Source organism: Panicum hallii, chromosome 9 (assembly GCF_002211085.1).
Source record: "Panicum hallii strain FIL2 chromosome 9, PHallii_v3.1, whole genome shotgun sequence".
Classification (NCBI taxonomy): domain Eukaryota; kingdom Viridiplantae; phylum Streptophyta; class Magnoliopsida; order Poales; family Poaceae; genus Panicum; species Panicum hallii.
Window position 1 is genome coordinate 43,544,294 of NC_038050.1, and position 71,712 is coordinate 43,616,005.

The window sequence follows — 71,712 nt, forward strand, 5'->3', positions numbered from 1 at the left end:
GCGAACGGACGCCACCATGTACACCCGCAGATGGGCCGGCTCGCCGTGCGGCCTCCTCTCCACGCGCGCGGTGCGGCTTGACGACGGGCGGGCGTACGCGGGGCCCACATCTTGGCGCTGCTTCTGGCATAGATCAGGTCCCGGCGGAATAGATCAAGCCGAGAGGCCAGCAGATCGGGTCGTAGGGAGCCAAAATCGGCCACCACTAACGGGGAAAGAGGACCTCGCCTCGCCTGCGCTTGCGCGAGGAGGAAGGTGGCCCACCTTCCTTGCAGCCAGGCGGACTTCTGCTGGCCTGGTCGGGCTGCGGCGAGGGAGGGAGGCGGAGGGAGAGGGCGGTAGCATTGGGGATTCGCGGTCCGTCCGAGTCGCCCCGAGGAGGAGCAGCGCGGGCGTCGGGTCTAGCTTGTAGTATTGATTTACACTACCACATTCCCATCACAGACCGATCTACAGCGAATGGTGTTGTGGGGGAGTGTAGAGACACAGTGTGTTGAGGCTAAGATGAAAGTTCTAGAGGAAAGTGAATCAATAGTTTATAAGTATGAGATCCCAAAGGCATGGATACAATTTTGAGGATTGCAAAGGTGTTAATGGAATTTCCTATCATGGCACCTGGTTTCATTTTGGGGGTAACTAAGATGGTGGATATTGAAATTCACAAATAAACATGATGCGGCAAGAATCAGAGTAGCAGTACAGTACTAGATCCTGATCTTATTCCAGATTTAGTGGATGTGGTTATTGGGGACTCTGTTTATGAGCTACAATTTAGAGTTGAAAAGGAGGAAAATGCAGAAATCCTACACCCATTGGCATGGATATTGACCCTGTAAATGATAAGGAAAAGGAAGGCAAGTCTGATGAGCAAGAAAAGCAAAGTGGCAAAGAAAAGATGGGAAATAAAGAGGCTGGTGCGGGTGCTGGTTCGAATGTGGTTTTGGAGACTTCAGGCAGTGGCACCAAGGGGCAAGCAGCTGGTCGAGCACAACTTGGCTCGGTACAGCAAAAACCAATGGTTGTGCTGCGCCCTACAGGTCCAGAAGGCAGGCACTCAATGGACAGCCAAGGCAATTCCAGCGACCAAGAAAAATAATATCGCTACTCCTGTGAAAGTCCTCCCTCCCAAGCAATTGATTTCCGATGTGCCAATCACTCCTACTCGCACTAGCAAGCTCGAGGCACGCAGGAACCTAGAAGAGCCGCACCTGGGAGGTAATGATTTTGCAAAGTGCTCTTTCAATTCTTTTTCAGACTGCACTATAATTTATAATATTAGCAAAGTTGGTGTTTCATTAGGTTCCTCGAGCTGTTTAATTAGTAGGTCTGTTAATGGTTTAAAGGAATTAGAATAAGATAGGCTACAGAAACCTATGTGATGTGGCTACTTAATTGGATACAAACAGCAGGATAGATCGGCTAACTCGCCCTCCCTCAGGAGGCTCTAAGCTGCTCCTTTGATCTATTTTCTGCCTGACTAACCTAGGACTCACGACAGCCTTTTATAGAAAAGGCGCCTAACAAACCCAGTAACAAATCGCCTAACAAATCTTATGAGCTAACAAACTTGAACAAACTAATCATATCTGCTGCTGCCGTTCCAGCCAAGATCAGCCCACGTTACCATAGCACTTCTCCACCCCTCGAAGACAGCTCCTCCTCGAGCTGGAAAGTTGAAAGGAATCGGTGCTCGTATCCTAAGAAGGGGAGGGGGTGAATTAGGAAAAGCTAAAATCTTAATCTATGGCTTCAACTAAATTGTACAAAATATAAACTAGAACAAGCTATCTAGATATGCGACCACGGTTCATCTAGTCTTCCAACCCACCAAAAAACAAGATTTTTGCAATCTATATCCAATTCTACCTTGATGCTACTATAAGAAAGAAAAGGCACACAAGTTGTATGAAAGAAGTACGGATATGTAAAGGACTAGGTTAGGAAAATGCAAACTCGGCAGGTCGATTTTATCCCGTGGTATCGGTGGGCTAAAGCCATCCCTAGTCCACGTTGTAGTTTCACCAAGGTACGCACCCGATTACCAAGTCTCTTCCGATCAAGAACTTGTCTTGCCACTAAGGCTCATGCCAAGTAGGTGAGGTTCTTACCACAAAGGCAATACTCACCACCTCTTGCACCGGTCACCTTGACACCATCTTCACTATGGAGCTTCCTGTGAAGGAAGAGTCTCCTCGTCCCCTGAACACGGTCATCGACACCACTCCACACCAAGCCGGAAGGTCGAAGACTTGCCGGCAAGTCACCAAGACTCCAAGACGCCGGCACACTAAGATTACAGCGGTGGTTCACTCTAGAACCATACACAAGGTAGCAACACCTTGCTCTCTCGCTCTAGGCCTAACCTACCACTAACACTCTCAAAGCATGTGCTAAAGCCTATGAATGTGATCAACTTGCACTATGATGGCTTGGAGATATTCTTCAGTGTGTGTATGCTTCCTCTGAAGTCCAGCAGCCTCAAATGACCCAGGGAAACCCCTTCTGTACGATAGAGAGCCACTCATAGCCGTTACCTGTCGTTCTGCCAAAAAGCTTAAAGCGTCAGATGATCCGGTCACTACTGTCGGTTCATCCGGTCATACTAAACCTACATGCTAGCCATTGAACCCTAATGTCCCCTTCTGCTGGCATCATTGCTTCGACGCGTTGCACCGATGGGCGTCGGTTTATCCGGTGCCAAACACTTTGTCCCTTGATGTCTTCTGCATGTTGAAATGTTATCTGGGTAATCACACTACGATTGCACCGACGCTATTAGTATTGTCGGTTAATCCAATGCTGATGCACATTTTGTCCTAAACCTTGTGGAGGAAAAATGGTCTCTAGCACACTAAAGTACCGATGCACCGACGCTTGTCTCCATGGCATCGGTTTATCTGGTGCTATTGTCCTTTCTTCACTTGATTACCGTATCAAATCAGGTATCAAATCAGGAATGCACCGACCTGTTATATTTTTAGGGCGTTGGTTTATCCGGTCAAGTGCTTTCTGCTAGTCACTCTGGTTTTTCACCGTGACTCAGGTGTCTTGACTATGATTTGGACTATCTTGTCTATGAATTGGATTTCATCCATGGGATCTAGAAATTTTACAAGTATGATCTCATAAACTTGTTAGTCCCATTAATTATATTATCATTTAATCATCAAAACCACGGTAATAGTCTAAGGAGGCAATGTTACTTACAGAAGCCATGAGATTCTGAAGGCAACAGATGTGGATGTGGCATGTCTTACTCTGACGGCATGGCACCGACTGCCTACATGCCGATGCTCATGGACAGTCCTGGATGTGTTGCTGTTGGTGGGTGAGCGCAGTCCGAGCCCAAAATAAGCCAGGCCGAAGGATTGATGCCTGAAGCGAGGTGCAGCCCAGCTTAAAGAAGCCCACAATGTTATGGTAGTCGAGAAGGAAGACGTCCAGCAAGTCAACATCACGTGGCGGCATCGGATAGCCGCTTGTCCTGAGCTCACATCGGAATCATGCCCTCTAATAAGGTGGGAAGAATGGCGGCACATGAAAGTGGGAACATCCACCACGATGAGGGTGCAGCAGGTTGAACCAGCCCCTTCAGCACGCAGCGCTGCGGTGGCATACGGAAGGCCCGATGCTGAACCAACAGGGCGCCTAGTCAATAACAATATTAAAGTTATACAAGAAATTTGGCGTATGAAGATTCCTCTCAAAATAAAGATTTTTATATGGTATGTTAAAAAGGGAGTGATCTTAACGAAAGACAATTTAGTTAGGAGAAATTGGAAAGGAAGTAAGACTTGTTGCTTTTATAGTAAACCAGGAACCATCCAACATTTCTTTCTCGAATGTCATTAAGCCAAATTTTTATGGCGTCTAGTACATATTGCGTTTGGGATTTCACCACCTCAAAGTACCATTGATTTGTTTAATGGTTGGTCTAAACTCGGAAATCATAATCACAACTTAATGGTATTGATAGGGCTGCTTCTTTGTGCTGGGCAATATGGCTCATAGGGAATGAAATTGTATTTAACAAATGCAAATCAAAAACTTTTTTTGCAGGTTGTTTTCAGATGGACGCATTGTCTCCGGTTTTAGGCTCTGTTGCAGCGCACTGATGACAGAAAGGATGAGATTGTCAAAGCATGCCAGTGTCTAGAGTTAAAATCTATTGAGTTCTTCATATCCTATGGATGGTCTTTTATTTTACGCATTGGTCAATAATGAGGGACCATTATGTTTTAAATTTTATATGCGATGTAATAGTTTTGGACTGATGCCCCTTCTACGAAGAGGTCTGAAGCCGGATGATTTCCATTATCTTAAGAAAAAGCAGGGCGCCCGAGTGAGCCGCGGGGAGGCAGATGGCTTTTCTGAAGATGTTGTCGCAGCTGGATCATGCACATATATGGATGCAAAATGTAGCCGCGCTGACGGGGGACTCCTGTTGGGCGGTGACGCATGGGATACGAACCAGCATGGTGCTCGCTTGCAAAGACGAGCGCAACAGCGTGGCAACGAGTGCCTCCTCTGTTTCAGCTATCGGTGCGGTGGCTGGAGCACGCGCCGCCATGGGGGCAGAGCCTGGCTATACTGGAGGCGGAATCCAAGCGGCCGTTGACGCGCAGAAGTCCAGAGAAGGAGCCGGTGCCACGTACAGAGACAATAGTGGCCCCTTGTGTGCGTCGATGCTGATGGGAGCGCTGATGTCACATGTGGTACAGTGGAGGCCAACAGCACCGAGATTGCCGGCGTTGTGCCTGGTGCTGCAATCGCAGGTGGAGCCATCATAGTCATGGGTGGCAGATATGTTGGTGCGCGTCTGTTGGCACGATCTGCATCAAAGGATGGGTCGATGTCACTAGCGTAGGATCCAGCGCTGCTGTCAGACCCAAAGATGAGAGCTATGGTACCGTGGCTGTTGTTGGAGCTGCTGGTGAGTGGGTCGATGCGGAAAATGTAACGACCATTGAGGGAGGCAGGTCCACCAGTGGTTGCGGAGGGGATCCCACACCGTAGCTGCCTCCAACGGTGGCTGAGATGGCGCTGATGTAGGCAGAGGTGCTGTTACAATAGTCGGGAAGAGGATACTGGTGCTGTCGCATTGGCCGATTGCTGGTTCAGGTGCGGTTGCCAGCAGAGCAGCAACCACAGATGCCATCGGCAAATGCGGTACTAGCAGTGTTGCTGAGACCCGTGAAGGTGTTGCAGTGGCCGTCAAGGCTGCTGGTGCATCCGTCTCGACTTTCCCTGGTGCTTGTGCTGCAGCGACTGCCGTTGGTAGAGCTGATGATGTTGTGGCTGCTGCAGGCAAAGTAGTTACAGAAGGTGCCGGTGTTATCGACAGCACTGATGTCCATGAAGGGGGCGCAGTTGCGAACGTTGTGGCAGGGGATGGCGAGGTCGGAGGTGCTTGAAGTACAAACAACGGTGGTGCGGATGCCAAAACGGTCAGTGATGCCATTGTCGTCGCGGCTGATGAGGTTGCCGGTAGAGATATCATGATGGAGTCGAGCTTGGCGAGGATCTCGGCGATGGCGGAAGATGAAGTCGTAGCCCGCGCTGCTGACATCGACTCGGTGGGTGGGGGTGCCGCAGCAATTGCCGGTGGAGCTGCTAACGAGGTTGTTGGAGGTATTGTTGTTGCTGCAGGTGAGGGGGACTCGATTGCCGCCAGGCCTGGTGCTGCAGCAGCCGACGTCATAGCCGGCATGAATCGACGTCTGACCCGTCAACGAAGCCCAGCCACGTAGGTACACCCACGTTCAGCTCGATCTTGCAGTACCACTTGTAGGCGAGGCCTGTCATCTTGAAGGAAGCAATCCATACCTTATCATCCTCGATGGTCTCCCATGCATCAAAGCACTGGTTGCACTGGCACAACCACTGCACCGGATCTGTACTGCCATCAAAAGATGGGATGCGGAGTTCGGGTACTCCAGTGCTAGTTGCAATTGATGGTGGGCTGTGGATAGGCAATCTGGACGTTGTGCTGAACTGAATTAGGGTGGGGTTGGGTGGGATTTGTAGCGCGGCAGAAGCAGATTTGGTCACAGGAGAGATGGCTCTGAATACAAAATGATGTGGCTACTTAATTGGATACGAACAGCAGGATAGATCGGCTAACTCGCCCTTCCTCTAGAGACTCTGAGCTGCTCCTTTGATCTACTTTCTGCCTGACTAACCTAGGACTCAAGACAGCCTTTTATAGACAAGGCGCCTAACAAACCCACTAACAAATCTTATCGAATCAACTAACAAATCCTAGTATGAGCTAACAAACTTGAACAAACTTAATCACATCTGCTGCTGCCGAACTAGTTCCAGCCAAGACCAGCCGACGCTACCATAACACTATGGCTGAGTTTCCGGTTCATAATAATGATGTGGAAGTGGAATTTATTTCTTAATGAGCATTTAGAAAGTGACGAAGAACTTGATCTCCCCACCTTGAATAACCTGTGTGGTGATTTAGTCGAGGGATTGAGTGATGAGGATTGTGATCTAATCTGATCTACAATCTGCACCTCACAAAAAGTATTCAAGTTCAAGAACAAAAAGGGCAAAAAAGAAAAAGAAAGAGTGCTATTCAGTTTGAGTAAATACTCTACTTTTTAGTACCGTTGAAGGATGAAAGGATTTTTTTTGGAATTGTAATGGCTTAGGTGATCCAAAAAGATATATGTTCCTGTCTGATCTCATCAAAGAGAAAGGGTTAGATTTTATTGCTTTATCAAAAAACTGGGAGGAATACATTTATTGTCTTTGCTCAAAAATCTTTGCACCGGGAAAGAATTTTTGTGGCATTTTAAACGTCCGAGAGGACATTCTGGTGGCATGCTGTTAGGGGTAAATTTATTGACTTTTGATATTGGTGAGATTGAGGAGGTGAATATTTTGTTAGATTTAAATTAAGAAATAAGGAAAATGGTCAATTCTTGTTTAACACTATCATTGATGCTTTTAATTACAGAGAACCGGCAATGTCAGGTAGACAATTTACATGGACAAATAATCTACAAAAACAAAACTATGAAAAATTTAATAGGATTTTGGTGTGTACGGATTTGGAGTCCAAGTTTCCGCGTAGCATGGTACAACCTTTAACACGTGAAATTTCTGATCACACTCCGCTTTTCCTAAACTTTGGGGATGCATCTACATTTAGTAATCCATCTATGTTCAAGTTTGAATTGGGATGGTTACTTCGTCATGGATTCTTTGATATGGTAAGAGATATCTGGCAAAGCCTGCAGGAAGGTCATACACCCTTGGACAAGTGGCAACCAAAAATCTGACGTTTGTGACAATGTCTAAGGGGGTTGGCCAAAAATATTAGTGGTGCATATAAAAAAGAAAAAAACAGCTATTGGAGTGTAGAAAGGCCTACTAAGTAATGCTCACCTTCTGTTTGTCACTCATAATGGTGTATGGTCCAGTATTAATGATGTTAAGGTCGTTCTTGAATGCGGTCAGAAACCATTTCCAGCTATTAGTTGACTCCACTTCTGTAACCCCCCAAGCAATTGGATATATAATGTCATTGCCATCTATACCCACATCCGTAAACTACTGTCCACCATGCTTTGGCTTCTACTATCATATCCTGCCTTTAAAAACCAAGGACAACCCTCTTTGCACACAGCTTCAAGTCTGTTCTTCTCATTCCTTACTTTCCAAATAGGCCTTCTATTCTTGAGGCTGTAAGCATCCACAGCGTTTCTAAGCTCTATAACATCTGCAAAAATCATTCCAACTCTAAAAATTGGATTTGTCATATCAATATCAGCCCTGAATGTATGGAAATTAAAATTAATGGTTTCCTTCTCTTCTTGAACAGGCAGCTGCAGCTCTTCAACATCAGGTGTATCACTGTCCTCCTCGTTCTCCACTCGCTCTAGTGCAGGCCATTTGCTTTTCTTCACACACATTTGATCATGAACCGTGTCATCGACATTGTGCATATAGAGGTCATCATCATTGTCTATTTCATAATCTAAGTCAACATAAATTGGTTCTGTTTCAGAATCCTCATCTGAACCTCCACCTTGTTCACTCTCGTGAAGCTTCTTTCTATTGTCAAGAGTCACATAAGGAAACTACTCCTGTCCATCAAACAAGGGGTCATCCACCAACTTACTTTTCTGTGACTCCAACAGGTTATGATGGTCAACATATAAGAGTATGTTCTTTGCAATTTGGCTGGCTATATTCATTTCCACTATGTGAGCATCACACTTAAGAGGCCTCAATGCTTCTCCTATTGATTGGTTAGGCACACAGCAGTACCCCTTCACATAGCCTGTGAATGCAATCTGTAGTTGCTTCAAAAAATCCTCCACCCATAGCAGTGACCAAGTATCATTGTTGCAATAATCAAACTAGTCGATCATGTCATTTTAGATAGGTTATGTTTCTTCCAATCCCACAGAAAAATCCTGAATGTACCTCTACACTGAACCATTCGTCAGATGAACCTGCATTTTAGAAGTGACGAAGCATTCGTCAAACAAACTCAAACTCTTAATTCATTTACAAGGCCAGTACATGGTGTTTCAGTAGTTGATAGCCTTTGATAGGCTGTTGCATTCCTAATTACTAATTAAGACTCCTATCCAACTCTAATTGCACCATAATTCGCGGATCAAAATTGTTGATTTCATCATGAAAACGATAGATGCAGTTGGACTAACCGTAATCCGGAGGAAGGCCGCTGGGTTCACGCCACCGCGGTTCCATCTCCAGTGAGGGGAGGCGAATAATGTGCCTCCAGTCTGACTTTCGATCGCCTTCGGATCACTCCGACGACCCCGATGCTTCCACCTTAACTGAGTCGATAACGGAGCCACAAACAGAAAGCAGAGAGTTTTCCACATATATCGCTGCAGAGACGTGATGCCATCTCACATCCCCCTTAACCCCTCCGTTGGCGTTTGGTTCATGGGATACAAGGTTATGGGAAGGACATACGATAAACCTCGTATCCCAGCCCGGTCAGGAGGGTAGATTAGGAGTTGGATAAGGTTCGAGTAAGGTAGCTTACAGGCGACGGGGAGAACTGGGAATCTTGGCCAACGACTTGATTCCGGCAGAGTGGAGATCGATCCAGGCGACATGGAGCTCAATCCGCTCAAGATGGATATCATCTTCAACACCCGCGACCTGGTGACGTTCCTCGCAGCCATTGATGTAGCCCTCCGCAGCACTGCAGCATGGATTGTCGAGCTGCTGCTCACCTCCACGCTCGAGCTGCGCATGCCCCACGGGACCACCGGAGCGGGCAGAGTCTTCGAGCTACGCGACTTGAGGCCCTGCTAGAAGATGCAGGCTAATGTTCAGACTCGCCGGCCATCGTGAACCACGAATCACTTTTTGTCTAGTTGCTGGCCGATGCAAGCAGCTTTTTGCTTGGTTTCTAATTGGATCCGATCGTCGTTGGCTGCTAGCTGCTTATTAGTCATTAGGTCTGCTTCTTTCTTTTCTTTATTTTTTTTCTTTTGAGATTTCCTAATCCTATAACCATCTTGGACCGTACATTAGCGTATTTTGCAACTTAATGTATGGTCTTGTTACAATTGTAACTTGTTGGACCAAAGTGAAACAATAATACAACTTCATGTATGGTGCATGCACTTTACTCTAAAATTTTCATGTGGTATTTGAAAAAGGGGTTATCCTTACAAAGGATAATCTAGCTAAGTGAAATTTGAATGGGAACTAATGTTGCAGCTATTTTAGTAAGGAGAAAACCATTAACCATATCTTCTTTGAATGTAGTTACGCCAAATTTCTTTGGAGTGCTTTTTATATAGTGGTTGGTATTGCTCCACCAACATCAATGAATAACTTGTTTAATTGGTTTATGGGTAAGGCAAGGGGGACAAAAGACGAACAATAGCTTGCTGACAGGAGCGGGCGCTTTATGTTGGGCTGTATGGCTAATGAGAAACGATGTTGTTTTTGGTAAAAACCAACCAGAAGCCTTTTTTTTGCAGGTTCTATTTAGGGGAACCTATTGGCTCCGATTCTGGACTCAATTGCAGTGACATGAAGCCTAAAAGTACTTGGTTAAGGCTTGTCGTACATTGGAGATGACGGCTCTACACTGTTTTAGTCCCCATGGATGGCAGTTTCATTTGCTAATTTGTGTTTGTGTTGGAGCTTTTGTTAAATTCAACTTTTGATAGTAACGTTTGATAAACATTTGTAATAAGTGTGGACTGATTCCTTCTCTTTGAGAAGGTTGAAGCCAGATTTTCTTCCATTATCTAAAGAAATATCGAATTGATGTGCAGGCCGAGATTCTTAGACTTCTCTGAAAATAGGGGAGAAGGTACATATATATACACACTGCATCCCGTTAGCCTTCAGACAAAGTGTGTGCACGCACTTGGGATTCTTCCCAAACACCTAATAAAAATTAGAAAGCTGTCGGTTCTTCGCATCCGGTAAAATACGATTGTTAAACTATACTATTCATCTCGTCGACAAAAAATTTTGGATTGTGTTCTTCATAACTTATGGACGAAATAGCGAAATGGAGGGAGTACTTTGTCTTTGACGATTGTCAGGTCCCAATTCTCAAATTTGAAACCGAGTTGCTCGCTTAAAGGTCTGATCGGAACTGCTGCACTATCTCTACGTGACGAATCCTAGCCTGCGGACAGTTCTCGGGCAAGTATTGGGCCACATCATCTTGTTTTTTCCTGCGGTTGGATTTTGATCCGGCCGTCCAAAAGCAAGCACAACATCATGTTTCCAGAGCCTTCACGAATCCATGGGATATTTAACTTTTTACCATCATTCTGTATAGCACATATTCAAATACCAACTTTAGAATGGCTCCTACAAAATTGCTACTTGAGAGAGAAGATAAGGTTTATTTTTGCAAAATTTGCTTACATGACAGTCCACGTCCATCGTCCAGCATGGAGGAGGCACATGAAAAGATCTCGGTGTCCCTCCCTTATCCTTTTGAGCACCGCTAGCCAGCCTAGCTCCCCCCGACTGCCCATTCTTCACCTCCTACTCCCCTTTCTTCTTCCTCCCATTCGTGGACGGCGGCAACGAGATTGACGACGGATGAAGTGTGGGAGCAGTGGGTGCTGGCCTATGGATCCAAGGTAATTGTTCCATCCGCTTGGCATGTTCATCCCGATTGGTGTGGTTTGCAGTGGCTACGAGCTAGGGTTAGAGTTTGATGGTATATGGTTTTCGATTTTTGTGGTCTTAGCAATTTGATGGGCTTATTTTTCTTCTCAACCGTAGGGCCGTGTTGATGTAGATAGTGGGGAATCGGATCTGCAAGCCATGAAGTTGACTGGTTGCCCCCCTGGTAAGCCGATTACGCTTGATTAACTGATATGCGGTGTGTGTGTGTGTGTGTGTGTGAGTTTTGGGGTTAGTTCAGTCCTAACTCCAGTGTTTGTGATTTTTCTACTCTCTGTATTATGCCAGGATTGAACCTGGCCACGCGTTAAATGTGATAAATATTGTGCTAGTCTTGACTATGGTTGGAATGAACTGAATTCTGGAGTCAAGAATCCGGCTCCCTGTATCATCGTGATAGTCCTTGGATCAAGCGTTGAACTCATTTCAGAGATAATATCACAATCATACATCGCAGTAAGGTCAAACATGGGTTTAATTATTACATAAATCCGTAGAATCTGCAGTAGGAGATCCATTATAAGCCTCTTGGGCTAAAGCATTAAAATAGAAAGCAAGAAACCGTAGCTAGACTTCTGGCCTATCCTTCATCTTATGGAATCTCCACCACAGGCAAACTCGAGCATAGCACGGGCTTCAGTCGTACCATTCGTCATCGTTGGGGTCGAACTCCGGGTCGGATCCTGCATCGTACCAGGCTATCCCCAAGGAATGAGATAGGTCCACATCACCATCCGTATGCAAGCTTTAAGGTGGACTATACTAAGAGTATAACAAATGTTCAAGGAATAAAGCTGGGATTTCATATACACAAGCAGAATCAAGAGTAAATCGCATCCAAACTTCCTTAGACTCGGGCCAATCCGGCATCCCGGGTTCCTGGTCTACTCACACCTCCCAAAACCACCAAGTCGGTGTGAGAACTCCCACTCCTTGTACCTCTGCTACCCTAGGCAGGCAGTATCCACTAGAGGGAGGTAGAAACATGAGTAACACTAACTAATAAGAGCAACAGAAGAGTAGGGTTGTCCATGATCGATGACGCAGCTATACATATAGTTTTAATCCTGCGGGGGCTGTACACCCAGACCCACTCGAATCGAAGCTAGCCAGGAATCAGCCAACTGGACGACGAGACATCGGTCTACTAAAATAGAAACTAGTAGCCTCGGTGCCATCCGGCTTTCCTGGGTCTTGGGCGCATCCTCCCGCAAGAAGTTGCCCCAGGATTGTGAAGCCTCCCTTGCATCTCGGGGAACGTGAGGCCAGCACCTCCTCCCCCTACACTGATACTCGATCCTTCTACCGGCTTGGTACCGTACTTGCTAGCCCCAGACCGGACCCACCGCATAATGGGTAAGTGGTGTGCACGCTTAACATAGTCCCACAAATCATAGTTTCTCTCATCCGGTCCTCAGTTGCCGAAGCGAGCATCTTCGTCGCATGCGTCTCCACCGCAGTGGTCTGCAGCTGCATCCATTACGGGTGCCCCCAACTCCTCAACCAAGTAACCACAAAGTTGTAACCCACAGGTACTCCGTAGGGTGTGCCAAGATACACACCCCAAGCTCTCGATCCAAGATCGAGTTAAGTTCGCTCGCTTCCGGCTAAAAAGCCCTATGCACCAACTCCTTAGAAGTGTATCTCCACTCACGCTAAGACTATCCATCCATTCCCACACATACACATCCAAAGCATAGCAAGGCATCTCATATTTATCAAGTGTATAGGATAGCAAAGAATTCAGGTAAATAAATAGGCTATGCAAGCTACATCAGGGAGCAATAGCATATCTAGCAAGCAATGCCTAATAGGTATTCAAATTGAAGATGGGCATGAACCTAGCAGCTCTTCATAGTCTTCCTAGGCCTTCGGGTAGTCCTAGCCGTCGGTCAGCTCCTTGTAGACGGGTCCTATTCATAAATACGTATAAGGGCGAGGCCAAAGTGCAAAAGTGCATGAAAGTACCAAAGAAGATTCAAATCACCATAAAGACTATCTATCGTGTAGATCATGATTTTAGATGAATTATGAAACTGATTTCACAATTTTTGGAGATCCGGTTGATTTATTATGAATTGTCTAAGGAAAAAACTGTTTCTAAAATTAATAAATGATTACTAGAAAAGAAAATCACTCGGTAGTGATACGGGACAACACCAGAGCATGCCACGTGGCATGCTGACACGGGGTTAGTACCTGCAACCGTCAGCAGTGGGCCCTGTTATCGTTAGTGTTGACTGGTCAGCAATTGATCAGTCAACGATCAAAGGGGTCAAAGGTCAGGCGGGGCTCGGGCCCACGGATCAGCCACCGAGCGTCGCTAACATGCTAGGCCCGCATGTCAGCATGGTTCAGACAAAAGAAAAAGATAGGGGCGGCTATGGTTCAACGAGCCGATAGCGTTAGGCGAGCTCGGCTGGCCCAACAGGCTCATGGCTCGGCTTGGCCTATGGCTAGCAAACTAACTCAAGCTTAGGCAGGCCGGCTTGGTTCGTGGCTTAGTGGGCTGGCTCGGGAGCTTTTGACAGGTCGGCTTGGTTCTCGGCTCACAGGCCAGCTTGCTAGGGCGGCACCTTGTCTTCTAGCCCCACAACACTGCGGCCGTGTTAGGCTAGTGTGGACATCTTTCCCCTTCTCTCTTTCCTTTTTCTTACGTGGCTGGCCCACGTGTCAGGCGCCTCCTCCTCACTCTGCCAGGTGGGGCCCGAGTGTCAGCCTCTGGGCGGATCTGGTGCGGCTCGCGCTGGATCCAGTGCGATGGTGCTTCTGTGTGTGCATGCATGTGCCTAGGAGAGTGTGTGCGTGGGGACGCACGCGAGGCGCTCGGCAAAATGCCGTAGTGGCACTCCCGTGCGCCACGCCATGGCGTCACGGCACAAGGGCGTGGTCACCATGCACGGCACGGGCATGGAGAAGGGATGGCAAGGCTCGGTCCGGCAAAGGCGAGGCCAGGCAGGGTGGTTCAAGTGTGCATCTGTGCGCGCGGGATCCTGGTGCTCCAGGCTCACGGCGGTGCTGGGGCTGCAATGATGTAGATGGTGGTGACGGCGGCTCATGCACAAAAGGTGTGGCACGAATGCTGGGCACAAGGGGACAGGGTACCTAGGGCTAGCTAGAGGATGGCTCATCAGCGGCGTGAAGCTCACACCGGTAGCACAAGTGTATGGGAAGGGGCGGTGGCACCTACCGGCGGGCCGAACGAAGGGGCCGCGCCATGACGAGTCGAAGCAGGCGGTCGGGGCTGTGTGGTGCCAACCAGCTACGTCGGTGGAGACGTACGAGCGCAGGCGTGGTGAAGCTCCAATGGCCGGCGTCCTTTTCCTTGTGCTCCTCCTCTTCTCCCTCTCTCTCTTTTAGGTAACAGCAGCGGATGAGGGGAAACCCTAATTGGGGTGCTACGGTTGTGGCGGCGGCTGAAGCAGGTGTTTTATACGTGGTGGCAGGGCTCGATTGGGGGCACGGACGTCGAGGATTGGCCGGCAAGGCTCGGTGCGCACGTGGAGTTTACGTGGCGACATCGCACGGGCGCTAGGGTTTGGTGATGGGGCGGTCAAGGGCGATGGCGCGGGGTCACGTGGCTAGGCCGTTGCGCTCCCTTGTTGCTGAGTAGGGCAGGCACAGCGCGGGTATGACAGCATCGTGGGAGAGAGCGGAGGGGAGTGGGTGAGATGTTGGGGAGAAAGCTGACACGTGGGGACCACCTGTCAGTGGCTCGGGCAGGGGAAAGGGTAGAGGGTTGCGTGTTGTGTGCGATCAGTGCATCCGAGCTGGGCTGGGCCAGTGTGTGGGCTGGCTTGGTGGCGTGTGCTAATGGGCCGTTAGCAGGCCATGGGTGGTGGACGAGCTTGGCAAGCTGGGGTGGCGAGCTGGGCTGGTCCGGGCTGGACTGAGGTTTAGGTTTAGGTTTAGGTTTTGAGCTGGGCTGAGCTGAGTTAGGGTTAAGGTGGGTAATGGGCCGAGTTAGGGTTGGTTAGCATTTGAATTCAAATTCGAAGGGCACACTTCAAATTGAATTCCACCTAATTTCACTCAAACAAATAAATCTAATAGAACAAATTCAAAAAAACTCCAAATAACTCCAAATATATCACATTAACAATATAGTCCTTCATAACAAGTTTTATTTTGCTCGGAATTTGTGATAGGAAGAGTCCAAACTTATATGAGATCCTAGCTATAAGAACAAGCACGAAAAAGTTTTTGAAATTCTTGACTTTTGGACTAATAACATTCTAGAAAAATTTCGGGATGTCACAGACTCCCCCCCTCACAAGAATCTCGTCCTCGAGATTAAAGGCGTACCTAGGTCTTGAAAGGTCAAGCAGCTCCAGGATCAAACAAAACAAAGCTTGAAGCCTCCGATTAGGCACTCACCAGTCACAATGTTGTGTGCAACCCTAGCCTCCTTCTCTGTCAGATGAGTGAGTCAGCCACGATCGGCGGTGCGCGGTGTCTGAGCTGGCTTCTTTGCAGAACTAGGAGCTCGGGCTGGAGTGGGGTTCTTCTTGTCGGGGCACTCATAGGACTTATGGCACGGCTTGTTGCAGGTGAAGCAGACGAATGGGGTGGTTACGGTGTTAGCTCTCTGCACCGTCTGCTGGCAGTTGTAGCCCCCCCCCCCTCCCTAGGTCTGTCCTCCAAAGGTGCTGTTGCCTGAGTAGTGGCTGTTTCCACCACCGAAGTCCCTGTTCAGGTAGCTGGGGCCTAATCGGAAATTGTTCCTGGGTGGACATGGTGGTGCATTTCCGGGCTTCTAGGAGGTCGTGTCATGAGTCCGGTACTCGATCCTCCTCTTCTTGTCATGCTGGCGATCCTCCCAACCTATACTCTCCCTTTCCACAGCTATGGCACGGTTGACCAAGCTGTGGAGTGATGGGTAGTCACATCCCATCACGATCTGTCGGATGCCGTGCTATAGTTCGCGGAGGAACCAGAATTGTTTCTTCTCGTTGGTGTTGGTGTCGTCTGGGGCGTCCCTCATCATCTTGGTGAAGTGTCATTCATACTCCTCCACCCTCATTGTACCCTGAGTCATGGTACGGAATTCTTGGGCCCTCTGGATGAGCACCTGCCGGGGCACATGCTGCTCATGAAAGGCTCCTGCAAACTCATCCCAAGCGATGGTTGCTATGTTTGCGTGGGAGTCACAGTAGCTGTCCTACCATGACTTAGCGAGTCCCTCAAGCTGGTGAACGGTGAGTGCGATGAACTCCTCGTCGGTACAGTCAGTGAGGTCTAGCTTGGTCTCGATCACCCTCAGCCAATCGTCGGCATCCATTGGATCCTCTGAGTAGCTGAAGGTCAGTGCCTTCAGGCGGATGAACCTCTCGGTCTTGCGCTAGAGGTCTTCTTCTGGTGGGCCATGTTGATTGCCACCATTGTTGCGATGGTCGACAGCCTCAGCCAAACGCTGCAACAGCTGGGTTTGCGCGGCCATGATCTTAGTGAGGTTTTGTGGCAGCGGTGGTGGCACTTGCTGTTGGCCATTGTTCTGGCCTCCACGCCTCTAATGCTGTGTGGGTTTAGCTTTGATCTCCTCGTCGACTTCCTCCTCAGCGTCATCCTCCACGAGGGCTTGTCCAACGGGGTGTGGTGCGGCTTAAGCAGCGGGGGCTCTACCCCTTCCACGATCCACGGCTGGGACCGGTGCTTGAGGTGCATGTCCGCATCCACGGCCAGTAGAACGACCGCGTCTACATGCTACGGTAGCAACTTCCTCCTGAGCAGCTTGCTCAAAGCGTGTGATCAAACGGTTGGATCTCCAGATCGACATTCTTCTGTTCAGTTGCAAGTGGTGGTCAACTAGTTAGCAACATCACTCACCACAAGGAAGGGTATAACTCAAATACACACAATGCAAATTCACTCAATAGAAAAGGAACATAAAACCATAAAAAAACATAAGATCCAACATTCACTCAGTCAGCAGCACAAGTCATACACCCTTGTTATCTCGAGGTTACGACCTTGTTATCTTGAGGTTACGACCAAACCTTGCAGATAACACACTACTCATGCATCTAAGGATACATCGTGGAAGCTTCAAAAGAGGGGGCTGATATACCCAGACATTGAGTACTCAACTCCTAGTACTACTGTCGGCATGTAACATCAGCAAACAGACTTGACTCACGACAACTCAGTCGGGATGGGTCATCGGTTGACTAGTTCACAACCTACAACCTACTTTTATTCGTGGGTCTCCATCACATGCTCTAGTCCCTAGAGCGGTGAGAGTTCTTGTGTGCCCGCACCATCTAGCACTTCTTGGGGTGGCCCTCGTTGAGGGTGGTGGCGGTCTTCAGTTCTTCTTTAGTCTCATCTGAAGGTGGTAAGTGCTTGAGTGGGTACTCCTCCATGCAGAGCTCTGAGGGTATTAGTGTGAAATCCTCCTTCCTGATGGCTCGCTAGCATTCCTCTGGTAGCTTGTTTAGTAGTTCCTGGATTTCATCCACTCGGATTGCATCAGCTTCCCTCTAGGACATCAGGGTGCGGTCAGCTTTGTCCTGCATTAGCTCCATGGTGGCTAGGTATGCCCTCTCCTTGCGCTTCATCTTGGCCTTGAGCTTCGTAATCTCTGCCTCTGCCTAGACAAGCTTACTTTCCATGGCTATTCTCTAGGAGGTCTCCTTGTTGAGCTGTCGGGCTAGCATGCGCTAGGCCAATCTGGCACGATGTGCAGTCTCAGTCACCCTTTGAACGTCACTTTCAAAAGCCTGGTTATACGGTGGGCCTCCATAGCGGTGTCCATTCTGTGCATACACGTAAGAGTGGTGCTAGTGTAGGTGAGAGAATGAGCAAAGGTGGGGGAAGTGAGTCAAAGTACAGGGAGAATATAGTTCAAGGTAGTATAATAAGCAGACAGAATTGTTTAGATAGTCCAATGTCTATCAACCACATCTATGGCTCGTGCTACGGTCAAGTATGGCTCTGAGACCAACTAAAACGAATTGGATTCTCGAGTTGAGAATCCGACTCCCTGTATCATTGTGATAGTCCTTGGATCAAGCGTTATCACATACAGAACACATTTCAAAGGTAATACCATAGTCATACATTGCATTAAGGTCAAATATGGGTTTAATTATTACATAAATCCATAGCATTTGCAATATGAAGTCCATTGCAAGCCTCTTGGACTAAATCGTTCAAACAGAAAGCGGGAAACGGTAGCTAAGCTTCTGGCCCATCCTTCATCTTCTAGAATCTCCACCACAAGCAAACTCGAGCGTAGCACGGGCTTCAGTCGTACCATCCATTGTCGTTGGGGTCAAACTCCGAGTCGGATCCTGCATCATACCAAGCTATCCCCAAGAAATGGGATAGGTCCACGTCACTATCCGTAAGCAAGCTTGAAGGTGGACTATACTAAGGGTATAATAAATGTTCAAGGAATAAAGCTGGGGTTTCCCATACACATGCAGAATCACGAGTAAATCTCATCCAAACTTCCTCAGACTCGGGCCAATCCGGCATCCCGAGTTCTAGTCTACTCACACCTTCCAAAACTTTCAAGTCAGTGCGAGAACTCCCACTCCTCGCACCTCAGCTGCCCCAAGCAGGAAGTATCCACTAGAGGGAGGTAGAAATATGAGTAACACTAACTGATAAGAGCAAAATAAGAGTAGGGTTGTTCATGATCGAGGACGCGGCTATACGTATAGTTTTCACTGTGAAGGGGTTGTACATCTGACCCACTCGAATTGAAGCCATCTTGGGATCAGCCAACTGGACAATGAGACACCTGTCTATTGAAACAGAAACTAGTAGCCTCCGTAACATCTGGCTTTCTGTTTGCACTTCTTAGCATATACGAACAAATCCGCAAGTGCACGAATACCGATGTAGCTTTCTCCAGGGAGTTTACCTGGGATATCGAATCCAAGGAACGATAAGCGCAACCAGACCTAGATCTATTAAACTGGACTCACCAAGGGAGAAGAGGTAAGAGGGTAGAGTGCTTAACTTCAGTGAGCCAACTCGTTACCCAGATAACTTGCTATCTACTAGCTTGATCTGCTTTGGAGGCTGGAAGAGGAAGGTCTTCAGAAAGCGGTGAGAGGGGATTCCAACGGCAACCTGCTACTACTGCTACGAAAACACCCGAACATGGTGGAGTACAAGGGACAGACAGGGCTGTCACCACCTGCCGCCTACCATACTATTCCATGGGGTCAAACACAACCCAAGGTAACTATCAAGTCTAAGCACCACGCCTAAACTATCAAGTCACTGACTTCCGCCTCATTTTAAGGCTAGAAGAAACCTCAAATGGATAGAACTTGCTAACCATGCAGATAAAAGATCCCGTAGATCAATGAAAGTAAATAAAAAAATTTGCTGAAAGTCAGAGAAGAACTAGCGAGGCACTGAAGATAAACGAGGAACTTACTTGAATAAGCTTTATTCCTCCAAGGTGGGTACAGAGTTGGAGTAGGACCGAGGGAACTCAGCTCCTCTCCTAGCTTGGCTCTCACCCAAGCTCTCACCTCACTCTCTCTCTATTCTACACTAAGGTAGAGTGACTAAACCAAGAACTCAACTTCTCTCCAAGGATGTTGTGTTGAGAGTTGAGGTATGGGCAGCTATTTATAGCTATTCAAGGTCGGTACTTGGACATGTGCTTAGCTTCCACGCAAGTATGGTGGTGTGTAACTTCCATATGAAGGGGGGGCACATGGCACTCTAGGTTCAGGCCAGCCAGCCTCTCCTAGGCCAGCCGGCCTTGGAATGTTGCCGCGTGTCACCGCCCTTCTCGTGGATGCTCCTGATCTTTTCCTGAGGTCAATAGTGGTTGCGCGGTTTGAGGCTTGACCATTAGAGGCCAGCCGGCCTGGTCAATCGACCGCCAACACACCCCCACACCTAGACTTTTCTCGTCCCGAGCAAAAGGGTTCAATTAGATCCAGAGGATCGAGCGAGTCTAGGGTCATGAAAACCAAGGTGTACTTGAGAATGTATTTCGAAGCTTTTTCCTCATACCTTGGATTCCTAGTTGCTAACACCTTTTCCTCTAACTATTGGTCCTCAGAACAAATCCTCGTGAACATGATTCCTCTTGTTCTCAGTACTTGGAGATTTTTGCAGGATTTTCAAAACTTGGAGGCATAATCTCATTCTCTCAAAACCACTTAGTCGCTCAAAGTGTTTGGACCTCACTGGGGCTTTTCATGAAGCCTCTCCTTCTTCTAAAAGTTTCTATGTAGGGCTTAAGGTAGGGACTGAGATATGCTTATCTTTTACCACCTATGTTGCAAGATCAAAAGGCTTGTCTCTGAAGAGGTTATGCCACCCGAGGACTTTGGTCAAGTGCAAGTGAGTATGGAGAATGAATGTCCTTGATTGGTATTTGATTCTAACCTCTTCCATCTTCTCCTTCTATTTTTTTACTAAGCTAGATAGTTACTTGCTTTCTTTTTCTTTCCGGGGGATGGAGAGCTGCTTGAGAACCAAAATTCATGGACTTTGTTTGATGGATGTGTTCATGTATTACCAAAGTACCAGGATGCATTACCAAACTTCAAAGGCAATGGTGTTTGATCAAGCTCAAGGTGTAAATGATAGCTTTGTGGGTTCAACTATATCAGGGGTGTATGTGTATGGCTCTGGATAGGATTTTGTAAGTATGAACTAGACTTGCCTCACTCTTTTTTTTTCATAAAAATTCTCCAAGTCTTTGAATTAGGAAAGATCATGCCTCACAAGTCATTATATCATGAAGGTCCATAAAGCAAAAGATCAAGTAACTCTATCATGAATTTCCAAAGGCAAAGAGTACTTTGCATACGAAATAAAACTTAAATACTCTTTTGATAAATATGCAAAGATTTCATCTCTTCCTAGGTGGTTTATTCAAATTTTAGTTTCATTAAATCTGGTGTGCAATTGAATCAAACCTAGGAGGGGAGAAGTCAAGGGGGTTCCAAACCTCCGTGTGAAGCTGGGACTCACCAGGCGGCTGACAGGTGGGTCCAACCTGCCTGGTGTAGGCCGGCCGGCCTATTCTTGTGGCTTGACCCTCAGGTTCAAGTGCGAAGCGAACAGGCTCGGTCCTAGAGTACTAATGCAACCTGCACTTGATCGTTCTGGCACGGGTACAGGCCGGCTGGCCTGGGGCAGGCCACCCGGCTCAGGTTTGCTTCATTTTGTGCTTGTCTTCATCCAGAGACTCGTTGGCATGCTGTTTTCTCTGTTCTCTATCCACTTAACCGAAGATCAGAACAGGGGTGTGGTTGGCACAGAAGTGTGCACCAACCACTAGAGACATGGTGTTAAACAAGCAAACCTTTTTATTTTATTGAAACTAAACTGGGGTGCTGCTGGAATTATAAAGTTGGAAACAAAATTTGGAAAGGGAAAAATTAAAATTCAGCACATATTCCTAAACTATCCTACACCCTCTAATCTCTCAGGTTCGGGGACCAATAGAGGTCCTCATTCCCGGTCGCCTTCGCAAGGCGCTTGATCTTGGAGGAAATGGCTTTGTGAAGGGTATCCACCTTGTCATCGAGATCCATGCGCTCGATCTCGGACTCGGCCACATGCTCATCCATGTTGTTCAATCTTAATTTGAGCGTGGCAAGCTGCTCCCTTAGCTCCTTGATCTCATCACTCTCCTCCTCCTCATCACTATTGTTCGTGTATGCCCAAATCTCAGGAGGGCCCAAGATCAGTGCTGGCGAACAAGTGCACTGCACCGACTTCGGTTTGGAGTCAATAGACTCCTGTTCTCCATGATCCAGCGGGGGTGAGAGCACCTTCCCGATGCCCACTTATCCACGCATGCGGTAGCGTGGCGAACTTGGGCTGGTGTAGTCCAGCGACTTGGGCTCCACCATCTGTAGAGCAGCAACTCGCGCCACACGCCCTCCCGAAGAAGAAGGCACAAGGTGCTTGCTGATTGCTTTCCTAGGGGACAAAACCCCCGTGGTTGGGCATGTCGGCGTGCGCGCTCTGGTGCGTGCATTGGCCCCCTCCTCTGGGCTCTTGGAGGGGAACCCCGCGCTAGATGGTGATGGGCGGTGCGAAGGCAACGCCTGTAAGGCTGATGCCTCTGGTTTGCAGGCGGTGAGGTGAAGGCCTCGGGCATTGCCAAGGGTTCAATGATGCGGACGCTGTCAGACCTAGGTACACGGGACTGTACACATGGCATACTTCTCCTTGGATATGGGATGGGATCTGGCCCATACCTTACATCTGTTGTAACTATTCCTAATGTAGTAGGATTACTCGTACATTAGTGAAACTAGTCGGACACAGTAGGAAACTACCCGAGAAGTACTCGGGTGGGACTACCGGGCTTGTACGCGACTAGGACTTCCATGTAAACTTATCCTCCCGGACTATATAAGGGTGGACAGGTATCCCCTCGGGGACAATCATTATCAAAGGCAATACAAACCACACAGGACGTAGGGTATTACGCTCTCGGTGGCCCGAACCTGTCTAAAACCTTGTGTTCCTTTGCACCTTCGAGTTCCTAATCTCAGCAACACCCTACCTACAAACTCACCACCTCGGGGTATCCCTCGGTGGGCGTGGCGATAAAACACTGACAGCTGATGCGCCAGGTAGGGGTGCTCATCGAAGATCCATCGGAGAACTCGATGGTGTCGTTCAACTTCACCAACGTTGTGCTCGATAAGGGCACAACTTTCATCTTCAGCTCCTAGATCTGCATCGCTGACGATTTGGGTGGCTTGAACAGCCACTGGCCAACTCCAAGGGGCTGGAGGCTTCTTCATCAACTTCAAGCAGCGATCTAGATGACTCATCGACAACCTCGATGACATGCTGCTTCCTAATCTGGCCCAGCAGATTGAAAAGATGTCCATTTTCAACGTAACTTCCACTCGTGATACACCAGATCTACTCGGGTCGGATTCAAACCAATCTAAAAATGCCTCACAATCTAAGTCCCTCTCCGACTTGGAGGAGGATTTGGATCCGCTGCTCAAGATCAAGGACGTGGGTGCCATCGCTTGCCGGGTGGCCCCCGTTTTCGACCTCTACTCGTATTCCAACGAAGAGTACTCCCCGTGCAGCGCTACAACTTCAAGCCGGACTCAAAAAGGACTCAGAGACAAGGGAGCTACCATTTGTCGGGCGGCCCCGACCCTTGAAAACCACTCGCAACCTGACGGCCACATCGAATCTTTTTCTGGTAGCTTTCTGGGTTTAACCATTACTTCAACACCACAAGGATGTTTCATGTACTGGAAGGGCTTTGAGCCCTCCGAACTACTCGACTACGAGTCCCACCTTGTGGCCTTCATGCAAGAACTACCCTTCTAAGAGGGTAGACCTCTTTCTCCTATCGCGGAAGAAGGAGAAAGTAGCATAGAGCTACTCGAGTACAGCCTTAGGGCTAACCACTCGCTGGATCGTCAAGTCTGCATGGCCTCCCTTCACAACGCAGAGGAAGATGAGCTGGGCACCCAGTACAACAACGAACAACTCGCTGACATCTCAGCTAACGAGGCCACAGCTGACGCTCCCTAAGATGAAGACGAGGAGCACTGTCGGATCCGACGCGCAAAGAACGCCAAGCGTGCTCAACGCAGGCGCAATGCGCAGAATCGCGTCCGTGAACTAAGGGATCTTAACTATGCTTTTGCAACAGTCACGGATCGTGAGTACCATACGCTGATTGGTGCCATAGCAAAAGCAGCACTACTAGCTCAACAACTCCCAGCTAATCCTCAGATACAAAGGCTGCAGTACTTGACCCAGCGTGCGCTCGTGCAACTCGATGGGCAACATCCAGTATCCTCCACTCGAAATCAGCTCTCGAGATCTGAGCACCATGGTGATACCGCGCTGGTTAGTCGCACCCCTAGAGGAGGCCACGGGAGTCGGAGGAACGACAACTACCAGTGAAATAAGGGCCACCCATCCGCGCGTGGCAATAATGAACAAGAAGTACAACAACCCGCTCGCAACTAGGTAGGGCAAAGCACCACAGCTAAGATCCAGTTGAGGCCAACCTCCATGATGCTCCCACGGTCGACCTCAGGTAGAAGATCAATGAGGGCCGTGACGCGCGGCTTGTTATTGAAGCGAGGAGAAGGGACCGCCCCGGCAGGTACCACGAGACAATGACAGTGACCGTTTCCCTGCCTTGACCACCAGCATCACTGACAAGTCCTACCCCAAGGACTTCAAACCAGTTAGAATCCCCAAGTATGATGGTAAGCAGGACCCACACTAGAGTCTTCGTTGCTACTCCATCACCATTGAAGTTTCAGGGGGATCCAACTCTACAAAAGCTCTCTACTTCCCGGTGGCTCTGGAGCCCGCGCCCCGCACGTGGCTTGAAAGCTTCAAGCCAAACTCCATCGACTCGTGGGAGGACCTCAAGCGGGCTTTCATCGACAACTTCCAGGGTTCCTTGATCAAGGCAGGCACTCGCCACGACTTGTCCCAGGTGAAGCAGGAGATGAACGAGACCCTGAGGTCTTACACACGGTATTTCTTTGAGATGCGCGCCACCGTCGCCAACATCACCGATGAGGACGTCATTCGTTGCTTCCAACACAGCCTCCTCTCGAAGAACACGTACCACGACTTCGGACGCAACCACCCGGCTACTGCCGTGGAGCTGCATGACATGATGGCAAGGTGGGCTGACCAAGAGGATGAGGAAAACAATCGCTTCCCCAAGCTCAACCACAACAAGCAAGGCAATGGCAATGGCCACTACGACAAAAGCCAGCGGAACCACTCAGGGAACACCCGAAAGCGCAAGCCAGACCATCAAGTCGCGGTTGTCGAGCGCAATCCACGTGGCAAGAAGTCGGGAAGCAACCACTTGGACTACGAGCAAGTCATGCATAAACAATGCACGATACACCTGAAGTCATGGCACATGCTCTTCGAGTGCGTCACCATCCGAAAATCACTCAATGCACCACCCCTCCCCCAAGCAGGAAAGCGAAAGGATAAGGAGGATGATGAAGAAGGGGGTGACAAGTCGGGGGCTCAAGACTTCTAGGATCTGAAAAACATCGTCAACGTGATCTTCGGTGGAGACGGCGGATTCCCCTCCAAGCGTGCGCAGAAGCTAACTCTATGCGAAATACTCTCTATGGAGCCGGCCACGACAAGGCCTCTAATATACAGCGAGGTCCCGATCTCCTTTTCCAGGGATGATCAATGGACCAGCTTCTCCGAGCCAGGAAAATTCCCGCTCGTCCTAGACACTATCATGGCGGGCTCACAGCTCACCCGAGTACTCATCGACGGCGGGAGCGGCCTCAACCTGCTTTTCACGAGTACTCTCAAGAATATGGTACTCCACATCTCCAAGATGCTCACTCCCACCAAAGCTCCTTTCTACGGTATCGTCCTGGGTAACGTGGCTACACCACTCGGGTCAGTAGTCCTGCCAGTCACTCTTGGGACAAAAGACAACTACCGCACCAAGTACATCAAGTTCGAGGTGGCGATTTTGACTCTTCGTACCATGCCATCCTTGGCAGACCGGCACTAGCCAAATTCATGGCCGTGCCCCACTACGTCTACCTACCTGCTACTCAAGATGCTAGGCAAGTCAAGTGTACTCACACTCCATGGCGACCTGAAGAAGTCGTACGACTCCGACCAGGAGGCGATTGAGTATGCCACAACTTCACGTGTGCCAGAGCCATCTGCAGAAGTACTCACGGCCGCGCTGAAGCTGACCAACACAGAGATAGAGATCTCCAACCAGCTGCCAAGCCAGTTGAGGGTTAAACCTAACCCCAGCGACGTCAGCATCAAGACTATCCAGCTGCAAGAAGGCGACCCGTCCAAGACCGCTTTGATCGGGGTTGGCTTAGGCGACAAATAGAAACGCACGCTCATCAACTTCCTTAGGGCTAACCGAGATATATTCGTGTGAAAACCAGCGGATATGCCAGGGGTGCCCAAGGAGTTGATTGACCATTGCCTAAAAGTTGATCCTAAAGCCACTCCAAAAAAGCAACGACTACGACGCTTCGCCCCCGCCAAGAGGGAGGCCATCAAGAAAGAGCTAGCAAAACTACTCGCGGCTGGTTTTATTAAATAAGTACACCACCCCGAGTGGTTAGCTAACCCTATACTTGTACTAAAAAAGAATAATAATAAATGGAGGATGTGTGTGGATTATACTGATCTTAATAAACACTGCCCGAAGGACCCCTTCGCGCTCCCACGCATTGATTAAGTCATCGACTCCATGGCTGGCTACGTCTTGCTCTCCTTTCTCGACTGCTAATCGGGCTATCATCAGATAGCTCTTAAGGAGGAAGACCAGATCAAAACGCGCGTTCATCACCCCGCTTTGGAGCATATGCTTATACCACAATATATTTCGGGTTGAAGAATGCAGTAGCCACCTATCAACGGGCCATCCAACTGTGCCTTGCAGACCAACTACACCGCAACGTTGAAGCTTACGTGGATGATATGGTCATCAAGACCAGGTCTCATGATGAGTTCATCATCGATCTTGAAGAGACTTTTAACAGCTTGCGACGGTTTCAATGGAAGCTCAACCTGACAAAATGCTCTCAAGGCAAACTACTTGGGTTCATTGTCAGTCACCACGGGATCGAAGCAAATCCAGAGAAGATTAATGCCATCACAGCCATGGATGCTCCAAAGACGATCAAGGACGTCCAGAAGCTCACTGGCTGCATGGCAGTTTTGAACCGAATCATCTCCCGACTTGGAGAAAGGGGACTACTCTTCTTCAAGTTGCTCAAGTACCATGACAAGTTCAAGTGGACCGAGGGGGCAAACCACGCCCTGCAAGATCTCAAACATCATTTGCAGTCGCCACCCATCCTGACGGCTCCCCAATAAGATGAGAATCTACTACTCTACATCACCATGTTCTTTCATCTCATGAATATTTGTATAAAGTCATTTTTGTAATCAGTAGTTTACAACAACACTTGGATAAACATATTCTAGATAAATTGCAACATGCAGTGAAGTTGAACAAATCTCTGAACACATCCTACAGAATTTAAAGTGATCCTTGCCTCCTACTCTTCTCATGTTCTGGTATAAACAGAACTCAGAAATAGGACTGATCAAAACTCAGTTGTCAATAACGCCAATCTTTAAATGTTTATGTAGCAAATTTCGAGTAAGTTCCTTTCATGATTTGGAATTATGTGCACAGAACGTTTCCCAACTAGGCTTTGGCGGGTAAACCATCATGAGTGCGATACAATAAAAGTTCGTATGCCTATTTGCTCTTATATGATTCGACCTTGCTTTTGAAGTCAGAAGCGAGCACATACTTTATAATGCTTCAGAGAGCCCTACTATCTGCATGATACTGCAGTTTCAAGCATATTCGTAGAAAGCCAGGCAGGTACTGTCAATGACCAAGTTCTGATCAATGTTCCCTGAACAAAGACGGTTGTCTAGAATCAACTTGAGAGATCCAAATATATTAAGAACAATATGGATGAAAACTCTTGAAATATTGGTAAGCCCCATTCCTGCCCTTCTTTCCTTTTTTTTTATGCTCAATATTGCCTTGTAGTACATGTCATTAGTAAAGACAAATGAGAAAGAGTCAGCATCCTTCTGTCAAGGCTCATAATCCGCGAGTATCTCCAGATTTGTGTTACTACCTGATAGCAATGGATTGTGCATATATGCATTTTATTTTCTTGGTCGTACCACCAGTCTATTGTCTGGTTCCATCCAACAAGGGCATGGCAAACCACGCCTGTGTTTCTAGTGTATTACTATTTTTCCCTTCGTGTTGATGTTCCTTCACTAAGTATACATAATTACCATTTTTCTTTACTCCTGGACAAGGGAAATGGGTGCTATCTTTGTTGTCTAGGTGATACATTATTGTTTCTTCCTTGCATGTTAATTCCTTGGCTTGGTCATTAGCTATTACGGTTACATTGTTGTGTTGGCCAGCAAGGTAAATGAATTTCTTGAGATGTATTCACTTCCCTATGTTTCTTAGATGACGCAGAGCAAGATGTGTTTGTACACATGGGACATGGTGACATGGAGGAGTAGGATACAATGCTACTCGAGAAATGCAGATCAGGGTAAGAACTCTTATTGCCAGTTTTGTTACTGTAATCTCAGATCAAGATCCATTTGTTTTTTTTCGATGTGGTTGAAATTGATTGGTTTATTATTTAGTTTTTAAGTTCCTAATTTTTTTAGTATTAGTTTAGCTCATTTCGCAATTGTCAGACTCGGTTCATAATCTGCTGCTCACTTTTCAGTTTCAATTCAGCGATTGGATCAATTTCAGGCTAGGGTCAGTTTTTCAGTCTTTTGCTTTTTTTTAGTTGTAGACGGGTCTATAAATTCAGAAGCTGTACACTTTTAGAAATCCTCACCTGCTTAAAGTTCAGAACTCTTTGCATGTTTCACTTGACCTGTGAATTCAGAAGAAAAATGCATGTTACTTGATATAAAAAATCAGAAAGTTCAGAACTCTCTGCATGCTTTAGTCGCATTTACTCTAATTCTCCATCTGAACACTTATCTTGAATCAAATTGTGCTATGATATTTTGCAATGATGTGAATATAGAAGGGTTCCAGAGCTGCCATGGGGAGGAGATGACAGTGATTTAAACACACTTTTGACAATGAAACTAGTACGCTGACTATTAAGGTAAGAATATGTCCCCAGTTTTGATATGGAACTGAGATGGGTTGGCAATTAATTAGTACTTTGCAGAGATTTCTCACCAACGTCAACTCAACAGCCGCAATGCCCACCGGCAGCGCCGCGAGTGAATTGATGGGAGGCCCTAATGGGTTGTGAGTAGTGTGAAATTTCATTTGGCCAAAAATTGGCTTGGTTTGCTAATGTAGACTTCCTTCATTTTGTTTGTTTGTTGGGCTTTTAGGCACTTCAGCTGCTCTCAGTTTCTTTTTCAATGTAACAGAAAAAAGGATGGAAAATAGACTTTTATTCATCACTGATGTCAAATGGGTGGCTCTGAATAATACTGCTCGATTGGGTTGTCTTTTTTAGATTTGGTAGCTGCAATGCGATTCTTTGGAGAATATGGATTGTTTGTGATTTATTTATTGTCCACCTAATTCAAATTTTGTTAATAGAGCTCGTTGACCTTCGACGACTTGGAGTAACCTAATGCGCACGTAACGTGCGAGAATTCAAACTCGTGATCTTGCCTCCTCCAATACCTCCTTACCATGTTAACTACACTGCACTTATAATGGGAAGAGAGATATTTCCCTTCCGAAGTAACCTTGGAAAATCTTTGCAGTAAGTACTTACCATCTCAACTACACTGCACTTATGATGGAAAGAGAGATACTTTTCTTCGGAAGTAACCCTGGAGAATCTATAATACCGTGTGGTAACACCAACTAGTACTAAAGGCTATATATTAGTACTGGGTGGTGTTACCAACCTATACTAATATGGGTGGGTGAAGGTATTAGTATCTTGTGGTAACACCAACCAGTACGAACCACCTATAATAAAATTAGTGATGGTATCCTTCCTACCGGTATTTTTCTAGTAGCGTTTGTTTCAACCGGCAGTTACTCTTTGTCGCCTCCATTTGCAACGTTTCCCTCACTAAAGTCTCGTGCTCTCATAAAGCTACACTATTTGGTCTAAATTACCACAAAACTATATTTTCAGCAGCTATTTCATGAAACTACATGAACTTCTTTCATACTATCAAAAGATAATCTGGTTAACAATGTTTGTTCGAGCACAAACTAACATCACCGGCCCTTGATGTGACTATGCACTTGTGTTTGAATCCATGATTATTTGCGAAATAAAACAGGTACTAAACAACAACATTGTCATGTGAGTTCGATCTATTTGCATCTTGATTCTTCAGTAACATTGCACAAAAAAAAAACAACAAAGGCCCAAAACCTATCGAACAACATAACTCTAGATCGCACCTCTCAATTCTCAAGCTCGTCAGGGTGCATTTGGCAACTGGATAGGAGGTGGTATGGGAAATTATATTTTTAGTTCTAGTCCTTTATTTGGGCTCGAGGGAATTAAGGTAAGGAGTTGGAGAGGGAATTCCATATCCTGTGTTGTTTGGTACTTGTATTTTGACATGAAAAATTATATCATAGGTCATGATGAACGATTAAGATCATTTATTTTTATCGTAACGTAAAATTTCCTCCCAATTACTAACCCTCTCCGTGGAAAAAGATCAGTGAGAATTAAACCTCTGAACTCACTTTCTCCATCCAACGTAAACTTCCCCTCCTATAAAATAAACAAGAGAATTTTAGTCTCATATATGTAAACTAGCGTTAGTTTGCACGGATTACCCCAACCAAACGAGCCGTCATGGTCAACGCCATATCAGTTAAGAACTCCCAAATCCGCGACCTGAGCCCACGCACACTCAGTAACCATGGCAATGCCGCCGTCGCTACGTATATCCTTCTGCTCCTCGCCGGCAGGAGCGGGGCCACGGCCGCTGCGTTCGAGCTGCAGGAGGCTACCATCGACTCCATACACCGTGCTTTCGCCGCTGGCGAGCTAACCTCCCGCAGCCTCGTCGAGCTCTACTTGCGCCGCATCGCGTCACTGGACCCCGCGCTCCACGCCGTCATCGAGCTCGACCCCGACGGCGCGCTCGCAGCCGCCGACCGCGCCGATGCCGCCGCCCGCTCCGGCTCCAGCTCGCTCTCGCAGCTGCACGGCATCCCGGTGCTTCTCAAGGACAACATCGCTGCGGCCGGGCCGCTGAACGCGACGGCCGGGTCCCTAGCAATGGTCGGGTCAAGCCCCGCGCGCGACGCCGGCGTGGTCGAGCGGCTCCGGAACGCCGGTGCGGTGCTCCTCGGCACCGCCAGCCTCAGCGAGTGGTGCAACTTCCGTGGCCCCGGCATCCCCGCCGGATGGAGCCCCCGTGGCGGCCAGGGCAAGGTCCGTCCCCTTTCTATTATTTGCCTCATTTCTCAGTTCCTTGGAAGCTCCAATAGCAAATTTGTTTCTTTGCAGCCCCTAGGACCAAATGCCGCAATGCAATGGCCATTGATTTTGGGTTGCTGATGCAGAACCCGTATGTGCCGTCGGCGACGCCGTGCTCCTCCAGCAGCGGCTCCACGATTGCGGCGGCAGCAAACATGGCGGCAGTGACGATCGGGGCCGAGACGGACGGCCTCACTCACCAGCCGTGCCGGCGTCATCATCATATCACCAAGGATGGACACAGTTGGGTGAGTAACCCTGTCCAACTGATTTTGATGCGTGCTTTTAAACTGTGTTTGTTGCTTCTGATACACTAAACAAAATGATCCTACTGAATTTTATCGAAAGAATTCAAAATTGATGTCAAAGGATATATCACTTCATTATAATTGGATTTCTATTGTCTGTTCATTTAATACCTTTTCTTGAGTTTATGTCTCACTACCCTGATGGAACACTGACCACAAAAGCTTTAATTTTAGGCGAAAAAGGACCACACATAGAAGAACATTGAAAACTAACCAGCATGTCAAAATTATTTCCTGAAACATAAAATTCTTTATCCTTCAGTACAGCTAAGAATTGTCTCCTAGTGGCCCAAATGGCTAATAAACATGGTGGCTTTTGTTTTGCTTTGCATCAACACTATATGCTGCTTTATGGACTGCAATGCTAGATTCAACTAATGTAAGTCTTTTCCTTTATAAAAGAATGAAGGAAACACTGTGCAAGTGTTGCAGAAATACTAGTTTTTGGTGCGTCTACTACTTATAACTTGTAATATGTATGAGTTAACAAATTCTGATTTGTGTCCAAGTTATTGAGCAATGATGTTACTGCAACAGTTTGATGTTTGCTCACTTGAGTTTGATCTAGTAACAACATTTAACTATTTTTTTGTGATGCAAACTACTTGATGTAGGCCCATCACTAGAACAGTTTCGGATGTTGTGCATGTGTTGGAAGCAATTGTTGGCTATGATGCCCGAGATGCAGAGGCTACTCGCAAGGCTTCACAATATATACCAGAAGGTGGTTACAGGCAATCCTTGAAAATAGATGGACTGAGAGGGAAGAGGTTGGGAATTCTCAGGAAGGATTTCTTTCGATTTCCTTTGGGCTCTGTCCAAGAAAAGGTCTTCAGTGAGCACTTCGCCATTATTAGGTACTTTGCCTCAATATCTTCATGGAATTATTTATTATCTGCGAGTAACACTTGTTTTCTTGAACATTTTCCCAGTGTCAGTGTGACAATGTTCACTAATACTGCTGTTTAAAGGATATTTATCCATATGAAATATAAAATGACCATGTTGCTACGGTGGAAAAAGTTCTAGGTCATATGGCTGCGTCTAATCCAGGGTAAAATGTAACCAGGTTAGCAAACCTTAACCAAAGTAGCTTATTGTAACCTTTTCTAATTATTTTTCAGAGTAACCCAACTTTTTCTAATTGTTTTTCATAACTTATTTAGTCTAAATGATGTTTGGCTCCATTAGGTGAGTTGGAAATAGAACAAGACATCATGGGACAACTAGTTCTGGTTTTACTTAAATATTACCTCTTTAACTAATGGAGCTAAATGCTAAGAATACCAAGGGCAAAAGTCATCCATCAGTTCTATTTTCAGAAGTTATTCATGCAACCAATTTTTCATTTTCGTAGCTATGTACCATGATTGTCACTCAAAACGCTTTTCTCGGTTCCTCGCAAAAAAAAGAAAAACTTTTCTCCGGGCCTGGGCGAGAAATAATAACTATGAATCCGCATCTTGAGCACCTTAAAACTCTCAGTTGACAATGTCAATAGTGAACTCTCACTCAGATTATGATGTGTTATTTTCCTATTATATACAAGCCTTTCCTTACTTGATATTGTGATAAATTGAATGATGCTTCTGAAAAGGATCAATGAATTCCTAACAGAAGAAATTAGTGAATAGATATAAATTTGTTCATTGCTGTTGATGTTCTTTTCGATATGAGCTTTTTCTTACTCCTGAATGGTGTGATGAAACTAACAGTAAAATGGGTGCCAACTTGGTGGACAACCTTGATATACCAAGCATGAATGTCATTAACGACGCCGTGCAAAGCGGTGAACGTGCACTTATGCTTGCTGAATTCAAGTTGTCGCTCAATTCCTACTTATCTGAGCTCGCCAAGTCACCTGTTAGATCATTATCTGACATAATCGACTTCAACAACAAGCACCCTATCGAGGTACATATCATCTTACTTTATGTGCATCTAATTTCCTTGCTAATTTTGTCAAACATAAATGAACAACTCTAGCATTATGAATAACGGGAAAGTCTGGCTGAATTTGGTCAAGACTACCTCATACAATCTGATGCAACAAATGGCATTGGTCGAACTGAGGAGCGGGCCATTGCCAGATTGAACAAACTGTGTAAAAGAGGCCTCGAGAAAGTAATGCAAGATAATCTACTAGATGCAATTGTAGCCCCAGGTGCATCTGCTCACAGCTTGCTTGCCATTGGTGGTTATCCGGCAATCACTGTTCCAGCTGGATATGCTTCAAATGGTGTTCCATTCGCCATCTGCTTTGGTGGGTTGAAAGTATCAGAGCCAAAGCTCATTGAGATAGCTTATTCGTTTGAGCAGGCAACAAAAGTAAGGAAACCTCCTTCTCTGCAGCATTCCATCATCTGAAGATAAATTCAGAAATGAATCAGACCTGTATTCAACTGAGGAAATATTTTACCTGAGGGAACCTACATATGTTGGATGCTGACACATTGACTGTTTGAGACGCAATACTTTTGTTCCCAAACAACTACTGAAGTCTTTGAACCCAGGCATCTTGTTCATTGATTGTTCATGATATGTACTTTACAATCTTAGCATCAACAAGGTTTGACTGACTTCTGCATGTCCTAAAATCTAGATAAATAGCATTCTGGGTCATCACAGATACCCAAACTTAACAAGTTCTATCCTTACTACTTACTAGCAAATATGCCTGTGTGTCGTCAAGTCGATGATCTCATATGTTGTAAATACCATGTGGCTGTACTCCTGGTCAACCCATGCTGCTGTTATGATGTCGACGCTTGAGCTCACATCCTAATTGAAGATCCAGCAACGTCATGTAGCATCCTAACCGCGCCATCGCTAAGCCAGGCACGTGATGCAACCAAATGCGAGCTGGAAAAGGATTGCATGGGGTCTAGGCATATTGATGCTAAAAAAGGCTACGTGCACAGGTCGCGGTTGTTTCTTTTTCCTACGATGAGTTTTCTTCAACACGGATTTTATTGTATTTATTCGAATCTATTTATGTTACACTATGTTGTTCGCCTCTCATTATATACGCTTCGGATCCACTTGTTGGTGATACATGTTGGATCAAACCAAAATATCTGGTGGAAACATTACGTGCTTTGTTATTAGGTAAAGATTAGACATGCATATGATGCTTGTGCCAAAGGACTAAGAATATTACTGCAGCGTTACAGTGCGCCAAAATATAGAAATCATTATAGTTCACGAGCATGTTTTTTTTTTAAAAAAAGGGATTACTCAATGATTGAAGCTCCCATCTAAACTGGGATATGGGGAAGAGGACTTCTAGGCAGCCCTACCCTTTCTTATTCAAACATAGGACCTCTAGCACCACAAGTTGAGAGACTACCACTGCGTCAGGTCCTCCCTTCCCAAGCATTTTGATGTTCTCAATTATATGCAACCATTCTAATTAAGAAATATGTAAATCTAACTTTGAGCTTTCAAGAACATTTTTCTCTCGTTGCATCACAAAGTAAGATACAGTCATTGATATGTGCCAACCACACCTCATTCTTCTGCTCATTATTTTCATTCCACAAGTGCAACCATTTGAGCTGTTCACAGCCTCAACATTCAGATTGAAAACTCACACAGCATAGTGTGCTTATACTTCTCTCCAGGCTGCACTACCACAGAGGGGAAGTTTGGTTGGTTGATAGCATTAGGAAACCCTTGGGTTTCCAAGCATACACCGGCATGTTTCTCATAAACAGCACCCCCTTTGCCAGTGATGCCACTCACATAGTTGGCGGTGTAGAACTGCATGCCAGGTGCATTAGTCCAGAGGTCCAGAGTTCGCAAGCTTGATGGATCTCTCAGCTTGGCGGCATGCTTCACGCCATTCTTCTCATCCCCACAATCCAGCACATAGTTATGATCATACTCTCCAGGAACATCAGTGATGCGCTCCCCAATCTTGTGCTCTGTAGTGAAGTCGAAAGGTGTGCCCTCAACAGGCATTATCTCACCAGTGGGAATTGTGTTTTCATCAACTGGAGTGATGTGCTTCCCCCAGATCTGAACTGAATGATTTAAGATGTCACCAGAGTTATGACCTGCCAGGTTCCAGTAAGTGTGCTGTGCCAAGCTGATAGGAGTGGCTTTGTCATGTGGTGTGGCTTCCATGTCAAGTCTTAGAGTGGTAGCCTCAGGAAGAGAATATGTTGCTCTCACTGTTACACCACCTGGATAACCTGAAGAGAATACAACAGCCAAAGCTTGAATCGGCCAAATTATTTAAGCATGGAGATCTTCAGTTAAAACAAAGATGCTAATTAATATACCTTCTTCCCCATCCTTGCTGTGATACTGAAAGGTTATTGATGGGCATTCACCATCTTTGTGCTCTATGACATCCCACACGACTTTGTCAAATCCCTTCAATCCACCTGACATTCACAATCAAGCAACAAAATTAAAGTTTATTTACATAGCACAAAGACAAACGATGCAGGCATTAATGTAGAAAACATTACTTGGAACTGCTGAATTCATTTTGTAGTTACCATCAAATTACCATAGAATTCATTTATCTAGGCATTAACAAATGGTCGGGTGTTGAAATTATAAGGATTGTAATACATTTATTTGTACAGTATTGAGTACTGATGATATAGATTTGAAATTGTTAGTTCAATAATAGTATTACATTAAAACTAGTCACTATTCTAAATAAATAATAAGTCACACACTTGTATTATAAGATCTAGCTAACATGATTACAACCGAGGTTGCCCAGCTTTGCAGAATTTACGAAAGCTTACCATGGAGGCTGTTGGGTCCATTGTTGATAGGTAATGAATACTCAGCTCCGTTTAGGGCAAACTTGCCATCCTTGATCCTATTGGCAACTCGGCCAACTATGCATCCAAAATAAGGTGAAATGCCTTTCTGCAAATACAGAGTAGAAAGAAGTAAACCATCCATGTTTTACAACCCTTCAAACTATCTGCAGGAAAATCTAACAGAATACCACAAATTTAGAACGTTTATACATACACAGTTAGTACATATCTCAATGATTATCATTGGATTCTACGGTATGGTTGGATACACAAAGTTAGACAAGAACTGAACAAGCTAAGCCCGGGCACCTAGGGATGGACCATATTAGGGGGGTGGTAATGAACACTGAAATTACAGAAAGAGATATACATATCTGCACCTTACAGAACTAACCGAAATATTGGTCACACACAGTTTGTTTTAAAGGGAATCATCCCCTCGTAGTTTTGAAGGAAAAAGGCCTGAACTTGGCTAAAATTAGCAAATTTGGTAATTTTTTTCCTTATTAAAGGAGGCAGTCTGGGCACACATCCAAGGTGCCACACAAAGCTGCCAATATTCTCTTGGAAGAACTTCTCCACCATTGTATCGCATCTGAAACTCTACAACACCTTTCTATTTATTTTAGTGACCAATTTGCTGCATTACCAAAATCAGTCGTCTACCATGTATCTATATGACAATGAAATGACTGTGGTGACTTCGTCAATCTTGAGGATCAGCTGGCTCAGTCTCTCGGAAGTGCTCACAAGAATAGGGTTGCATGCATGTATTTATAGGAATAAGTGCACGTATGTGTATTTGAGCGTCTCCATCTATACTGTATTTCGAAAAATTATGTTCATCAAGCCAGATAAGGTTCCAATTTCCTTATCAGGGCAGTAACCACATGTCCTAAATTGCATCCGTTTGGTCAGGGAACACACCTGAACTGTACAGTTCAGCTCATCCCAAGAGTCAAAAGTCAAAAGCACAACACTTGGCATCTAGACCATATAACGAGTACTAATGGCACAGAACCGAGGGTCCCTCTCACCATGTACGGCTCCAGGTCGTCGAACCCGAGCACCACATCCGCGACATTCCCTGCGCCGACGATTTCGCCAGAAGAAAAAGAGTGTCAGCGAGGAACCGAGGAAGCCGAAGGAACCTGCGAGAGTGACGAGGACCGTGGGCGTCGGGGACGAGGAGGGAGGTGATGGTGGCGCCCCAGCTGGCGATCCTGGCGGTTATCCTGCCGTTGGAGAGCTCGAGGATCTTGGGCTCGGCCGCCATTGACGCCGCCGGAAGGGGGAGGACTGCTGTTTGCTCTTGCGCTGAGGTCGACTCTGTTTCGGGGGTGGTTCGATTGCTTGCGGGAGAGATCGGATTTATGTTTTCTGCCCCTTTTCCGTGGGTGGGGTCGGTCTCTATCTATCTATCCGAACGCACACACTTCCAGGTCTCGTGGGGCCCGCTAGGCGCGGGGCCTCGTCTCTTCCTACCAACATGTGGGGACCACCATGGATGATCTGTTTCGGAATAAACCTGGGAGAAAAAATAGTTCACTGCTAGAGAAAGAAGATGTCAGTGATTATCAATTGTGACAAAACCGTATACTCTTGTGATGAAAGAAATCATTGTACAGTGCGTAAGTCACGAATTTCCAATCGCGTTAATACTTTGCAGAATGTTTACCGTTGTTCAATAATGTTCGATGTCAACAGGATGTAGTGTGCAGGCAGCAGCGGACTAGCCACGGAGCGGTATAACTGGACTGACGAGATGGGACGCCGGAGAATGATCGGCTAGCGCAAGCGGCAAGGAAAACGCTCGAAATTGGACGCCCATCACGAATCACGAATCGTGCGTTCTCAAGAAGGCAACAACTAATGCAAACCAAACAACCAATTACCAATCCACAAACGAGGAGCTGCGCGAACCAAACAACTAGGTTTAATTAACAAGATAGTTACTAAACAACAATACTTAATTAACTGCAACATCTAATGGTCCACGACTTTTAACAATATAGTTACTAAACAATAATACTTTCTTCTTAATGGGCTTAATCAATATCTTATTACTATACTCAACCTGACCATTGGCCTAAGCATAAAAAAGAGATGAATTGAGCAATTTAATTTTATATGATTCGGTTAACTCACATACTCCTTGGATATAAATGAAATATCTTGATCCATTATCAAATTCTGCGGAATCCAGAATCTATGGATAATATGCCCCGTAATAAATTCAACTATTTTTGGGCATGTCATGTTCTTGAGGGGAAGTGCTTCGGTCAATTTAGTGAAATAATCCATAGCTACCAATATGAAGCGATGCTCTTTTGATGAATGAGGATAAAATTCACCAATAAAATCTAATCCCCATCCTTGGAATGGCCATGGCTTGATAATAGGATGTATCAACGCAGCAGACACCAATTGCAAATTAGCAAACCCTTGACATTTCTTCACATCTCTTGTGGTAACATAAACAAATGGCAATCACACTAGGCCAATAGAAACCAGGCCTTCCAAATAACCATTTCATCTTAGGAGCCAATTGATGTGAAAATTATGGCACTTCAAGAGGAGCTTGCTGGGTTCATCATGGACCACGCCGTGAGAATGGATGTAGAGTTCTGCCTTATCTAGGTCAGAGCGTTCGTTTTAAACTTGATTACCATATAATGTATGACTCATGGCATAGATTATATTTCATGTATGGACTTGTATTTTATACTCAATGTATGAATTATGTTTGATGTGTGGACTTGTGGTTTGTATTCGTTTTAAAGTTGATTATATTGATGCATTTTACTATTCGACATTGATTTGTATTCGATGTATTGTGAAACTTGAGCTGGAAAAAATATTGCCTTGGTCAAGGGTTATCATCACCGGCTCATAATATTACCAGTGGTAATAACCCATTTTTCACCACCGGCGGTGAGAACAGGTATTTTGCTGTCGGCGCCTAAACCGGTGGTGATAAGGGGTTTAGGGTCGATGGTGAAAATGAATCTGTTGTAGTGGAAAAAATCATGTTCAATATAGAAATGTGTTAGTGCAGAGGAAGTAGTCCATCGCATCACGAACTGATCACCTCGTTTGGACCCCAACAGTAACCTCGCATAGCCGTAGCCGATCAGTACGACGGCAACAACAGTTGCACCTCCACAGAGTCCACAAGGGATGGAACACGATATATAGGTGTGCTAGCACCATGCGGTCATCTAGAGTTTTGGTCTAGGCGGACCGGAGGTGTGAAAGGATCGCGGCCCAAGAGGGAGGGATGAATTGGGACTTTTCAATTTCTACCAAATCCTTAACCTACAACTAGTGTTGCTCAATCTATGAATTTTGATCCTATCAACTAGAGCACACTAACATTAATGTCCTAGGTAGGTAAACATACTAACATGCACATTTTGCCTAGGGAATAGATCACACTATCAAGTATATTGCCTAGATAAGAGAGCACACTAGCAAATAATGACTATACTCAACAAGCAAGCAAACAAAGGAAAGTAAAACCAAAATAAATGCTTGAATGTAAAGAGAGGGACACGAGACAACTGGATTTTTTCCCGTGGTATCGAGGAGTTGAAGCTCCCCCTAATCCACGTTGGAGCACCCACTAAGGGTTGAGCTCCCTTGCATCACCAAGAAGCTAGTGTTCACTAAGAATGCAACTTTTCCATCTCCGGAGCGGCAAGCTTCAAACTGCGTACAATCTTCTTCTTCTTTGGGCTCCCACAAACTCCAAGAGCTCACCAAGAGCCTCTGGATTACCAAGACCATCTAGGTGCCGTCAAACACCAAGAGTAATAAGTTTCTAAGCCTTCACTTAACCTACAACTAAACCGGCCCTAAGCTCAAGCACACTTGCTACTCTCAAATGGATGATTTCTTTGTGTTTTGGATCAACTCTCAACTCAAAATCTTCTTCTCATGGCTTCAAGTCTTTCTCTTATGCTCTGGAGTGGCCTCAGGTATTCAGGGTGTCAAAGGCAGCTCAAGTGACTCGAGGGAACTCAACTTATAGGCTAGAGATCCAGCCATAGCCGTTGTAAAAAACTTTCCCAAAAAGCTTAAAGTGTTGGTTAAACTGGTCACATGCGTCGGTTCAACCGGTCACACTGAGCTATGAATAGTAGCTGTTAAACCCTAACTGCCTCCTTTGATGATGTCATTGAACCAATGGCTTGCACCGACATGCGTCGGTTTAACCGGTGCTGAAGATATTTCTGAGGCAACCATTTCCAACTCCACAAAACCTTCTGGAGCATTAAACGACCAATGCACCGAAGCCTCCATTGAGACTATCGGTTTAACTGTCCAAGGCGTCGGTTTAACCGGTGCAGTTGGCTTTGCTTCACTTGATCGCCATATCAATTTTCCAATGCATCGCTTAGTTCAAATTCAGGGTGTCGGTTTAATTGGTCGCGTGATTTCTGCACAAACTTGATTCGCTGACTTGGAATTGAGTTTTTCTTCAAGTTTTTCTTCTTCCAAGTATTGCTTTGACTTCTTTGAGCTATCTAGGACTGAGCTTGAGCAAGTGTGCATGATTTCAAGGCCAAGCTATGCTAGTCAAGCTACTAACACAAGAACCCCCCTTAATAGTACGGTCAAAGACTAAAAACTATAAAACTTGAACTAAATCAAGTGTCCTTCATCTCCTTGTGACACTTGATGCTAGAAAGGTCCTTAATCTTCATGTCTGAGTCCTTGACACGTATTTCCATGCAAATTGAGGGGGTGTCCTTTCACACTTCATATGTGGCATAACCAATAATTGATAATTCCTTCAAAACACACGTCAGTCACATACGGTTATCATTAATTACCGAAACTTACCATGTGCATCTATCAGCCTAGATGCTTTCAATCTCCCCCTTTTTGTGATGGATGACAACACAAAGTAGAGATAGAATAAAATGAAATTGAAAGTGCTCAACAACAACACATGCAAGACAAGAGATAAACAAGGAACTAAACAAGCATGCAATACTGAAAGGGAAGCACATGTTGGGAGATGTCAACACAAGAGCATACACAAGATCCAAAAGACATGTCCATACAACCAAAGCCATGAAAGGACCAAATCACGCCACAAACCTCCCTGATCCCCCTATCTCTACCCCCCCCAATATCTATCTCCCCCTTTGACAACAAAGCACCAAAAAGGAAGGCGAGAGCTAAAAGTTCTAATCCTGAGCTGGAGAAGATGAAGCGGGAGTGGTAGATGGAATGGTGAGGTACTGGTCAGTGTCGTCATCATCCGAAGAGTCGTCGGCGGTGGAAGCTGGCTCAACGGGAGAAGTCGACGGTGCAGCTGAAGTAGTAGGTGCTGAAGAAGCTGCTGGCTCCGTGGCGGCACTCGTGGACTCCATCACATGTGCAAGAAAAGCTGCTAGTGGTGACACTCGTGGACTCCATCACACTTGGAGTCTGTCGAGCTGGGACGTACGACCTCAGGGCGTATCGGTTGGGAAGGAGGTGGTGTCTCGTCGAAGCTCAGCGTGATGACCAGAAGAGTAAGAACCACCAAGGTAGGCAGACACGATTGAGCTGTGCTTTGTTGAAGCTGGTGAAGGAACTGCTGCTGCTCGAGGTAGAGTGCACGCTGCAGCTCGGTCATGGGACTCCGCTGAGGCACCTGAGATGAGAACACCCTTGTCTGAAGAAGTGGTGACATCAGGAACGACGCCAGGGGTGTCTGCACGTAACCGCCAACAGGTTGAGGAGGACCAGCTGGGTCAAACTGGAGCTGCTGAGAAGTGGGAATCTTTGGCTCTAGCAGTCGGTAAATAACTCCAAAATAGCCAAAAAGGAAAGTGAACATTTGCTATTGCATCTGCTGCTACTGAAGGAGCTGCTGCCTCATGGCCTCTTGCTGCTGCCTCATCTCCTGAAACATAATCATCTGGGCCTCTTGTATGCGAGCCTGCTTAGCTTGTAGCCTGTCCTGCCTCTCGTCCGAACGATGCTGTTGTCTGCAGTATCGTCGCAAGCGTGTTTGGGATGATGACCTGAGCTGTCGTGATGGGAGGAGGTGTCGGTGGTGTAAGGTCGTAAAGCTTGGCCTCTGCTCACGATGGCCCTACCTTGTGGTCATGAGCGGCTAGGTGGACGGGAATAGTGGGAATGTAGTCCTTGTCCTCCTCCGAGTCCTCAGAGTCTGTGGCCAAGTAAGCTGCAAGACGAGCCTCTACTGCTACAAGTGCCTCGGTCTCCGCTGCTATGGGATCTGCCTCTGCCCTCTCCTGAAGGATCTACTCTGCTCTACGCTGTTCTCTCGGGCCTCGATGACCGTCACAAGGGTTGGTAGGTAAGTACATCTTGAAGCAAGACTTCGAACGCTCAAGCTCATCCATGCGCCTATTATCATTAAGCTGAGCGCACAACTAGCTGATCCAGTGCACAAACGGATGCTGTCGCTGCACTGTCATCCCATTCATGATCGCATCCTCAATCTCATAGATAAATAGATCAACAATACCAAAGTCCTGCCCTCTCAAGATGTGAATCAAGAGCCACTGCTGCAGAGCTGTGATGCACTCGTTGTTCCCCTACCTGAATAGCAAACTCCTCCTCAAAGCCATATGAATAGTGTAAGCAACCGGAGTCAGTCTATCTGGGGTCCCTAGTGTGCCAGGCAAGAAAGGCTCAGTGAATAGAATCCTGACGTCCTCCTCTGGGGGAAAGAAAGCATGACGAAGAGGCTCAGCATCCCGGTATGCCAAAGTGTTAAGGTACATGGGATCCTCTGAAATCTGAAGCCCAAAGTGACGAGCCAAGGTGTCGCAAGTCATCCTCCAACGTCCGCAATCAAACATGATTTGAATGTAGCTTCTATCAGCCTCGACGAATACAGTGGAGTAGAAGGTCGTGGACCACTCTCGAACATATTGTGACCTGTCGCTAAGAAAAGCAACTAGTCCTAGGTATCTCTCAAAATAAGGGAGTATAGGAACTCCACCAGGTGACACAAGGAGAGCACCCCATCTCAAAATTCTGTGCTCACTGAACCTAACCCCTGTCCGGTGGTAGGAGTAGTAGAAACTCTTCTGAAGGATGCTCCAAAAGCGAGAATCCACCCTTGCCTCTCTCTCTGCAAGCCACCATATATACGGCTTCACTGAACGAAGCCTACAAACCTTGCGCCCTGGAAGCCCCCTCAAGTCTCTGAGTATCACTAAAGGGATCTCTGCCTGTGTGCCATGCTCTCTAGCTGGGTCTGTCAACTCAGAGCTGCTATCGCTATCACTGCTCGACTGCTGCTACCGCTGCTGTGGTTGAGTGCGGGCCCTTGGCCTCTGAGTGCCTCCAACTCGGGTCCGTGGACCAGCACGAGGAGGTGGTGGAGCTACTAGAGCTGAAGCACGCGTACACCCTGAGCGGCATAGTGGAGGACTACCCTGAGCGACAACTATCGCTAAATCTGAACCTGCTACAGCTGACTGTGTGCCTATCTCCACCTGACTCACTGCCGGTGTCTCACGAATACGAATCGAGCGCTGTGGCTGACCCTGAGTGTCTGGCACTGCCAAAGCATGGTCCCACTCACGTTCATCGCGAGTACGCATCCTCTTGGGCTTCTCAACTGCCTTACCCTTGCCCTTTTTTCACCAGCCATCTGCCATAGAGAATTGGTGGAAGATAATAGATTGATTAGGGCTATAAAACAGTACAAGATCATACATTAGAGATGAGAAGTTCCTAAGCAAAGCAAGGAGTGATATGAGCCTAAGCATGTATCTAGTGGGTGAACTGTAGCTATCTAACCATGATATCACATTGATTAAGAACTTGTAAGAGAATGTGCGAGTGTGTGCCAAAGAGATGATAACTAGTAAAGCATGGAAAGAACAGATCATAGACTCTAAGTGCTAGCCTTTGGAGTGACCAAGGACGCGTGTGCTAGCATGGTGATAACCTATGTTCTACTGTCGAAGATCATGAGGTACAACATAGAGGACATGTGCTTACCACCGCAGAACAGAAGGAAAATGAAGATAAATCCTCTCAGGCAATCTGTCGAACACGTTGTGAGCATACTGTGCAAGGTGGGAGAGGGAGAGCTCGGGACTGGCTTGGCTGCGGCGGCGGTCAGCGCGCATGAGGTGGCATAGACGGCGGTGCTGCACGCGGCATGGTGAAGTGTGGTGGCGCGATGCGATAGTGAGAGAGGTGGCGCATGCGGCAGTGCGGCGTGGAGTCCGGCGGCGTGGATCTCGGTGTGGTGGCGCGCGGTGGTGGAGTGGTGTGGTAGAGTGAGATGGGGCGTGTGGATGGTGGGTGCGTAGTGTGCACGACGGCGACGGCGTACAGGCGACGATGCGTGGAGCGCGAGAGATGAGGTTGCACAACGATGTGGTTTTGGGACAAAAAGAGATTGAGAAACCAACAAGTGGGACCCGCAGAAGGATAAGGCTGAAGCTCATAGGGAGGGCCCACAAATCGCTGACGCACCGATTGATTTGACATGTGAAAGTTGACTGGTTTTGAAACAAATTGAATCAAGTCAACCCTAGGGACACCGGTTGAAATGTTGCACTGTCGGTGTAACTGTCGGTGAAAGCTGAATAGTAGCAAAAATGGCGACCAGATGAACCGATGGCCGGATTTTTGAACTGACCGGTTGAATGCTTAGAACAGAGGTTTTAGGTAAGAAATCCTAGTAGCACCTGTTGAAATGACAAGGTGTTGATGTAAGCATCGGTTGAAAGAACAGTGGCTATGATCACTGTTTTGATATCCTTTAAGCGTCGGTTCAATTGAGACATGCACTGATACACCATGGTTTTAGCTGGTGGTAATGAAAATGCACTGTTGAACTAACCTCTACTTCTAAACCAAAGGCATAAACACTCAATTTAGACTATTTTCGAGAAACAACCTCACCCCTCAAACACTCATACTTATAGTTGCTCAAAAGCTTCTATATAACATAGCGCAATGAACACCAAGCGAGGATAAACACAAGATCAAAAGTATGTATGAGCCATACGGCCTATGAACTTAGAGATTGAAGGTTTAAGTTCGCTAGGACATGACTCAATAGGCATGAAAACACAACACTGATCTTATCACTCTTGTTGAGTTGACATATCATATTGAGCTTGAATATCATTCTCTAAGGGTGATTTTCTCCTTTGTGATGCTACTAATGCGATGCAATGCTATGCAAGACAAGGAAGTAGATATGAATGCTCGCTATTTGACAAGCAAAATGCATTGCGTAAATTAAATCTATCTTGTCAAGTTTGAACCCTTGTCAAGCTTACTCATGATGAACCAAACTTCATGCCATGAGTGAAACAAGGGCCCATCGGCTCATGCAAGACCCATGTTCATCACTATCTTGACAAGGTTAGACAAGCCCCTAACATATGTACATATGAAATGTAACTACATGGCAAGGCAATTACATGACGTTAGAAGCATCTAAAATGTTAAGCTCACTTCGTAACCTACAAAAGGTACACTCATTTAGTGGTTTAGTGAAGATATCCGCCAATTGATCTTCGGAACAAACACCACAAAGTGGTATATCATTCCTTGCCACTTGATCTCTTAGAAAGTGATGGAAAATATCTATATGCTTCATGCGAGACTGTTGAACTGGGTTGTTAGCAATTTTTACGGCACTCTCGTTATCACAAAGTTGCGGGATCCTATCTAGTACCACACCATAGTTGTTGGTATTTCTTAACATCATCACCGAGATTGTCAGTCCCAGGCAACAGCGCCAGAAATACCATGATGGTATGTCTTAACATTTACAGAGTAAATTCGTAAACGCATGGATATACCGTTGTAGCATTTCACCTGAATGAGTATTTGGGTATCGTTATTTATATTTACTCGTACAATATCATAGTGTAAAATAGTTTTATTAGGTCCATATTCATAACAATATGCTTAAGTGATAGACTACAACTCAAAAAGGGGTAAGTTATGATAAATGAAGTATAAGGGTAATGTGACACACACACAAGAAAATCTCATAAATAAAGAATAACAAATAAACCAAAGGTTAGTGGAAGCATACGCATAAAAGAGGGTCCTAGTGATATCTACTCAAGCAAGTAAAGGTCATACAACACATGGTTAGAATTAGCATTAAGCAACCAACATTACAGGGAGACTACCCAGTACCGGTCTGTTAGTAGCCTGGAATAGCACTTTAGACTCCTACACCACATCCGAACATGGGGGACTACGAAGGAGGGATAGGGCTGTCACCATCTGCCGTCTACCCTAAAAGACCGTGGGATGCAGTCATATTCAATAGATCCCTCATGCCAAGAGCACCACGCTCGTGCACAAGATCACTAGTCTAGCCTCTCCGGAACCCCCACCATGTTGATGGACATGCATAGAACTAGAGAAAGCCCGAAAGCATACCAAACCGATGTTGACACTTAAGACTAAACTAAACATGATCATATAACTTAAGGGAGTGTAAGACATGGAAAAGCATACTATCAAGATAGTAAGATAACCATGAATCAACTCTATATTATGAGTAGGGTACCGATGAGTTGAATACAAAGTCATACCCAGGGCCGAAGGTTGCTCAACGACCCAAGGACAACTTGGATTCGTTAAGGAAGATAACTAGCCTAGCTCCACTAGCCTAAGGATTATAAGTCACAACTAGATAGAGGGAGAGAGGCTTCAAGTGTGGTGTGTGTTGAACGAAAGGGCTCCTCCTCCTTTTATACTCTCCAAAGGCGGTTCCCGGTGGAGGTAAATAAGGAAACATCTGGAAACCAACGTAGGAAGGCGCGGGAGTTCTTCCTGCCAAAGCTGAGGGGTCGGGAACCAGTCCAGGTTCGGCCAACCCCCCTGGTTTGGCCGACTCGTGGTGGGCCCCCCTCAACACCGTCTTCCTCTGGCTGGCTGACATGAGGGCTCTCTTGTAGTTGTGATGCAGGATGTGATGTTCTGTGTAGTTCTTCTATGTATACTCCGTGTTTTCTTCTTATTTTGGACTTGCATCCTGAAATGGGCAAATATACAAATACATCTGTGGAACTAGGTTAGTGAAACAAATATGTGAGTAAGTTGCATAGTTTTCCTTTGTTTAAGAGTATAGTTGGCGGTGAGATTTTGCATTTAAGGACCGCCAAGAACTCCTCCAAGCTAGCCCTTCGCTCATCCCGAGCAAAGCTTAGACTTAGGTTGTTGATCAGGAGTTGCTGCAATGTTGCATTTCCAACTTATACTGAAGGCACAACAAATTGCTCTTACCATGATTTTGAATAAGTTGGCATTTGATCTTACCTTTTCACTTTACTTCTGTGGGGCGTATAGCTTCACACACCTTATCTTTGGTGGTTGAGAGTTAGAACGGTATCGTAGAGTACCATTTACTTAATCCTTTTGTTTCAACCATCAAGCCAAAGGATTTGTAAAGTTTTTTAAAAGAAATTGCAAAGTTTCTTGAATGATCTCTCGGATCAGTCAAAGTGTTTGACTCCTCACCAAGGCTTTTATTGTCCCTTTCTTTCTCATCCTACTCCTAAAGGCTTGTTTTGGTGGGGCTGTAAGTATGAAGAATTTGAAGGCATACCTGCTTACCATATTTTTGCTAGGTCAAAACTGGATCCATAGGAGAAAAAAGTCATAAATCTTGATCAAGATGTGCATGTGTGTGAATAGTTTTGGTGGATGTTGTATGAACTCCTTTACATGGACCATCTCTCTCCATTTTTTTCTCTTTTTTTCTTGGATATGGGGTATCTTTCTCTTTCTTTCTTTCTCTCTTTTTTTTTAAAATTTTTCTCGTACCTTCGTGTGCCCAACTCTCTTTTTTTCTCATGCTTTTTGGAGCATATCTTTTATTTCTTTTTTGCATAGCCCCATACCCCTTTTTCTCATGGTAACTGTGGGGGGAAAGGAGTGGTCATGGAACAAGATGCAGTTTTTATTTTGTGGATGGATGGATGTAGAGCTTGCTATCTACCAGCTTAGAAGCTTATCATATGATGGAGACGTGTATGTGATTTTGATCACAGGAGTATGAAATATTTCTTACAAAGGGTCACAACAATTTGACGAAACTCAATGAGATAACAAAGCTGCATATGTGGAAGGTTTTCATCGTAAGCAACATATGGCTTTTGTGGCAGAACCGCCTGAATTATTCCGGTTCAAGTGCGCAGACCATCGCTATACAGGCGACAGGAACTCAACGCACGTCAAACGGAACAATTCATTGGTCTGTCGGGTCACGGCCCGATTCAACCACGGTTGCGCACGAAGGCAAGTCCAGCCTTACAACAGCTCGCAAATCTTACACCACAAGATAATTAAACACTATTACACCGGAGTTTTATTTCATCCTAGCTAATACAAATTTATACAAGCAGTATTTGAAACTTCAAGTTTTAACTGACATCATCCAGAGGGGGGCAGCGAAAAAGATATAACAATGTGACTACATACGTCGCAGAGGTAGGCACCATACTTAGCCCAAAGCATAGCGTCATTATGATGGGTCATTGCCGGCCAGGGACGGATCCCATTCCACGGACCAGCCAAGCGGAACAGCATAGGACCAAGGAGAACTAGCCATTGAGTCCTCGAATGGCATACCTGAAAACCACATTACTAACAAGGCTGAGTATACTAATACTCAGCAAGGCTTACCCATCAATTGGGTATACTTAGCCCATAACTAGACCATGAGAGGTTGAAAGGATCTAGGTTTTCTTTTGCTGAAAAGCAACAAAGAGTATGTCTTCACTTTCATATTTTAGTTTTCAGAATCTAGTTTCTTTTAATCATTCTAGGTAAGCACCTATACTAGTCAAGCAAGGTAGATATTCAACATACATCAAAATTATTCCATTAACTATTACTGTTATTACTGCATGTGGCAGAAGTATCAAGCAGTCTCAATCTCCGTGAGAAACGGATGATTCCTGAATCAAATTTCATAACCTTGCAAGGGATCCTAACTCACACGCTCGAAAACTGTGGCAGAACCAATCCGCTTGAATTATTCTGGCTTAAGTGCGCTAGTCATCACTATACAGGCGATACTAACTCAACGCACTTCAAACGGAACAACCAATTGGTCTGTCGGGTCACCGCCCAATTCAACCACGGTTACACAGGATCGAGGTAGGTTTACCTCGCACGAAAGCGAGTTTACAAGCACACATCAGCTCATCAACTTTTAATTCACAGAAATATTAAACATTATTACAATCTGTTTCAAACTTAAAGTAAACTTATATAAACATTGTTTAAAACCACAAGCTTGTGACATTCAGGTACTTAGGATTAATACACACTATATTCTAGTATAATGTGTGTATGTTTGATCTTTTGTATGTGTGCTAAAACTTTAATGCAAAGACAAAAGGATCTTTTTGTAATTCTGGAAAATTTAAGTCCTTTGGTGTAAAATGGGTGAGAATGGGAGGTAAAATCAAAACATGTTAAGGTTGTTTTGCAAAAAGGCAAGAACTTACTTTTAAACCACAAATAGAAGTGAAACTACCCTAAGGATTCAAGTGGAGTGTAGAATTTAAATAGGATTTCTCCAGTGTAAAACTTTACCAAGTTTTAAAATAGATTCAAATTATTAACTCTTTTGAAACTAGACCTTAATGCAAAGTTGTAGATATTGTTAAGCTCTACACTTTTGCTTTTGCGCACATTTTCATTTGAGCTATAGTTTGAAAGTTAACTTGGCTTTATAGTGGAGTCCCTGCACTTTTTATAAATAGCAGACTAGTCCTCCTTCGTCTACCTCCAGTCCCCCTGCTCTGCTTCTCTCTGCGCCCGACCCCGCCGCCCTCGCCGGCCGATTTCCCGAGCCCCAGCCGCCCTCGCGCCACTCTACTTCGCGCCACGTGCCGCTCCAGCACCGCGCCCGCCGCTCCTCACCCCGCGCTGGCCCTCTCCCTGCTCCTCCACGTCGCGCCGCCGCCGCCCGAACTGCCACACGCGCCGCCGAGCTTGCCAGCACCTGCTCTTGCTCACCGTGCCTCCTTCTCGACTTGAAGTACGTCCCTAAGCTTCCCACGGACTCACTCTTGCACTCACGCACGCCCATTCTGCTTCTCCTCCTTCTTCCCGAGCGCGACATCTTGCCGGAGCTCCGCCGTAGCTCCTGCTCGCCGTCGACAGCCGCCTCCGCCACCTCCCACCCTCGATCCAGTACTTCAGTAGCACCGCCGCTACCCACTGATGCTCACAGACCTACCCAATTTCGCTCTCCTGCACTAGATCGACCGGACCACCGCGCCGGTGAGCTCGAGTTCCGCCGCCGCTCGGTCTCGCCGTCGTCCCGCCACCCCGTCGCCTCTCAGCGCCGGCCAAGCACACCACCAGCACCACATCATTGCGTGGAAGCTGTCTAGCCACTTCCCCGCTACTCTCCTGCCCTCCAGCCACCGGAACACCGTCGTCGTCCCTCGGAGATCCGCCGCCCGCCCCTGTTCGCCGTCGACTCGCCGCCTCGGCCCTTCTCTTCCCCAACCCCAGCCACCCCCGTGACCGCCGTGAGCTCCTGAACCTTTTTCCCCACTTGCCCCTCGCTGCCGGTGAGCCCCCTCACCGGAATTTGATCGCCATCGATCGGCATCCCTGTGTAGCCCGGCCAAGGACCCAATTGCAAAGATTCAAAACTTTCCAGGGGTCTTTCTGTGGAAAAAGCTGTACCCCCCTATTTCAAATCAGCCAACTTTGAAAATTCATAAGAAATTGTAGAAAAATCCAAAAATGGTCAAACATTTTTTGTTGTGCTCCAGAAGTTTAGCTCTACAACTTTGGTTATTAAAATATGGTTTGAACCCAAATACTTTTTTAGTTATTTTAAAGTTTAGCAAAAGGGTATCTTCTGTGTAACTTTTGCATGCTAGCTCTATTGCTTGTGATTTTTGGTGTGTAGCTTGTTTAGGTATGAGTGAGCTTGTGTGCAAATCTCACTTGTAGTGCTGAACCCTAGCTTGAATTAATTTAAACTTATGCAAATCAAGCATGAAATGGTTTAAATTTATTCAAGCATATTACTAAGGTTTTCATGCTTAGATCTTTTTACCTTGTGATGTTCTGTAACTGAGTAGTTCATAGTAAATCTTTCAAGAATTTATGGCACTGTTTTGCCTAAGATTTGAATTTAAACTTGAAATTTGAACTTAATTCAAATGTTGTAGTTTCTGTTTTCAGAAAATTGTGAAAAATTCATAGTAAGCTCACCCACTAGAAGTAAGCTTACCCATAAAAATTCAAGGCCATAGCCTTTGTGAATTTCAAAACAAAAATCAACCTTGTTAACCTAATTCAATTAATCCAATTAATTATGATATTTGGACTAAGATACAAATAGAAAGTTTGAATTCAAAGTTCTTGTTTTATGAAGTTGTGTTTATCAATTAGTTGGATTGCAACTTTATCGTGAAGTAAAATTCTTAGCTCAAGAACCACCTAATTCAAATTATTGCATATCATGTAGAGTCAGCAACACTCGACGATGGAGACTACGAGCTAGTCCCAGAACACGAGCAAGGGTTTTCTGAAGACCTGGTGAATGTCGTCGAGAATTTAACTGAACCCTCGAACCAAGGTTCGGAAGTCTTTGACATCCCTGACCCCGGCCCCACTCAAGAAGGCAAGCCCCAATGCATAACCCAGTATTTTAAATTATTACACTTATACAGTTTCTACTTATGTATCTATATTATGCATTAAGTCTAGGAGTTGAAATGGAACCCTAGATGCTCTGCTAATAGGACCGGCAGAAGTCGAGTGATTTCCGGTCACTTGTGCGATATAGGAGTTGAATGTTTACTCTTCTGCAATCACTATAAGGATGATGGACGGGGTCATGTGTAGTATCATGACTTGAAAGGTTACACCGTTTATGTTGGTAAAAGTTGATAAGGTCGCAGTGTATGGTAGCTGTGGTTAAGCATTTGAAAGTACTAGCCACATACCACGAAATATAGAAAGCGGTAAGCCTAGTAACCAATCGGCCCGAGGAGTGGACATACCTCCCACTACTTGTAATTTGGTTTTTCGCACACGCACCAACGTGCAGGAATACATTCCGCATAGCGGACAGGAGTACAGTCATGTAGTCATGCTACAGACGTACGTCCTGCACATTGGATGTGGGTATGGTTCTACAGTCGCTTGTGGTGGCCCTGATCCACGAGTCGGAATGAAAGGCAAACGGTTGCTTCGGAATGAACATTGGATGTTCCAAGCGTGTGAGTTAGGTTTACCGTTGCAAGGTTATGGAACTCGATTCAGAATCATCCGTTTCTCGCGGAGATTGAGACTGCTTCTCCTTCTGCCACATAGAGTAAAAACAATAACTATTGCTGGAATAATCTTAATAGATGCTAATCTCTACCTTGCTTGTCTAGTATAGATGCTTACCTAGAATGGTTAATGCAAGTAGAAGCTGAAAGCTAAAACATGAAAGTTAGATCATACTCTTTGTTGCTTTTCAGCTGAAATTAAATCCAGAACCATTACAAGCTTTCGTAAGTCTAGTTACATGGCAAAGTATACCATGAAACGGGTAAGTCTTGCTGAGTATTAGCATACTCAGTCTTGCTAGTCTGCTTTTCAGGTATGGCCGGTGAAAACCAAACAGATAGTCTAGCCTGGCCGATCTCGGTTCCGTTTGGCTGGTCCGTGGAGTGGGATCCGTCCCCGGCTGGCAATAACCCTCCAGAATGACGCCATGTTTCGGGCTGAGTGTGGTGTCAACTTTCCGATGTGTGTAGTCGCGTGTGAATTTCTTGCGCTGTGACTGAACAAGCTGTTTAGCTTGTTGTGTTAAACAATACTTGTATAAGCTTACTTAAGTTTGAAACAGACTGTACTAATGTTTAATATTTCTGTAAATTTAAAGTTGATGAGTTGTGGTGTGATTGTAAGCTTGCCTTCATGCGAGGTAAACTTACCTCGATCCTGTATAACCGTGGTTGAATCAGGCGGTGACCCGATAGACCAATGGGTTGTTCTGTTTGAAGTGCGTTGAGTTAGTATCGCCTGTATAGCGGTACTAGCGCACTTGAGCCGGAATAATTCAGGTGGTTCTGCCACAGCTGGTATCAGAGCTGTAGGTTTACTTTTACAATTGACACTAAAACTGCAACAGCTCTTAAAAATGTTTTCAGGATAAAATTTGCTTAACAAAAGAGTTTACAAATCGCGTTGGATTCGCTAAGGTTGGTGCTTAGATCGTAAAACCCTAAGGGTTTATATGGGAGTAATCAGGTGGCTACTAGTATATATATGGATAGGTCAGCTCTAACTTGCAGCGCTACTTTTTGTCAAAACTTACTTTCGAGCACAACCAACCCTAGATATCTAGTTGTATTGTTTTGTTCCTCCATATTGAGACAAGAAGGTAAGAAGGTAAGGATCCTCAGCGAACTGAGGGAGATTGGCCTTCCTGTCGGTGATGCGAACTGAACGCTGTTTCTCAAGCAGTGGCTTACTTGAGATGCTGCCAATATATCAACGATTAGTTGATCATATTGGGAGTATATGGTTCGGCACAGGGTATGGTGATTTTTGTTCATACCCCCATTCTAAACGGTACCCCCGTGAATACGTTGCAGATGTAACGTATGCTAACGTCGTTCGTACGGCGGAAATTGTACGGATACTGTTTCTATAGTGAACAGTACTATTTGGGGACGCTTTCATGTCGTGCTGCCATGAAAGGTTCATGTTCTATAAATATGGTCTTCTGCAGGTACACTAACCACGATTAAGAGGTTAAGATGGATAAAACTTATCGATTAGTTATTAGTGAGAGACATATGTATTATGCCACCGAAACTAACCACGTAAGTCCGAAGATATTCGGCAATTGTTTTGGTTGTGAGGTCGAATAGTACGTGCATGCATAATCCATTGTCAAGCAAAGTGAGTGCATTGAATGTGTTGTTCTTTTAAGGACATATAGAGTGTTGTCTATCTCCAGTGTGGTTTTAATAGGATTTTTGAGGTAGCCTTAATTGAGTTTTCGGCATCCTTCAAAATCTCACCATTTGAATTCTTGCTTCAGATGGCGGCTCCTTCGAACGTCTTTTGCGATCATGCAGGGCATCTCCATACTAATGCCTTGCACTGGGAGGGTTTTCCCCGTCTCTTATGGGAATCACTTAGGTTATTCTTCTACACCGAGCCCCCACAGTATGATGGAGTAGAGTATAGGGAAGAAGATGTTCCTCGGTGAAGAGTTAAGATGACCATTCCTCAGCACCCTTTTCATTCTTAGTGGCAGCCCATCGAGGTCGATGTGGTTGGCTATCGTCTCGTTGACACCATTGAGCTGCAGCTCTTGAAGCCATCCACACTTTCTACGACCAGCATCCCATGGAAGTTGCCGGGCATCCTATTGGCCTATTCCCTGCAATAGATTGCAGTGATTCCGAGTGGAATTTCCGGATAGCTCACTATGGTCATATGCTGGGAGATTTAGCTGAAGAGACGCTCCGTGGTACCATCAGGTTCATGAATGCCCAACATCAGTATCAGATTGTGCTACGCCATGGTATGAGTCTGTTGACCGGTATAGCTCAAGGTCACTACAGAAATGCTAATCGGCAGGTCACTCAGATAGAAGAGCTTCAAGCATTGGTCAGGGAAAAGGAGGAAATAATCGCAGAGCGAGAAGAGGCCATTATCCACCAGGAGGATCAGATCAACGAGAGTGATGCAATAATCACTCAACGTAACATGATTATTGAGTTCCTCCAGGAGCAAGTCCATGATCTCATCCTTGAGATTGACGATGCCCACGCTCATATCGACGAACTTCAGTAGCAGCCAGCACCTCTTGCTGTACCTGAAGGCGAAGAAGAAGAACCGGAGGAAATCGAAGGAGTCTCTGATCTCGACTCTGAGCACGGAAATCCAGAGCCTAACCCTAAGCTAGATCACTCCTCTTCCGGCAGCCAGTCCTCCGTAGGCGATCTCGACGATTTCTAGTTCATCCAAATCGTCGATCTCTCAGATGTAACTAGCATAGAATATTGTGCCATAGGTAGTGATTAGTTACCTGGACCCAGGGCCATTTGTTGTAATATAGATGGCATGTGTACATATGACTTGACCCATAGCAATCGGACCACCCTGATGTAATATGTTAAGGACAACCAGTATCTGCTTTGTAAACCAAGCCTTGTGTTTCGTTGTCTTGTTTCAATATCTTTGCACCTTGAATGAGTTGGTTAAACAGAATATGTGAATTACCTATCAGTTTAATGGCAGTATATCTTCTGAAAATGGGAGCAAGAATGTGTTGATAATAATGGACACCTCCTTTGTTTCAAATGGTGGGAGCTACACGTGGAATCCCGGAAGGTTTCCGGCCAGACCAAGCGAGCGGTTCCCAACAACCGCCACCAGCACCGCCAAATCTAGCAGAAGTCATGGCACGACAGACGAAACTCCTTAACCAGTTAGTACAGGCCCAGATGAACCAGTCTCATCACCCGTCTCGAGGTCATGATGAACATCCATCGGCTGGTTACCAAGAATTTCTCAGCACTCAGCCCCCATTGTTCCATAAAACCGACGAGCCCCTCGATGCTGACGCATGGCTCCGTACTATAGAACCCAAGTTCGCATTGTTGTCTGCACCATGTTCCGACACGAACCAGGCACTCTTCGCAGCTCAACAACTTTGCGGCACTGCCTGCATATGGTGGGACCATTATTACGCCATGCAACCCGCTGGTCATATTGTCACATGGGACGAATTCCGGACCGCTTTCAGAGCGCATCACATTCCAGAGGGACTCATTGAGTGAAAGCTCAATGAATTCCTGACTTTAACCCAGGGAACCCGCACTGTCATGCAGTATGCACAGGCCTTCAATCACCTGTGTCAGTACGCGGGTTATCATGCGGACACTGATATCCGTAAATGGGATCGTTTCCACCGTGGCCTGAATACAAAGCTTAAGGAACGGCTAAACCTGGTACGGGCTGATAACTTTAACGAATTGGTCAATATGGCCATTACTCAAGAGGATTGTATCTCAGCCCACCGAGCCGAAATGAAATGGAAGACACCCATGGGACCATCAAATGCGCAACCGCCAAGGTATCGGTTGATCCAGAACACAGCTACCCGAGCCCCATTTCGAAACAATCTACCAGGCAGATGGGTAGCCAGACCTCCCTAGCAAGCTCGATTCAATCGGCCGCCGACACCACAACCCCAGCAGCAACTGTGTAGCAGAACCGCCTAAATTATTCCGGCTCAAGTGCGCTAGTCATCGCTATACAGCCGATACTAACTCAACGCACTTCAAACGGAATAACTCGTTGGTCTGTCGGGTCTCCGCTCAATGCAACCACGGTTCAACAGGATCGAAGCAGGTTTACCTCGCACGAAGGCGAGTTTACAGCTGCACAACAGCTCATCAACTTTTAATTCACAGAATATTAAACATTATTACAAACCGTTTCAAACTTAAGGTCATAAACAAACATTGTTTAAAATGACAAGCTAAACATGCTTGTCAAGTTCACTGCTGAAGAAAATTAACACGCGACTACACACATCGCGAAGGTTGACACCACACTCAGCCCGAAGCATGGCGTCATTCAGGAGAGTCACTGCCAGCCGGGGACGGATCCCACTCCACGGACCAGCCAAACGGAATAGAGGATGGCCATGCAGGACTATCCTGGGGTTCTCAAGGGTCATACCTGAAAAATTCACTAGCAAGACTGAGTATACTAATACTCAGAAAGACTTAACCGGATCATGGTATACTTAGCCATGTAGCTAGACTTATGCTGGCTTGTAATGGTTCTGAGTTTAATTTTAGCTGAAAAGCAACAAAGAGTACGATCTACTTTCATATTTTAGCCTTCAGATTCTAGTTTCATTAACCATTCTAGGTAAGCACCTATTCTAGACAAACGAGGTAGAGGTTAACATCCATCCAAATTATTCCATAAGGTTACTGTTCTTACTCTATGTGGCAGAAGGAATAAGCAGTCTCAATCTCCACGGGAAATAGACGTTTCTGAATCGAATTTCCAAACCTTGCAAGGGTAAACCTAACTCACACGCTTGGAACATCCAATGATTGTTCCGAAGCAACCGTTTCCCTCATATTCTGGGTTATGGATCAGGGCCACCACAAGCGACTGTAGGACCGTACGCACACCAATTGTGCAGGACATACGTCTGTAGCGCGACTACATGATCGTACTCTTGTCTGCTACACAGAACGTACTCCCACACGTCGGTGCGTGTGTACAAAAGAAACCAAATAATCGAGTGGTGGAGACATGTCCATTTTTCGGGCCAATCAGGTACTAGATTACCGCTTTACCATATTTCGCGGTATGTGGCTAGTACTTTCAAACGCTTAGCCACCACTACCGCACACTGCGACCTGATCAACTTTTATCAACATAGACGGGGTAACCTTCCGAATCATGATACTGTACATGACCCCGTCCATGATCCTTATAGTGAATGCAGAATAGTAAATATTCAACTCCTATATCGCGCGAGTGACAGGAAATCACCCGACTTCTACCAGTCCTATTAGCAGAGCATCTATCCGATATGGACTCAGGCACATTACATAGGTTCCTAGTATCAATGCATCTAGGGTTCCATTTCAACTCCTAGACTTAATGCAGGATATAATTTATAAGTATAAGATTGCATAATGTAGTAATTTTGAAATACTGGGTTATGCATCGGGGCTTGCCTTCTTGAGCGGGGCTAGGGTCAGTGGTGTCAGAGACTTCCGAACTTAGGTTCGGGGCTTCAGTTATAGTCTCGGCGGTGTTCGCAGGATTTTCAAAAAATCCTTGCTCGTTTTCTGGGACTAGCTCGTAGTCTCGGTCGTCAAGTGTCGTTGACTCTACATGATATGCATTTATTTGATTAGATGGTTCTTGAGTTAAGGATTTTACTTCACAATAATGTTTCAAACCAATAAATTAACAAACATAAACTCATGAAACAAGTGGGGGGGTTGGATTCAATTCTACTATTTGTATTTAATGCATTGTCATATTAATGGAATTACTTTAAAGTAATTTGACAAGTTTGATTTTTATTCCGAGCCGCCTCTCACCGGAGCCGCCCGAGCTCGACCTCACCGTCGACAACTCCTTCTGCTTGACCTCCAGCCCATCTAGGTACTCAGATCGTCTCCCCGCTGCTCATCGGTGCTCGTGCGCGCCTTACTTGCTCGTGTTCACCGGCCCTTCGCCGGGAACGCCGGTGAACCGACACGGCTGCCGCCCCTCCTTATCGCTGGCCGTGTTCCACCGCCGCCCGTCGAGCACATCCTTCCCCAAACTGTCCCCTGGATCTCGTAGGTCATTCCAAGCCAGCCCCTCCCTGCCAGCGACCTTGCCGCTGGTGGGAACATGCCGGAGCCGACCGGCCGGCCGCTGTCGAGGCTGGGCAGGGGTATATCTGTGAGAAGAAACCTTATTCCAAGGACCCAAACGCAAAATACCGAGGACCCCACCCTATGTGTTTTGTTATTTCATGTGATTGATGTTGCTGTCTTGTAAAATTTGTATAAAACTGTAGAAAAATCCAAAATTTGCAAAACTAATTTTGTTGGAAACTAGATTTCAAACCCTACAACTTTTATTAATGAAGTTTAGTTTGAAACTAAATATTTTTGAATCTATTTTAAATTTAAGGTTAAAAGTTATTTTGTACATAACTTCTACATATTCGCTTTGTTTCTTATGATTTTTGGTATGTAACTTTTATAGGTCATGTGTGAACTTGTGTTAAAGTTTCAAACCTAGCACTGTTTTGTAGTTTAACTTGTTTTGAATTTAGGTAATTCAAATTTGAGATGATTTGAAATTAACTAAGCATGTTCCTTAGGCTTAATTAGTTAGATCTTTTTGTCATAATCTAATGTGTTGATAATTAGTCTATAATTAAATTTTCAAGACTTTATAATTCTATTTACCTCAATTTTGAATTTAAACTTGAAATTTGAATTCTAAATTCAAATGTTCTAGTTCCTGTTTTCAATAAATCCAATACTATAATCATGACTTAAATAATATTCTGATATATTCTAAGACTAAAGAAGATCATGCCAATCATTTACGTGTCGTGCTTCAACGACTACGTGATCATAGCCTTTATGCCAAATTCTCGAAATGTGAATTTTGGCTAGATAGTGTAAAATTTTTGGGACACACTATCTCTAGTGAAGGCATATCGGTTGATCCAACTAAAATCCAGGAAGTTATGGATTGGAAGCCTCCAACTTTAGTTCATCAAATACGAAGTTTCCTTGGATTGGCGGGATACTATCGCCGATTCATTCCAGATTTCTCCAAGATAGCTAAACCCATGACTGAGCTATTAAAAAAGGAAGTTAAGTTCCGTTGGGATGATAAGTGTGATAAAGCATTCCACACTTTAAGAAGACTTCTAACAACTGCCCCAGTGCTAGCTCAGCCAGATAATACTCAGCCTTTTGATGTCTATTGCGATGCCTCTGGAACTGGCCTTGGTTGTGTTCTTATGCAAAACAACCGAGTCATTGCTTATGCATCCCGAGCACTTCGGAATCATGAACAAAATTATCCAACTCATGATCTTGAATTGGCAGCTGTTATTCATGCTCTCAAGATCTGGAGACATCATCTTATGGGTGCTAAGAGCAACATCTACACTGACCATAAGAGCCTCAAGTATATCTTTACCCAAGCTGATCTAAATATGAGGCAAGGGCGTTGGTTAGAACTGATTAAAGACTACGACCTTGAGGTACATTACCATCCTGGCAAGGCCAATGTGGTTGCGGATGCCCTTAGCCGCAAGGCACATTGTCACTGTTTATCCATAGCAACCCTTAATGACACTCTCTGCAATCAGATGAGGGAGCTCAATTTAGAAATCATTCCTCAAGGTAGTCTGAATCTTTTATCGATCGAGTCTACCCTTCGAGATAAAATCATCATGTCTCAATTACATAATGAGGGTATCAAAATTATCAAATCAAAATTATCTCTGGGAGAAGCTAAATATAAGTGTTTTCACACTGATCATCAAGGAACTTTATGGTTCAACAATCGAATTGTTGTACCTAAAGATCATCAGCTTCGCAAGCAAATCCTTGATGAGGCACATCTATCCAAGTTCTCTATTCATCCTGGTAGTACCAAAATGTATCAAGATCTTCGGCAGAATTTTTGGTGGACCAGAATGAAAAGAGAAATTGCTAAATATGTATCTGAGTGCGATACGTGCCAGAGAGTTAAAGCCAGTCATCTCAAGGCATCTGGTATACTCCAACCGTTGCCCATTCCGTCATGGAAATGGGAAGACATTAGTATGGATTTTATTGTTGGTCTTCCTAACACCTCCCAAAAGCATGACTCCATATGGGTAATCATTGATAGACTCACAAAAATGGCTCACTTTATTCCCGTACATACTACTTACTCCGCCAAGAAATATGCTGAAGTCTATCTGGATCAAATTGTTCGGCTACACGGTGTTCCTAAGACCATCATCTCCGATCGAGGGGCACAATTCATTGCACGCTTCTGGGAACAACTACAGTCTGCTCTTGGATCCAAACTGATTCGAAGCTCTGCATATCATCCCCAGACTGATGGACAGATTGAGCGAGTCAACCAAATTCTTGAAGACATGCTCCAAGCTTGTATTATTCACTATGGCACAAGCTGGGATAAATGTCTTGCTTTGGCTGAATTCTCTTACAATAACAGTTATCAATCTAGCCTTCAGATGGCTCCTTTTGAAGCGTTATACGGTCGCAGATGTCGAACTCCTTTGAATTGGTCTGAGACCGGTGAACGCAGAATCTTTGGACCAGATCTAGTCGTCGAAGCTGAAGACAAGGTCAGGGTTATTCAAGCCAATCTCAAAATAGCTCAGTCCAGACAGAAAAGCTATGCAGATAAAAGAAGGAAACCTCTACAGTTTCAAGTAGGAGATTTTGTCTATCTCCGAGTATCTCCTACCAAGGGTGTCCAGCGTTTCGGCATAAAAGGGAAATTAGCACCACGGTATGTTGGACCCTTTGAGATTCTTAAGGTCTGTGGCCCCGTGGCTTACAAAATACGCCTTCCATCTCAATTGGCTGCCATTCACGATGTCTTCCATGTCTCTCAACTCAAGAAATGCATTAAAGTACCTACGGAGATCATTGAAACCACTGCCATTGAGATTGAACCTGATCTATCTTACACCGAGCAACCTATTCAAATCCTGGATACCAAGGAAAGAGTCACCAGAAGAAAAACAGTTAAGATGTACAAGATTTTATGGGATCACCACACTGAAGAAGAAGCAACTTGGGAAACAGAATCTTATCTTCCCAAACTTTCTTCAAGCCAATCCTCAAATCTAATCGTCTGATTCTTTCTGCCTTCGAATCTTGGGACGAGATTCTTTTTAGCGGGGAAGGCTATGACAACCAGGTAATTAGTTTTAAGGATATTAGACCTAGTGTAAAGAGTATGTGCTTGTTATGGTGTTTATGTATAGTACAAATAATTAAGAGTACAGTTGTAATTTCTATAGAATATAGGTCCTTGAGTGCTGATTAAGTGTAATAGATATACTAGATTGCATGAAAAATGGGTTTTTGTGGAAAACGAGGACCTAAATGTAATTAGTGCAAAATATGGGTCCTTTTATGCAAATTAAGCAAAGTGTAAAAGTGACTTTTAAAGTTTACTTAGGACTAAACTGCAAGAATGCCAGTCATCATGACAGTCATGAAAACTTTTAAATAGGTCCAAATTTTTGACCAAATCCTTTTGGGTAAGGACGAGGTAATTTAAATTTTACCTTTGTTCAAATTCAACATGTAATGCTGCAAGTTTTGGGTTTCTAAGCTTGAGCCCTAAAACAATGTTGTAGGGCTTGAAAAGTTCTACAACTTTCGTTTTGGGCATCCTCTCATTAGATCTTTGTATCGTTGGGAAAAATTAGTTTACCGTAGAGCCCCTGTATTTCTTCAGTTTTACAAATAGGTCCCTGGGAAAATCTCCCTTTTCTTCCTCCTCCGGCGCCGCTCTGCTCTCTGCTCTGCAGCTTATCGCTGACCACCTTGCCGCCTCCTGCTGTGCTGCAAGTTCCCGTGCGCCATAATTTTCCCTCCGCCGGTAGCTGTGCTACTTCCCCCTTGTCCAAACTTGCACTATGACCTTATCCTCACCCTGCGCACGGCACCAGATTTTCTGCCGTTGCAGTGCTGCTGCAGTGCCTCCGCCGCCACTCGCCCCACGCCACCTCCCTCCAGTATGTCCTCCTGTCCAGAGCTGCCGCGGCCTTTTCCTCCCCGAGCCGCTTCGCCGCGGAGGACCGCCTCCACTGGAAATTCCCCCATCCCTCTTTTCCCAGCTCCAACGGACTCAGGCGACACGCCATCTCCTTCTGGTCCTCCTGTTTCCCCCGTGTACGGCGACCTCCGGTTGCCTCCACCCCAAGCCGAAGCTACACCGCCCTGCTCCCCCAAGCCGAAGCTGCACTGCCCCTGCTCCCTCCCAGACCAAGACGACACTGCCGCCCCTGCCCAGCCGGCCAGAAAAGCCTGCGCCAGTAAGCTCCGTTTTTCCCCAACGCCGATGTCTCCCTTGCGGCCCTCCTCCTCGCTTCCTGACCCCCAAAAGGGATTCCCGGGGTGCTGCTCGACCTCCCCGACCGCCAGCATGGTCCCCTCCCATTGGAACCGAACTCCCCAAGCGCCTCCTCTGTTCAAGCTCGCCTTGAGGACCTTGTGCAACAATTAGAGCAAGCTCAAGGTGTTTTCTGCGAAGTCTAGACCCATAGGAACAGTAGAGTTCGAGGACCTGTGTGTAAAGGTGTTTGTTATTTCATGTGAAGTGATGCTGCTGACTTGTAAAATCAATAGAAAATAGTAGAAAATTCCAAAAATTGCAAAATCAGTTTTGTTAGAAACTAGATTTTAAGCTCTACAACTTCTATTAAGTGAGTTTGATATGAAACCAAATAGTTTTGAATATATGTTAAATCTAAGATAAGAGAGTGTAATATCCATATCTCCTACATGTTAATTTTGTTGATCTTGATTTTTGGTATGCAATCCCTATGGATTAAGTGTGAATTGATAAAGAATCTTCAAACCAAAGTTTGTCTTGTAATTTAATTTCTTTAAGTTGATCAATTCAATTTGTTTTATAGTAGAATTAGCTAAGTCTATTCAGTAAAACTTATCCAATTAGATCTTTTAGTCAAAATCTTTTAAGTACGCAATGGATCTGTGTTTAAATTTTCAAAACTTTATAACTTTAATTATCCAAGCTTCACATTCAAATTTGAATTTAATTTTGAGTATTTTAATTCTTGTTTTCAATTAAATCAATGCTATAGTCATGAGTTGAATGTTTAGGATTCAAAGCTTAGGTTTCCCTCTTGTATCGTGAGTTCTTGAGTGTTAACCTTCTGGATTGCAGTTTTTCATAAAATAAAGTAAGAAGACTATACATTCTTTAATTTTATATTCTTGCATATCATATAGATCCAATTGCTTTTGCCGACGGTGTTTACGAGCTGATCATAGATCGAGCCGTGGAAATTCCTACAGATCCCGGAATCAGAAGAAGGTTGTTCTGAAGACCCCAAGAACTTCGTCAGGGAATTCTCTGAAGGCCCGAACCAAAGTTCGGACGTTATTAACTTGACTAACCCCAGCCCCACCAGTAAAGGCAAGCCCCGGACATATCCCACTATTTTAATTATACCGCAATCTATATCTATTTATGTAAGTCTATGCATTAAGTTCTCAGGAATTGCTTGGAACCCTAGTTGCATAAATCCAGGAACCGATGTACTGAACACTAGAACTTGAGTCTGACTAGCTGCTATGCTAATAGGACAGGTAGAAGTCGGGTGATTTCCTGTCACTCGCGCGATATAGGAATTGTAATGTTTACATTCCTGTTACCACTATAAGGATGCCGGACGGGAGTTTTGTGCGGTATCATGGTTGAGGTGATACCCCGTCTGTGTTGTTGAAATTGATAAGGTCGCGATGTGTGCCGATCGGGGTTAAGCGTTTGAAAGTACTAACCACATGCCGCGAAATATGGTAAGCGGCAAGCCTAGTAGCCAATTGGCCCGAGGAGTGGACATACCTCCCACCACATGTATTTGGTTCTTTTGGTTACTTGATTCGACTAAGGAAATACATGTTGCAAGGGCAACCAGTAATACGGGTTTTGTAGTCGCGCTACAGACATATGTCCTGCACTTTGGTAGTGCGTATGTTCCTGCAGTCGCTTGTGGTGGATCTGATCCATGAGTCGGAATGAAAGGCAAACGGTTGCTTCGGAACGATCCTTTGGTGTTCCAAGCGTGTGAGTTAGGTTTACCTTGCAAGGTTAAATTCGACTCAGAATCGTCCGCCTCTCACGATGATTGAGACTACTTAATCCCTTTATCACACAGAGTAACAAGAGCAACTATATGATGAATAATATTGATGGTTGAGATAAAGAGCTCTACCTTGCTTGCTTAGTTGTAAGTGCTTATCTAGAATGGTTAATCACATAGATCTTGAAAGCTAAAAGTTGAAAATAAGGATCTACTCTTAGTTGCTTTTCAGCTAAAACTTAACCCAGAACTATTATAAGCCTTCATAAGTCTAGTTATGGGCTAAGTATACCCAATCCCGGGTAAGCCTTGCTGAGTATTAGTATACTCAGCCTTGCTAGTTGTATATTTTTCAGGTGATATCTGTGAAGACCCTACTCTTCCCTTGTCATGGCCTTGTGCTCTTCTAGACAGTTGGTCCGTGGAATGGGATCCGTCCTCGGTCAACATTGATGATACCGAGCGATGTCGTGCCCGGGCTTAGCATGACATCTGTCTTGACGACGTATTGTAATCATCGCGTATGTTTTCCGCTGCTAAAAACCATAGCTTTAACGGTTTGTAGTCTTTTCTCTAGATTTGAAACTTCATACTTCATTTGGAAACTCTTATAATGTATTTCCCTATGATGTAAAATATAATGGTGACTGTATCTCTGGACTCACCTTCGTGTGAGGTAACCTTATTTGATCCTGTGTATCGGTGGTTTATCGGGACGTTACCCGACAGGCCAAGGGATTATACCGTTTGAGGCACGTTGGAGCCCTCGAAAGTGGACTCGCGTACTTGAGCCGGTATAATTCAGGTTGGTTCTGCCACACCTGGGTCGAGGCGATAGAGCCGGATTGGTTCGCTATGCCAACTCCTCCGCAAACCGGATTGGTTCGCTATGCCAACTCCTCCGCGAACCTCAAGGTCCTCCTGCTCACGAGCTGAGCTTCCTCTGCTCACGCACGTGTGCTGTTGAAACACGGCCGGCACACCCGCGTAGCCTCCTGCAGGACCGCCGCGCCTGGTCGCATCTCCTGCGCGCTGTTCCCATCCTGCTCTTACACCGCGTGGCCTGTTGTCTTGCACACGTACTCGCCTGCGGAATCGAGCCGAGCCGTCAGTCCTGCGTCGCGCGTCGGATCCGCGCCGCGCTGTTTCTGCCCCGACAGTCTCGTGCCGTTGCATAGCTTCTCCTTCCGAGCTTGCCGCGCCACATGCGCTGCTCCTCTGCTCCCTTAAGCGTGCTTCTGCTGCACGCACGTCCGCGCCCTGCTACACCTCCGGGCGCGCTGCTCCTGCATGTTGTCGTTGCCCTGCATAGCTACTCCTCCTTCTCCTGTTGCCGGACCCGCGCTTGCTCCGGCCTTGCCGCGCCTCAGCGCCATCCGTGTACGCCTGTGCCGCGTGCGTCCTTGGCTCGTGTCGTGCGTGTGCCGAGCTGCTTGTCTGCACAGGAGGTCGCGGAGGAGTAAACCCCAGGACGTCGCCGCCGTTTGATCCATGGTGCCCGCACCGACTCGTGCAGAAGCCCTCCACTGCCACGTCTTGTGCCGCCCGCATGCTGCAGCCACCAGCCCCGCAGCCGTCGCCGTAGCTCCTCCCGCGCTCGCGCGCCATGCCCGCACACGTGCCTGCGTGCACTCCACTCCAGCACCGCCTGGCCCGCGTGCCGCTCACGCGTCTGCTCCACGCCTCTCGCATGCCTGCTCGCGCGCCTGGCCGCCAGCCACCTGCCTCTGCCCGAGCCCGGCGCCACCCGCGCTCACGCACCAGCGCCGCTCGCCCGCGCCGCGCGCCTCCGCTCGTGAGCCGCAGCCGCCCGCCGCTCGCCCCCGCGCCTGCGCCGCCCGCTCGGCGCCGCCCGCTCGCGCGCGTGCCTCCTCTGCCCAAGCCGCGCCGCCAAGTCCTGCGCACGCCCGAGTGCCCGCACCGCCAGCCGCATGGAGGAGAGAGAGGGGGCGGCGGCCGGGGTGCAGATAAGGTTGGAGGCCAGAGAGAGAGACACCGACGGTGGGGAAAAAGAAAGCGCCAGGGAGAAGAGAAATAGAGGAGAAGGAGAAAAGGGATTTCCCAAGGACTTATGCGCAATTTAGAAAATTGCAGGGATCTTTTTGTAAAGCATAATTTCTCATTAATCTAAAACCCTAATGAAGAAATGCCCAAAACGAAAGTTGGAGAGTTTTTCAAACTCTACAACATTGCTTTAGGGCTCAAGTTTAAAAACTCAAAACTTATATCTTTACACGTTAAACTTTGAACAAAGGTTGGATTTGACTTACTTTTGTCCTACAGAGTGTAACTTCATAATATTTAGGACCTAAATGCAAGCATTTATGACATGTCATGATGACGGGATAGACACGTCATAATGATTGGATAGATATGTCATGATGACTTGCACCTTTTACACTTTAGCCCTGAGTAACTTTGGAAGTTATTTTTGTAATTCAACTACTTGCATAAAAGGACTTGTACTTTTATAAAATTACATAAATACCCTTATTTTCACGACTTTACCCAAAATTTTACACAATTCAACACATACATTTCAAATGAAACTTTTGGATAAATATATATTTTACAAGGGATAAAGTAAGAAAAACATGTTTGCAAAACCACCCTTCACTTATTTTGAAGTTAACTCCTATCCAATTATATTTTGCAAAAACAACCCTAGGTTTTTCTGTAATTACAAAAATATCCTTTTTTACTTGCACTTTAAATTTTTAAAAACTTCACATAAACATACACAAGCTTTACACTAACAAGCACATACTTCACACTAACAAATAACATGCCTAGCTTACAAGTAATTGAACTGTCACAGTAGCCCGTGCGTATAATAAGAAGGTCAAACCAAAGGAATTTCAAGTAGGAGACCTGGTCTGGGAAGCAGTACTACCGTTGGGAACTAAGGACGCGGCATACGGCAAGTGGTCCCCAAATTGGCATGGGCCATACAGGGTTGACCAGGTCCTACCTGGGAATGCATACATGCTTGAAGAATTGGATGGTGTCAAGTTTCCAGTGGCAGTCAACGGTCAACATCTTAAGAAATAATTCCCAAGCATGTGGGCCGACGAGTAGCAAAGCCGATGTCATCCATCAGGCTATAAGCCGATATGACTAGTGAGCTTAAACAAGGCGGCGCTGGAGTTCTGCGCAAGGATGCGAACCGACGGAATTCAGGGACCAGGTCTACGAAGCCGATGATGTTCTGGCAAAATAAGAACAAAAAAAGAGGCCGATATGTGCGATCGGCCAATACGTTAAAAAAAGAGGCATCGTGGAAATCATTAAAACAGCCGATGCGTGACCATCGACTTTAGAAATCTCGATGGAGCAATTAACACAGTGGTTTACTGAACAACCGATGCGTGATCATCAACTTTAAAGTCACGACATGTGGATACAAAGTTTATCTTAAACAGTTTTTCTGGAGGAAGTCATCGATAGCAGCAATGGCATCGAGACGGACGCAATCAACTTCAGCGATTACCGCTTCATCCTCCTCGTCCGCTCCCGGCATCACTTGTTTGCTCAGGCCGCTCAGCTCGGCCAGGTCCACCTTCAGTTTAGCAGTCAGGACTTCCGCCTCCCGCTTGGAGCCTGCGATAAGATCTCTTTCCTCTTGAATGCGCTGTTTGGTGGCCCGGACCTTGGCCTCGAGATCCTCTAGTTCCTTCTCTAGGAGATGAAGCCATCGGGCAGAGACAGATATGTTAGCATTGGCATCAAGAGCAACTTTCTTCTGGTTGACCGACTGACACCTCTCGGCGATGATAGTTCTCAAAAGCGATTGAGAGCGCCGGGTCTCAATCCTATGGCGAGCTTCTGCTACCTTCGCCCGAAAAGAAGGGAGGTGCCCGGCCGGCAAAAGCTTCACCTGAAGACTCATGGGGAGCTGGGAGTTGACCTCATCAAGGATCTGTTTCACTGTGCTGGAATCCTGGATCAAGGCGTCAATTGGACCCAACAGAAGATTCTTCATGTGGAGAAGCCGACTGGCAGTGCTAGTCGAGTTCGGTTGAGGGTCATCGGCTTCTAATATGGCTGACCCAATTGATGCAGGATCAAATGCAAGGAGTTCTGAAAGATTCAGACTCTGGAGGAAAAGGTGAGTAAGTAAGGTAGTGCAGAAGAGAGACCAAAAAGTAACTAAGGGGTGAAGCATATGTGTCTTGAGAGAGAGGCGGCAACAGCCGATGAAGAGGCAGTCGGCTCCTGAAGGCGCGTCCCTTCTGAAGGTGGAACGTTAACAACGGGAGGAGAGGCCGGGGGAGTCACTTCTTTAGAAGAGGGGGCGACAGCCGATGAGACAACAGTCGGCTCTGGTAGGAGCGTCTCTCGTGCAGGAAAACCAGTAGTGGTCAAGACAGTAGATGGTCCCTCCAAAAGGGAGCTGGTAATCGATGTGGCCACGATCAGCTCTCGCGAATCTGACGAAGTAACCGGGACATCAGCCAGTGTAGAGGGACTCTCCAGGACCGTCGCATCAGGATCACAAAGGGTGATCAGAGCTCTAACGGGCGCATCCACATCCTCTGGAACTTCTGAAGCTGAATCCTTTTGGCGTGGGGGTTCCTCTCCACTGGAGACATCCACGACGATGGGCTGCAGGGGGAGAGAGCGTGATTAAAGAAAATGGGCATGAACAGAAGACCAATTATGAAAGAAGGAAGGCGATCCAAACCTGGTTGACGACTGGAATCTCTGGGATAGGGGAAGATGGCGCAACTTCTTTCCGGATCTTTCTGACAAGGATCTTCCGCATTTTGGCACAAGCTCGGGGGGCAACGGCCTCAGAAGATTGCTTCCGCTTGGGGGTCAGCTTTGCGGTATTGGGCTGGATCTGCATGATGCTCTTCGAGGGAGGAGGCACGTTTTTGCCGAAAAGGACTACAGGGGCAATTGGCAAGAAAAAGAAGGGCGATCCATCATCATTCGTTGGCTCTGGGCCATCCTCCTGCTACAGAAACAGAAAATGAAATCAGAAAGGGTTAGTGAAGTCGAAAAAGTGGAACATTAGATAAGGAGCAATACCTCTCCGTCAGGAATTTCATATTCAGGGTGAATCTGTTGCAGCATCGGCCCCAAAGCTTTTCGGAAAACATGAGTTTTCCACATTGACCACCACCCTTGAAGTCAACAGTCGAAGAAGTAAAAATAAGATCGGTAGGGACCGAGATGGAGATATCTGAAAACAGACTGTAGCACCTCTGGGTGGTGATAGCGTCAGGGAGATCCACTCTGTTTGATGTTAGGAAATGAAGAAGAAAATGTGGAGGCACTTGCCCAAGACCGAACTGCCGGGCTGCTACGACCGGCTGGTAAAACTCATATCCGGGCTTGATGATCCGATTAGAAGTACTCATGCCAACTGGAAGAAGGCAGGGCCGAACCATGACGGAATACAGGCGCCTAGAATCAGCGTCATGGGCAAAATCGGCTAGCCGGAACGTGGCTGGGTTCTCAAAAAGTTCAGAATCGGCATATGGGAGGAAGTTTGGGTTATCTAGGCCTTTGTAAAAGATCCTAAACCAACGGGAGGCATCTGGGGGATTCAGTTTCCCGCCAGGAAGACTGTATAAAGCCTGCCCGAAGCTAGTGCATCTAATCTGTCTCCCACTCAGATCAGGAAAAGAGTTGCCAACTAGAGAAGGGAAATTTGGGATGGAGCTTTGGAAGTAGAGGTGAGCCCATAACTGGATAAACCACCAGGGACCACCAGTCCTGAGTTTTTTCTGTGAAAGAAGGCTTACGGACATCAGATGAAGGTATCTGTAAATTTCCCCAAGGAAAAGTTTACCAAGGCCAATAGTCTGACCCTTGGCCAGCTCATAAGCCAGAGGAAGGTAATTTTTGGTGGGAGCAATGAAGGACCACAGAAGAGGAAGTGTTCTAGCCATAAATTTAGAAAGGCTGTGTGTTCTTTTTCTATCATAGGACCCTTTGTTTTCTGATGTTGGCTTAGGTATGCGCTCCAGTTAGTGCATTCTGCTTTGGAGCATAGTTTGAAAGGGACTACACAAAGCCTATAAGCAGAAGGACAAGTCGATGAGATGTCTAAGCTAGTTATCATCATAACATCCAGGAGGGTCGGGGTCATCGGACCATGCCTAAAGAGGAAACAGTTCAAAGCATCGGACCAGAAGTAGCCGATGGTCTTCAAAAGGTTCTCATCCTTTTCAAGAGGGGAAAAGGATAGAGACAGAGTATCGGCTATCCCGATGGATTCCCATAAAGGCTGATAGGCGTCCGCCATTCTGTTATACCAAATTATCCAACCCTCTGGAGGATTTGGCCAAGCGTGAAAGCTATCTGACCAAGATTCTAGATCTATTGCCGGCTCACGAAGGGGATCCGATTAGCCTCGGAAGAAATTAGATCTATGGGTTTCTCATGAGAACGAGGCCCGAGACAGAAAGAATTGAGGGAAGAGGGATGCGGTAAGAAGATATCGGAAGCCTGAAAAAAACCCAAGAAAGACAAATAAACAAAGAAGGAGTCAATTAGCAGCGCAATAAATTTCGCGACTACTGCATTAAAGTAATAAGGGTTGAAGTTTTACCTTCAGACCAAAGACAGTAGCGGCAGTATTCGAAGATTCCGCCATCGGGAACGTTGATGAATCGAGAGCTTGGAGAATAGATCTAGAGTTGGCAGCGCAAGATTGAATGTGTGTTTTAAAGCCCGAAGAAGGATTCCACGGCTAGGGTTTATGAGCAAAGGGGTTTTTGGAAGTTAACCTAGATTTCCGGAATCTTTAGAGATCTATCTTGGAAGAGGAGTTGAGTTCCGGCTGTCGGTGTTTAACCGGCTGCCCACCGTGGGATATACCCAAGGTGGTAAGTTTTGGATGAAGGAACGTCGAGATCAGGAACTCGAAGGTGCAAGGAACACAAAGCTTAGACAGGTTCGGGCCGCAAGATGCGTAACACCCTACGTCCTGTATGGGGGTTTGTATTGCCTTTGGTGTAGAATGACCTAGTGATCTTCTGTTTTGAGAGGGGTCCCTGACCTCCCTTATATACCCGAGAGGCCAGAGTTACAAAGATGCTAACCAACCTCCGCTGAGGAATCATACCAGAACATATCTCGAGTAGATCCCCTCCGTGTTGGTTAGCTCTATC

General features: G+C 45.9%; 3 protein-coding genes, 1 long non-coding RNA gene and 1 pseudogene across 4 annotated transcripts; 1 reads left to right on the forward strand and 4 right to left on the reverse strand.

Annotated features, from left to right (window-relative positions):
• Positions 1 to 4,299: 4,299 nt before the first annotated feature.
• On the reverse strand, positions 4,300 to 5,573 carry LOC112873896 (mucin-2-like). The gene is made up of 2 exons (XM_025936993.1): positions 4,911 to 5,573; positions 4,300 to 4,832 (listed from the first exon to the last, which is right to left on the reverse strand). The coding sequence occupies exons 1-2, from the start codon at positions 5,567 to 5,569 to the stop codon at positions 4,586 to 4,588; spliced, it is 906 nt and encodes a 301-aa protein (XP_025792778.1). The 5' UTR covers positions 5,570 to 5,573; the 3' UTR covers positions 4,300 to 4,585.
• A 1,704-nt stretch (positions 5,574 to 7,277) lies between these two features.
• On the reverse strand, positions 7,278 to 9,351 carry LOC112873897. The gene is made up of 2 exons (XR_003224847.1): positions 8,691 to 9,351; positions 7,278 to 8,474 (listed from the first exon to the last, which is right to left on the reverse strand). It is a non-coding gene; the product is annotated as an uncharacterized LOC112873897 (long non-coding RNA).
• Positions 9,352 to 30,482: 21,131 nt separating this feature from the next.
• LOC112875774 lies at positions 30,483 to 34,072 on the forward strand (annotated as a pseudogene).
• A 595-nt stretch (positions 34,073 to 34,667) lies between these two features.
• Positions 34,668 to 37,586, reverse strand: LOC112875775 (aldose 1-epimerase). Its single transcript, XM_025939745.1, has 5 exons — positions 37,381 to 37,586; positions 37,248 to 37,297; positions 36,190 to 36,316; positions 35,710 to 35,814; positions 34,668 to 35,619 (listed from the first exon to the last, which is right to left on the reverse strand). Exons 1-5 carry the CDS (start codon positions 37,484 to 37,486, stop codon positions 35,000 to 35,002), a joined length of 1,008 nt encoding a protein of 335 aa, XP_025795530.1. The 5' UTR covers positions 37,487 to 37,586; the 3' UTR covers positions 34,668 to 34,999.
• A 24,807-nt stretch (positions 37,587 to 62,393) lies between these two features.
• On the reverse strand, positions 62,394 to 62,906 carry LOC112873066 (paraneoplastic antigen Ma6E-like). The gene has a single exon (XM_025936095.1). It carries the CDS (start codon positions 62,904 to 62,906, stop codon positions 62,394 to 62,396), a length of 513 nt encoding a protein of 170 aa, XP_025791880.1.
• Between the last annotated feature and the right edge of the window lie 8,806 nt (positions 62,907 to 71,712).

Excerpts from the sequence above, each read along its gene's own strand:
- LOC112873066 (XM_025936095.1), bottom strand. The coding sequence starts at position 62,906 with ATGCTGGCGGTCGGGGAGGTCGAGCAGCACCCCGGGAATCCCTTTTGG.
- LOC112875775 (XM_025939745.1), bottom strand. The coding sequence starts at position 37,486 with ATGGCGGCCGAGCCCAAGATCCTCGAGCTCTCCAACGGCAGGATAACC. Across the intron at positions 37,298-37,380 it reads CCTCGTCCCCGACGCCCACG|GGAATGTCGCGGATGTGGTG; the intron begins GTCCTCGTCACT and ends TCGTCGGCGCAG. Across the intron at positions 35,815-36,189 it reads TGGACCCAACAGCCTCCATG|GTGGATTGAAGGGATTTGAC; the intron begins GTAAGCTTTCGT and ends TGTGAATGTCAG.
- LOC112873896 (XM_025936993.1), bottom strand. The coding sequence starts at position 5,569 with ATGTCAGCAGCGCGGGCTACGACTTCATCTTCCGCCATCGCCGAGATC. Across the intron at positions 4,833-4,910 it reads CAGCTCCAACAACAGCCACG|ATCGTGCCAACAGACGCGCA; the intron begins GTACCATAGCTC and ends CCTTTGATGCAG.